The following is a 72089-nucleotide window of genomic DNA, read 5'->3' on the forward strand; positions in this document are numbered from 1 at the left end:
AAAACAAGCGAGAAGGATGACAAGAGGGCAACTGACCCTGAGCTTTCTGGCCAATGCCGCTCGAGGCAGCCAAGATGGGAGTCAGGTTGGTGAGGACCACAGCAGTTGATGCTCTGCCAGCTAAGCGAGTAATAGGTTAGCTGGGTAGACGAAGAGGGAGTTGTGCTAGGCTCGTCTAAAGGAACATTGCCCTAATGGCTGTTTGGTTTTACTCTTGCTTTTATCCTGGATTTTAACTTCACAGACTTTCACTGTTTTAAAAGGATTATTTATTTATTTATTGGACAATTTTGAATATTGCACAGTTTTTGGAACACTGTTTGTTTTGGGATTGTTTTAATAAAACCACTTTTGCACTTTTATGCCCCTACCCCTTGCTTTGTGTGAGTGTCCTCTTCCGCTAGCTTATCCCTTGGGTACGTTATCAGCAATAGCGGGTTCAAGAGACTCTCCTTAATTACCTGGTAGCATGGAGGCGACCCGCACCATCACAGTTGTATTGGTTTAGTTTTTGTTTTGGTACTCATAGTGTTCCAGTGCTGTGACTGTTTTTACCATCACCATGCATACCAACACAAAGTGTCACTAGCGCCATTTAACATAAGCTATGTGGGCGGGACACTACTCATCTTGCAAATGTTTTAGTTTTTTGAAACAAAAAAGTATTGGATAGTTCAAGTGTGGTATCTATCGATTAGAACAATGAAGAAGGATTACTTATGCGTCAAGGAAACAACTTAGTTTTGGCCATTGAGGTTTTCGTGATGTGGAGTTGGTGGCTGTGATGGGCACTGGATCCACATTACCTCAGTTTTGAAAGTGGGTTAGACAATTGATGTCTTTAGTTTTGTAAAGAAAATAACGAAAAAACTTTTTTCCCTCCAGAGTAACTTTTGTCGTCTGTTAGAATCTAAATCAGTAAACAACAGTGGCTTATGTTATAAAAAATCAGAGGAAATCTTAAGTGCTTTGTGGAAAAAGAGCAAAGACAGCTTTAGTGTTTGTTCAGAGGAACAAAGAAAAAATGTTCTACTGCTGCTGAGACATGTTATATAGAGAGTGAGGGAGACTCAGACAGCCATTACACACATGTCAGTCTTGTACTTTATTCAACATCCAACAACCCAGACCCGCCAGCCATCAAGCAGAGTTGTCAACAATTGCTGTAGTGTCATGCTGAGAGAAAGGCTGTAACGATACATCCTTTTAATAAAGTACATTATGGGGTCTTGAGTGTGTGAAATTTGCAGTAACTCAGGTGTGTTGAGAACATTTTTTCCTAAGTATAAAAATGTATGTGCACTTTGAATTATTTTGTGCATATTGTGGTCTTTTATTACATACATTGATCATGTTAAACCAGTGATGCTCAAACTCAGTCCTGGGGACCTTACATAGAGATAGTTTTGTGTTTTGTTTAAAACTTGATTTGGCAGATGTTTATCCTCATTATTTTCATTCTGCTTTTCCAGATGTTCTGATTATTTAAAGTATCTTTTATTAATGAACACATTAGTGTGGTCCGACATTAAAATAGTTGCAGCCTTTCAACTTTCAGTGCCATTTGCTTTCTTCTCTGCATACTGTTAATAATAATTTTTAGGATACAATTAAGAGAGCAAACTACACAGAAACAAAATGTAAATTAAAATAAAAACAACAAAACAGTTTAGTAAAAATACAACCTTTTCTTAATATCAAATGATCAAGGATCTTTAATTGTCATTCCACATCCATGTGCAGAAGCAACATTCGGTACTCAGGTCCTGGTAATTAAACAGTCCCCATGATAACCCCATTAAAAAAAGTAGCCCTTAACCCCATAGACTTTGTGATAAAAGTATCAGAGATAAACAATTAGTAGAACAAAATAACATTAATACATAAATGCAGTATGGTAACTATGGCTAAAATAAATATTACTGCAGAATACCCTGCAGCAAGTAGAAAAGGCAGTAGCAATAGTTTAATACATGAGACTACTGAAACAAAATGCAAAGTGTAGTATAAATCACACAGAGTGTACAGTCAGATTTAGTGATGTTGTATTCATTAGTCTAATAGCATCCAAGAACTCGCTGTTCCTCAACCTGGTAGTGCTAGCCCATAAGCTGCGCAGTCACCTGCCCAATGGGAGGGGGGCAGATATTCCATGTACAGTATGGTTGACGTCTTCCATAATGGTGGAAGCTTTACTTTAGCACCTGCTCCTGTAAATGTCCTCAATACTAGCTGGCCTGCTGTTGATGATCTGCTGTGCAGACTTAACCACCCGTTGCAGTGCCTCTCCTGTCTTCAGCCAAGCACCTGCCATACCACACTGTGAAACAGTAAGCAAGGATGCTCTCTACCACACTCTTATAAAAGGAGGTCAGAATAGAGGGGCACAGATCAGCCCACTTCACCCTCTTCAAGAAGTAGAGGCATTGGTGGTCTTTCTTTATCAGACAGGCTGTATTGTAGGTAGAGAGAGGTCATTTGTAATATGCACACCCAGGTATTTGTGTCATTTGCAAATTTCACTATGTGATTGTTTGGATAGTTAGATATTCATAGGTCATCAGAATATACAGTAGGGGGCTCAAAAGGGTGCTGGTGTTGAGAATGATGGTTGAAGATGTCATGCCATGGATTCTGACTGACTAGGTCCTGTTTGATAGAAAATCCAAAAATCCATTTGCAAAGTACTGAGTTTAATCCAAGCAAGAACAGTTTGTTCACCATCGTTTGGTGGATGATGGTGTTATAGGCAGAGCTAAAATCCAAGAAGAGTAATCTGACAAAGGAGCCACATGAATCACAGAAGAGGTAGTGTCAGCAGTGGAGTGGTTCTTCCTATAAGCATAATGATGTTTTTGCACCACTTTTACATCAGTGTTCTTTTTTATTTCCACCATGACCAGCCTCTGAAAGCAATTTGAGATTATAGGTGAGAGAGCCACCAGATGGTAGTCATTTAGACAAGACACCACTGTGGAGCTCTTTGGGATTGGAATGACAACAGAGGTCTTAAGGCATGTTGGTACAGATGCCTGGAACAGTGGGATATTAAAAATATCTGTCAGCACCTCTGTTAGTTGGTGAATGCAGTCCTTCAAGAATCTGCCTGGGATTTTATCTGGGTCTACAGATTTATGGGGATTAACCTTCAACAGGGACCTCCTTACAACTGCTGCTGACACAGTGGGGGCAGCTCATCTGATGGAGGGGTCTGTCTGGTGGTGATAAAAAGTGTTCAATTTCTTAGAACGAGCGTAGAAGGTATTTAGAGCATCACATAGAGACGAGTGTATGTGGTACTCTGCCTCTTTGCTATTATAATCTGTGGTGCTCATAATGCCCTTTCACATGCTCCTGGGATCATAGGTAGAAAAATTAAGTTTCCTTCTTGCTGCCCTGAGTGCGGCTGCATCTCCAGACCTGAAAGTGGAATTCCAAGCTCTCAGTAATGAATGGACCTCTGCATTCATCTAGAGTTTCTGGTTGTGGTGTGCGGTAATTGTGCTGGTGACAGTAACATCCTCAACATATTTATTGATATAGCTTGTAACTGTTAGTGCATATTCCTCAAGGTCAACAACTCCCCCACTTGTTGTGGCCTTCTTAAACATCTGCCAGTCAGTGCATTCAAAACAGTACTGAAGCACAGGGACAACATCATTAGGCCACACAGTGATGGACTTGTATAGATAGATAGATAGATAGACAAATAGACAGGTAGATACTTTATTAATCCCAAGGGGAAATTCACATACTCCAGCAGCAGCATCCTGATACAAAAAAACAATATTAAATTAAAGAGTGATAAAAATGTAGGTAAAAACAGACAATAACTTTGAATAATGTTAATGTTTACCCCTCCAGGTGGAATTGAAGAGTCGCATAGTTTGGGGGAGGAACGATCTCCTCAGTCTGTCAGTGGAGCAGGACAGTGACAGCAGTCTGTCACTGAAGCTGCTCCTTTGTCTGGAGATGACACTGTTTAGTGGATGCAGTGGATTCTTCATAATTGATAGGAGCTTGCTGAGCGCCCGTTGCTCTGCCACGGATGTCAAACTGTCCAGCTCCATGCCTACAATAGAGCCTGTCTTCCTCACCAGTTTATCCAGGCGTGAGGCATCCTTCTTCTTTATGCTGCCTCCCCAGCACACCACTGCATAGAAGAGGGCATTCGCCACAACCGTCTGATAGAACATCTGCAGCATCTTATTGCAGATGTTGAAGGACACCAGTCTTCTAAGGAAGTATAGCCGGCTCTGTCCTCTCTTGCACAGAGAATCAGTATTGGCAGTCCAGTCCAATTTATCATCCAGCTGCACTCCCAGGTATTTATAGGTCTGCACCCTCTGCACACAGTCACCTCTGATGATCACGGGGTCCAGGAGGGACCTGGGCCTCCTAAAATTCACCACCAGCTCCTTGGTTTTGCTGGTGTTCAGGTGTAAGTGGTTTGAGTCGCACCATTTAACAAAGTCCTTGATGACGTTCCTATACTACTCCTCCTCCTGCCCACTCCTGATGCAGCCCACGATAGCAGTGTCGTCAGCGAACTTTTGCACGTGGCAGGACTCCGAGTTATATTGGAAGTCTGATGTATATAGGCTGAACAGGACCGGAGAAAGTACAGTCCCCTGCGGCACTCCTGTGTTGCTGACCACAATGTCAGACCTGCAGTTCCCAAGACGCACATACTGATGTTTGTTTGTAAGATAGATTGGCTTCATGGACTTAAACATAATAATATACAGGGATTAGAAAAATTAAGATATGGTTAGAGAGACCTAGATGAGGGAAGGGGATGGCTTTATATGTACACTTCCTGTTTATGTACACTCTGTCAAGAGTATTTACCACTCAGGTGGCAAAATTAATATGCTGGTGAAGCTGTGGTAATGTATTTGTCAATTTAACAAGATTGAAGTTTCCTGCAATCACGTAAAGAGCTTCAGAGTGCTTGCCGTGAAGCGAGCTTATGCTGACTTGAAGCTTCCTTGGTGCATCATTAACACTGGCACATGGGGGTATGTAAACAGCAACTGTAAACATAACTGTGAGCTCAAGCAAGAGATAATGTGGTCTGCATTTTACTATTAAGTGTTTTACTGCCCCAGAACAATAGCTGCTAACCAAAGAGCAATTTGTACACCTTCCTTTGTTGATATAAATGCAGAGTCCGCCACCTCGAAATTTCCCTAATAGCTGATTTTTGTCTGCTCAGAGAAGAAGCAGCCCTCTCAAGTTGAGCATGTTGCTATTACACCAAGTTTCAGTGAAAACAAGGATGCAACAATTCCTCATCTCCCAATGGTTTAGTCTCAGCCAGATTAGAGCCATTTTGTTATCAAGTGTGCACACATTGGATAGGAAAACTGATGGTACAGCTGGTCTACTCGCGTTAATTTTTAGTTTAGCCAGCAAGCCACCACACTTGCCCTTCTTCTGCTTTTTTGTGCCCCGCTTCTTCTTGCCTTTGAATCGCTGTAGCCTGCTGTACCAGTTCACGGTCCTCTGCAGCTGCAATCTGAGCTCTAGTGGGAGTCAGATCGCCAGTATGTTGCTGTTAATGTCCCAAAGTTCAACTGGACTATATCTTAACTTACCCATTACTTTAACACTAGAATCCCTGAAGCTTATGAAAAGAGTCGTAATGCCGGGCCACCTTAAATTCCTTTGCAGCTCCTCATCAGCATCTTTGTTTTGCAAATGCGTTGATCAGCACAAGCAGCTGCCATCCCCCACCGGCGTAGCTGAAATCGAGTCAGGCACAGAATTGTCACAGCTCAAGTCCCTTTATCTGGAAGTTAGGTGTCTAGAATTGTATAGAGTAAATAATATATCATGATTTGGAATACATACATTTCATTTGTGTTCCGTATCTACAATAATATGTGTAAATGTAGGATGACAGGAAATACGAGGCATCCCTTGGGATTAATAAAGTATCTATCTATCTATCTATCTATCTATCTATCTATCTATCTATCTATCTATCTATCTATCTATCTATCTATCTATCTATCTATAACAAAACAAGTGCACTTTTATTCAAGAATATAACTGACAAAAAAGAAATTGTTCAATTTACACGTTAGTGGCAATGTGGAAAAAGTGAAGTCCATGTTAGTGGCAATGTGGAAAAAGTGAAGTCCAACTCTCAGTTGATACAAGTTAGCCACGTCAGTTTAGCTGGTGCAGAGGTAAGGACTTCTGAGTTATAATCAAGGGGTTGTGGGTTCAATTCTGGGTTATCCTTCCATTTACCATTTTGAGTAGTGAGCTGCTATTATCGATACTATTATATAATAAAAACATACATTTGATTTGAACATTCATTTAATTTGAAACTGTAACAGCTGACGTAATTTTATGGTACTTGTAAAAGTTAGCACTGATGGGATAAAAGGAGACACACAAACACAGCTCAATCATTTCTTCTTGGTGTCTTGTTGAGCAAACAGACACCGCAGTGTCTGTGGTGGATGTTACTTTTCCTCGAACATGGACATTCACATCAACATGTCATTTGATTGATTTTTTTATTGAAGAGTCCAAAAATAAAAATGAATAAAAAATCATTCAGATTAAGAAAATAAAACTGAATTAAAATATCGTTCAAATTCAGTTTTATTCAAGAATTCATGAATAAAACTGAATAAAAAAAATCACTCAAACGACTTATTGATACAAATGTCCGTGTGTGAGGAAAAGTAACATCCTTTAGATGTACCATAAATTTACATGGGATATTACAAGCTCACATCAAATGTATGTTTTTGTTATATGATAATAATAATAAGCAACTCAGTACTCACAGCACCTAAATGCAAAGATGATGCGGGATTTGAACCTGTTACCTCGCCATTGCTAAGCAGTAGCTTTTCCACTACACCACTGCTGCAGACCCCCACTGGCTTGACAACTGGTTGATAATGAAACGTCTTTTACTTTGTCCCTACTGATAGTTGGGTTTCACCAACATGTCATTTGAGCAATTTCTTTTTGTTTGGTTTTATTCTTGAATAAAAGCATACTTGTTTTGTTACAACTTTTGCGAAAGTGTTTCTTGGATATTTGTGCTTCACCATCCTACACTTCACATCAAAATTATGTCATTATTACTAAAGCATATGAAAACATTTTGTGTTTTAGCCGTGTATTCAGCATTTCTTGCCTCACATTTCCTCTTTCATTCTTTGTTTACACATTTCGTTGTAGACACGGAACACGTATGAAATGGATGCATTTCAAATCACGAAGAACGATGCCTTCATCTGACTGAATGGGGGGTGGAGGATGTAGCAGGCTGTGTTCTGCGGGTTAACAGAGCAGTGATAAGGAATAGCGAGCTTCTTGGCTTATGTCAGGAAAATTTAAGGAGGTCAGGGACTACGAAAAAAATCATAAACTTCAGGGATTCAAGTGTTAACACCCCAGAATGCTACAAAGTCCACCCGTTTACTAGGTTGAGCATTGAGAACTAGAGACGTTGCTGCACAAATGCCCGCTTCCATCTTGAAAATCTTATAAATGTTGTGCTTTTCTGAATGCAGAATATAAGATGAAATCAATTAAAGTTAAATGATGACTATGAAATTGGTTGGAGTAAAATCCTTTAACCAAATAGGGTCTCCAGGACTGAGTTTAACAAATACTGTGTTAGACCCTTCACCAACAAGTTATTTGTAAATGTGGATAGATTTCTGTGTTTGTGCTTGAAAAATGATGCATTATTATATCTGAGCAGTAGTGAAAATATTCAATTTCCCATGCTCAAAGAGAACATGTTCATATCAGCTACATTAGTTAATTTCTCTTTCTTATTTTCCTGAAATTTAAAAAAAAAAATGTGATATGAGATTGTGAAAGTAAAATTTTTAGTAACATTATATTGAATGTATTTCCATACTACAACATATACCCAAGGCTTTCAATTTTCTTTTCCCTCTTCACTTTCCGAATGAGTAAAGTATGCATTAATTTTGTTCTACGTTTATTTCCTTATTCAGATTATAATGATTTTAAAAATAATTTCTGCACACTAGCTTTCTTACTGCTTCATAAAGAGCTTACCAGACCATGTAATTCAATTATCATTAAAAATGAAAGTGCCGTTAGTACACAAAACAACACAAACTATGAATAATGCTTAGAGTTTAAAAAATAAGCTAACTATTCATTAGTTAGGAAATTGTCAAAATGACCATTAGATGAACCAAGGGAAAGGGTAGAACAGTCATGTTTATTAAATAGCATATGTTTAGTTTGACTAATGAAGCTTAAAAATATATTAAGAAAACATTTTATATGATAGCTAAAATATCATTTAGACATTAGTATTATACAGCATGCATCACATTGCTCATAATTTGCTTTAATATATTTTCATTTGTTGAAACTGTTATGTTCCAGCTCAAGGCAGGTATCAAAAGCGTGTATAGGGCTCACACTAAAAGCAAGCAACTGGATATGATTGCATATGCCAAGTAAATTACAATAAAAAAACACTCATGTTTAAATTAAATATTGCTATTGATGTATAATGTCTCCACTAAATGAGATGAATTAGAGAGGGATATGGATTGCAATGTTGAACTGATAGATGAACAGTCTGCATAGTATGTCAGTACACAAACACTACAACATGATGGGGGAAGAGCTGTGACAGTAAGGAAATCCAAAAGTGAAAAAAGAAGTAAATATGAAGTTTCCAAGTAGGAAGCGATCTAAGGATCAAGATGGATGTGAAAGAAAGACTGAGAAAGTTGAGCTGTAACCAGTGGCATTCATAGTGTTACCTTATGTGGGGCTTAGTCTCTTCTCTGTTATTGTTACTAGTCAAAAAGCTGACAGGAGGTCCCATGAGATTGGGTGGTTGGGTTCTCTCTAAAATCAGGAGCTAGACATTGGATATCAGGGGCTGATGCCCCGGAAGCCCCCTAACTACATCACTGGCTTTAAGGGCTAAAGCAAACACAGTCTTGAACTACTGAGAAGTATGTTCACTGTTCACTCACTGGAACTATTTCACTTTTTAACACAGTGTTAGTATGACAAGCAAACACCAAGGTTTAAGCAAATTAAAACTTATACTGAAAGTTCTCTAAAAGACACATATAAAATGTTTTTCATTCCTAAAAAGGAAAGTGAAAGAGTTAATAATAATAACACTGGTACTACTGATAATGATAATCCATTTTTACTTTTCTCATACTCAGAATTTTAAACAGATTTAAAAGAAATAGAAAAATAATCCAATAATAAAATTATACTAATGTAGTGCATAATTCAGAAATGTCAGCAAACCTGAGCAAAGTTCTTAACCTGAAAAAATGCTTCAGATGTTCTGTACAATGGCTGACCCTGCATTCTGACCTCCAAAGGTCATGCGAAAAGACAATTCCCCTCACAAATTAATACAGTATATCTACATAATACCAAAAATACGAAAAATAATTTACTGATTTAAAAAATTCATCTTTAGAAGCTACTTAAAAGTAGCTGTACTGTCTGCACTTTGGATATCAGATAAAATATTCCACAAGGCTGAATGATCAAAAGAAAAGGATATAACATCCATGGTGTAAAGGTGAAACTATTAAGCCAGTAGCAGTGCAAGATTTAAGTACAAGATTGAAGAGTGCAGGAAGTAAATTGCTATCAGTAGTCAAGTCAAGTCAAACTTTATTTATAAAGGATATTTTACAAAAGCCAAAACTGAACCAAAGTTCTGTTCGAAAAAGGGTAAAAAAAAGCAGTTAATATACATATCCAGGTTTTAATGTCATTCATCCAGGTTTTAATATCATTCAAGCTTGCATGGAGGGTGTGTATTGTTTTGCTTTGATTTGATTTTAGTGGCAAATAGATTTGAGTGTCATCAACATAGCAGTGAAAGAAGAACAAATACTTCTTGACAATCAAGCCTAGAGGTAACATGAACAGTATATCAAAAACAGTACTGGTCCAAGGATGGAACCATGCGGGATCCCACAAATAAGAGGGGCTAAAGAGGATGAAAACCCACACAAGTGAATAGAAAAACACCTAGTACTTAGATAAGAAAACAAACATTTAAGGGCATTACCTTGGATGCCTACATATTGTTCAAGGTGAGATGTAAGAAGCACGCGCACAGTATCAAAAGCTGAGGCAAGATCTTGCAACACAAGAATGGCAGAATCTCCACCATCAGTAGGTCATTGTAAACCTTTAACAAGGCCGTTTCAGTGCTGTAACAGGATCTGAATCCGGAATGGAATTTTTCCAGAATACTATTTTCATCCAGAAATGTTTGTAATTTAGTTTTTTTTTTTAAGATTATACATAAAAAGGGCAGCTTAGAAAATTGTCTGCAACTTGACTAGAGCATTTGTACAAGGTGGACATCAGAAAAATCATGTAAGGTTTTAAAAGTTGGAAGAAGAACCTTAGATGCCTGAACACTCCAAAAAAAAAGACAATAGGAAGGTATGAGGGTAAATCCAGGTAGTAGGACATTCCACTGATAGAGATGTACAAGGATACAAGCATATAGGAGCTTCTCAGCTTCTATAAAAGATGGCAAGAGGCAACATGTTTGTTAAGTGATTAAAAAAAAACTCATATTCTTAGCATGAGCCTCTAGGGGTAAACCTGGATCAGTTAAAATAGTAGAATGCTACAGTATTTGTACCTTCAAGTCTTAAAATGTCTCAATAATTCTTTGTACCATTTCATTTATTTATTTTTTCTTCATGTTTTTCTTATTCAACATTTGCATTAGGCCAGGTAATGGCAGAAAACTCCTAATAAGAAAGAAATGTTCAGTGGATTCTGGTGGCAGTCTGCATATTATTAGAATCCAGTAACATTTCAGAATATGCTGTTACACATGCACATCTGGATCACCTTTTAAGGTATGCAATACCATTCCAGGATGAGATAGGACGCTGTACCTGTCTCGTCCTCCTCCAAAGTTCTGAGAAGACGCCCCTTGAGGGCGAGTAACCAAACACTCATTGCTCCAAGCCACACTTCCCCTTCCAGTTCAAACCATATAGAGTCAGCCGAGGTTCATGGTACTGTGCATTTTAAATAAGTAATTTGGAGTTTCAGAGGAGCAAGCAGGCTCCAGGCCAGTGCAGGTGCACATGGGAACATGTACATGCTGTTCTGTGGCTGATTGTGGTGCTTGCCTGAATGTGCATTTACAATACGTGGAAATGCAGGCAGATCGATCAAGTGCTTCAGTAACACCTTGGAGCCTCTGATCGTATCACTTGCACCCAATCAAGTCATAAAAGGGAGCCTGAATGGTGAAATTGAGGAGAAACAAAACTGTGAGCTTGAGCCAGCGTGAGGAGAAAAGGAAGAGCGACTGCTATCTACACAGAGGAGCGAGTGAATGGCACTCCAAGAGAGAATCATTCACCACTGAATTAATGGAGGAATGGTGGTGGTGTCCTTCCTAGGGTTCCTGAATACGCTAGGGGAGCATGGTGGAAGATGGAAGTGACCGTTCTGATGCAGTCCAGCAGACATTGAAGGAGGCAGCCAGGATGGGAGCCTGAAATGAGTACCATTAACTGGGATGCATTGGGCTATGATGAAAGAAGAGAAAGGACTTGATGACTGTATGGTTTTATTCTGGATTTATCATTGGATTGTTAACTGGTTTTTAATTTACAAACTTTCACTTTGATTTTAGGGATTATTTATTTATTGAGTGAGGAGCACTGAACTATTTTACACTTTATTGTTTGTACATAAAACACTGAAACCCTTTTCACCAATTCTTGCTCACTGTGTGTCCTCATTTGTGTAGCTCATCCTTGGTTTTGTTATCGATGAATCTAGGTTCATGGAGCCAATCCAGACTGTCACAGGAAATGCAGAGCAATGATTAATTTGCTTCATTTTCTGTGCTTGGGCCATCAAGCGCCTGTATATTTTGCTGAGCCTTTTTTTGTTGTTCGTATATTAAACAGGGTGACCCCCTTTTCTTTGGACTTTGTTTGTCACTCATATCTGACAATACCTATGAATAATATGACCAAGACTGAATACACTGATGCAAAATAATAGGAGTCGAGGAAAAGAACCTTTGGAAGCTAAATATAATGCATTGGAAAGTTTGAATTGTATTAATATATTTGTTTCTGTTGTTTTTTACTAGGTGACTAAGAAATATTAAGATGTTATTAACTTTTCTGAAATATTGTGTTGTCTTAAATTATGCTGTATGGCAGTTTCTTCTGCCTGTAAAAAATATGATTTTGTAAGCTCGTTTGCTAACTTAACCGTGTCAAAACTGTCCCTTATAAAGGTAAAACCAAAGGACAAAGGTAGCCTAAACACAGAACCTGTGTTATTATCATTAAGTTTTTTAAGTAGTCATGTAGTATATAACAGACTCCATTGAAAGTTGATTTTTAACTCATTCAAGGCTAGCACTAGTTTGGCACCACATCTTTTTGTTTCCCCGCCAACAGGATGAAGTAATAAAATTACTTCTGACTGACTATATCACAAAATTAAAATTTTAAAAAATATGTTCAGCTGCAAACGATGATGCATTGGTTTATGCTATAAATACACAAAGTAACTTCAGCTGCAAAGGACTTAAAATTTCCCAGATAATTGATGTTACATAAAAATTATTAACAAATAGTACTATTTATTGAATGTTATTCCTTTCTTTTAAAATTAATTTGTGAGGAAAAAACTTAAGATTTAAATGAGTTTTCCAGTTTCAGTTGTGAGACCTGAACCCTTGATCTTGCAATACTCAGCTGTGTTTAGGACAGCCAAAGCAAGCTGGAAACTTAAATGATGAAATTTTATTCCTGATTTATTAATCATTTTCCTAATAAGCTGCTCCAAACAAACAATCCAATATGATTAAAGCTAAAGATTTAGAGAGTTTTATTCTTGTAAGGATGAGCCATCTGAACTCCAATAATAAAGGTAGCAGTATGTATTTAATTTGATGATAAAATACTGCAGCCTATCTCCTATTAAACCAATGCGTGAGTCTTGTTCAAAATACATTGAACTATCTGGTTTTAATCTAAGTTAATTCTATTTCCCATGATAAATTGGGCAAATTAGAGATTGCTCCCTCTGTGGACACTAAGGCTGCTGCCATTATTATTCATGAACTAGTGTCAGAAGCTGTGGTAGAAGCTTCGAATGCAGCCAAGTTAATTATGGGAATCTTGAATCTCTGCACATTTGACAGCGATCTGTCAGACTTTCTGTAGTAAGTGAGGCGCAGTGCCCATAATGATGCCTGCCTCCACCTGTTCTCACTGACACAAGGCCACATTGGAAATGCCAGTCAAAATAACACACAAGTCATTGGCATATGAGAGAGAAACCAAACTCAGTGGAGGAAAATCCATGCAGACATTTGGAGAACATATAAAGTCCTTGCAGAAAGCCATCTGAACACAAGATTAAATCCCAGAACACTGGGTCAATAAGGAAGCTTCACCAACCTCTTGACCACTGCGCTGTCCTATCAGTATTTTTACTCAGTCCAAAAATAAAAATCTACATATTCAAAAATCCTTGGATTATACATTGTATATATACTGCATATACAATTACTTGTAATCTATTTTTGCAAGTATAAGTGTGCGTGTAAATTTGTCATTCTGGTCTAGTGTATTTAGCCAAAATGTCATCAATGTAAACAATTCAGTTGCCAAAGAGGAGGGATTAAAAGTACAGGGAAAACAAGTGAGCAATCACAATTAAAATTTCACATCCACTCTATATGAAGCAAGAGGTCAAAGATATGTGATTGGATTATTTGTTAAGGATGTTCTTTTCTTCTATGAAAATCTTTCGTAATGAGAGGATCTGCAGTTTCAGCTAAATGCAGATGTCACTCACATTTGGAATATTCAGAGCAGATAACTACTGCACAAAAGTTATTATTATTATTATTATTAATGAAATTGGTCAGGCAGGATTATTAATTACTTTATTATAGTAGTGTTTTTACATTTTGTTTTTCTTATTATACATGTCCCAAAATTTCAAAGTATTACTTCATTATTGTACTTTTGTTGTTGTGGGATTGATAAAATCTAGATTGTGATTGGTGTTGGCAAAAACTTGATTTGGCAACATCTTGAAGGAATTTAATACAGGGTGGACAAGTTAGCCAACCCCCTGAAGATTTCAGGATTCCCAGCACAATTTTCTAATTATACAATGAATGGTTTCTTATTAAGGGCATTTTTATCTAAAAAACAGCTTTGCTTCCGATATAATGGTGTTCTTTAAATTTTTTGATACTGCTTGCTGGCCTTTTAATATAGTGCATTCAGAAAGTGTTCTCCCCCACCACCTTTTTCACATATTGCTATTTTGCAGCCTTGTTCTATGTGCATTTAAATGATTTTTCCCCACATTAAGCAACATTGAATACTCTAGAAACAAGAAAGGGGATTTTAGAATTATTTGCAAATTGTGTAAAAATACAAAGTGAAATATGAAATTGATACAAGTATTCAGACCCTTTACTACAGTCTGACTCAGGTGCATCCCATTGTATTGCTCATCATTGAGATGTTTCTACAACTTATTTAGAGTTCACCTGTGGTCAATTGATTGGACATAGTTAATAAAGGCCCATACCTGTCAATATAAGGTTCCACAGTTGACAATGTGTATCAGAACAAAAACTAAGCCATGAGGTCACAGAATTTGCATGCAGGGCTTAGAAAAAGGATTATGATGAGGCATAGATAGGTAAAGACTAAAATAAAATTCCAGCAGTGTTCAAGATTGCCAAGAGCACAGTTGTTTTCATAACTCTTAAATGGAAGATGTTTGGAACCACCACAACAATTCCTAGAGCTGTGTATCTGGCCAAACTTAGTAATAACTGGAGAAGGGTCATGGTAAAAGAGGTGACCAAGAGCCAGTCTGTGACTCTGACAGAGCTCCAGAGAACCTGTGTGGAGGTGGGAGAAACTTCCAGAAGGATAACCATCTCTGCAACACTCCAACAATCTCGGCTTTATGGCGGAATGGCCAGGCAGAAGTCTGTCCTCAGTAAAAGACACATGAAAGCCTTCTTGGAGCTTGCAGAAAGGCATGTAAAGTACTCTCAGACTGTGAGAAATTAGATTCTCTGATCTGATAAAACCAAAATTAGAGTCATGTTCCGAGGAAACCATGAACTGCTCGTCACTTGTGCAATACCATTCCAGTAGTGAAATGTAGTGGTAGCATCATGCTGTGGGCACCATACAGAAGGGACCAGAAGACTAGGTTGGGTTGAGAGAAAGCTGAATGGTGCAAAACACAGAAATATCCTTAATGAGAACCTGCTCCAGAGTTCTGTGGACCTCAGAATGGGTCTAAGATTCACCCTCCAACAATGACCCTAAACACAATAAAAGACAAAACAGGAGTGACTTAGGGTCAACCTTGTTATTATTCTTGAGTCACCCAGTCTAAGCCTGGACTTGAACCCAATCAAACATATCTGAAGGGACCTGACAATTGCTGTCCACCAATTGTCTTCATCTAACCAAACAGAGCTTGAGATAATCTGCAGAGAAAAATGGCAGAAAATACCCAAATTACAGGTGGACAAAGCTTGCTGCATCATAACCAAGAAGTCGTCCTTTGGTATTTAGTGATGCTTGATGTGGGAAGAAATTAAATGAAATGGTTTTGCAACATAGCAAAATCTGAAAAAGTGAAGGGGTTTGAATACTTTCTGAATCTACTTTATATGTATTAGTTCTTGTGGACTACACGTCCATTTCCATAAGTTAATGGGAACAAGCGCACAACCATTTTGAAGACACCTTTTAAAGTATAAAGAGAAGCCTCCCATTCACTGTCAGAAAGTTTGTTTTTTTAAGCAATCAGTCAAACAGTGAATAAATAAACTCATTTTTGCAGAATGTGAATGCTGGTAGCTCTTGACAGAAAATCATATAAATACAGAAATGTGGTGTACCCACCAGAAGTCTCTTGCAATCAAAAATCCTCAACCCTCAGCCTCTCACCTTGTATGCTTAACTTTTCTGTAGAATATCCATTCATTTCCACATAAGCACACAAGTTGCATAATTTTCCCTGAATCCATTCATGTGGCTAGAACCAGTAGCATAATTTAGATGCCAATTAATATTAAGTAAGACTCTTAGTTTTTGACAGTCACTCTGTGAGAGGAGTTTCTCTTAAAATAGGTGTCAGATTTTGCAGCTCCATTTTGTTTAAACAAGCTGTTTCAACATCAATATCAATACCAAAGAAGTAAACTTAAAAGGGTAAAAACAGATATTAATAAAATCAATACGGAATGGTTCATACAGTACTTTCATGTAAATGTCACTTTTGTGATACTACAGCCACCCACTAGGCAGTCAAGTCCTACCCTCCGGAAGTGACCCTCTATCTGCTACACTGTGGGTGTCCCCTTGCCCTTGTCCCACCACTCTGGTCATCAACAATGAGGATCCTGCAGGCTAGATCACCCTCTAGGAATCGTGCCACATGGCTGTAGTGCCGTAACTGACACTCCCTCACAATGCGGGTCAATGTGCCTCATTTGGGACTCCATGAGCAACCGCTCATTCGGCACAAAGACAAACCAGCGGTACCCAAGGATTCTCCGAAGAGACAAAGTACCAAAGGAGTCCAGTCTTCATCTCATGTCACTGGATAGCAACCATGTCTCGCAACTATATAGCAAGACAGGAAGCACCAGGACTCTAAAGACTTAGATCTTCATCCTTTTTCATAGATATTGGGAGCGTCACACACCCCTTTCCAGCGACCTGATGACCCCCAATGCTCTCCCAATCTGACTTCATAGGAAGAGTCACCAGAGATGTGTATGTCGCTGCTGAAGCAAGTAAACCTCTCGACAAGGTCGACACTCTCTCCGCAGACAGACTCACTGCTGATGGCTATGCCTGAGAGGTTATTAAAGTCCTGGCTTGTACTGTAGTGTACAATAATATACTGTCAAGTATCTTATGTAATTTTTATTATTTATGTACAATTCACCAATATAATATTTATTATATACACTGATAAATGCAGAGTAAAATGAACAGGAAATCGAATCAAATAATTAATATAATAATAGATAATAGATAATATTTAATTTGAAACTACAGTAATCCCTCCTCCATCGCGGTGGTTGCGTTCCAGAGCCACCCGCGAAATAGGAAAATCCGCGAAGTAGAAACCATATGTTTATATGGTTATTTTTAGAATGTCATGCTTGGGTCACAGATTTGCGCAGAAACACAGGAGGTTGTAGAGAGACAGGAACGTTATTCAAACACTGCAAACAAACATTTGTCTCTTTTTCAAAAGTTTAAACTGTGCTCCATGACAAGACAGAGATGACAGTTCTGTCTCACAATTAAAAGAATGCAAACATATCTTCCTTTTCAAAGGAGTGCAAAGCAAGCAGTCAAAAAAAAAATCAATAGGGCTTTTTGGCTTTTAAGTATGCGAAGCACCACCGGTACAAAGCTGTCGAAGGCGGCAGCTCACACCCCCTCCGTCAGGATCAGAGAGAGAGAGAGAGAGAGAGAGAGCCACAGAAAAACAAACAGTCAAAAATCAATACGTGCCCTTTGAGCTTTTAAGTATGCGAAGCTCCGTGCAGCCTGTCCTTCAGGAAGCAGCTGCACACAGCCCCCCTGCTCACACCCCCCTACGTCAGCGCAAGAGAGAGAGAGAGAGAGAAAGTAAGTTGGGTAGCTTCTCAGCCATCCGCCAATAGCGTTCCTTGTATGAAATCAACTGGGCAAACCAACTGAGGAAGCATGTACCAGAAATTAAAAGACCCATTGTCCGCAGAAACCCGCGAAGCAGCGAAAAATCCGCGATATACATTTAAATATGCTTACATATAAAATCCGCGATGGAGTGAAGCCGCGAAAGGCGAAGCGCGATATAGCGAGGGATCACTGTAAACACATTGGGTGAAATGAAAACAAGATGCATTTATAGACAAATGATGGCTTAATGCCTCTGTCCATGTCCACCTTTACAGATCAAAGTGTGTGTGTTAATTTTTTTCTCTTCATCATCCAGCATGTGTTCTGGTAGGGCAAACAAGATGTCAACTATCTTCACTTACAAATTTCTTTATGTGTGTGTTTGCATGTGTACGATTGTATGCATGCATGTGTATTTAAATAAACTTTGTCAAAAACTCCTTGTGCAAAAATTTGCATATCTATAGGCCTGACGCCATGACTAAATGGAGCAGAATGCAAAAATCCTGTGTAAATTAAACAGTTTCTATGACAACTAGCGTTGGACATAGGTCTAATCGTTTTTGAAGGTTTTGGAGATAAGTACTGAAAAAACTGGATGAAAAATAATATGCTTGGAGCCTGTAACAAGATAAACATGATGCAACTTGCTTTGAAGTTATCGTTGTACATCGATTTCCACAAACACCATGCTAAAATCAGCTTTTCTGGACGTTTTGAACTTCATATAATCAGAATTGGAACCTAACTCAACAGTGAATTTTTGATTCCATTGCCAAAATTCTATTTACATGAAAGTAAAAAGCATGCAGAGGTGTATTAGTGAAAAACAGAAAAAAAAAACATTAAAAATTACAAAACTTTGCAACAAAATTACCAACCAGCAAATAGCATAGAAAAATAATTGATATTTTTCTGTTTTCTAAGTACCACCGTGACCCTGTGTTAGGATATAGCGGGTTGGATAATGGATGAATGGATGTTTTCTAAGTAAATTTATTAAATTCTAACACCAGAAATAGCTTTCTGGTCCTCCAAGAAAACAAATTTGAATCTGAACTACTGTTATCAGTGTTTCTTCACATCGACTAACTAACTGTAACATATATGAACAAAGAATTAGTAATAATTAAACTATGCCTATCACAATGGACATTTTAAATCTATCCAAAACAAATGATAGATATTTGACATGCATTAGACATTTAACAGGAGAAAATCCTTTGAGACTGCACAATACAGACATTTTGTATTATATTGAAGGGTGTACATTTCATTTTATGAGCTGGTACAATTAGGTATTCTTTATGCAAATTGTTATTGCCTTTATTTTTCAGAATACAGCTAAGCAAAACAAATATGTTAGAATTCCAAAATGTGTGCATTTGGAAATGCCTGTATTAGATAGATAGATATTACATGGAAGAGGTAGTCCAAAATTAATTTAAAACTATATAACTGGTTAACTCAATATGTCTCTAAAGTAGATAACATCAATTGGTTTATCCAGTAATAAAGTATCAAATTGCATCACTTTAATTGTTCAAGTGCCTCTGATGAGATTTTCTGCTTTCAAGAGACTCTCTGTTAATGCCACTGATGAGGTTTCCAGTTGCTGGTCTGCAGCTTCAGCAAGCACAGGGCATATTGTATAGTCTGTTTACTTTACAAGCTGCTTTCAATATCCTTATATATTTAATAACATAACATTTGTTATGTTCTTTAACCACTGTTAGGAGCAATCTGTGAAACTGTCTGTCTAAGAACCTGTAACATTTATTTCAAAACAGAGAAACAATAGACGTATAATTTAACTAACCTGCATATCACTTGTATTTGTGTAGATAAATACTAAAGCTTCCAGTATGTGTAATACTCAACAGTAGGTTCTTGCAAAATATCATTATTTACAATGAATCTGTGCTCTTAAATTGTGCAATATCTTAAATATTATAATACTAGTAAAATATGTGTAAGGTAAAGTCATGTGCATACTGTGTACTGAATTTTTACATGTTTTAAAAATGATGTGTGTACCATTAACCATAATAATAGTAATGTCTTTCTGTATTGATTGTAACTTCTAATTTAAGTCTACACTTATAAAAGTGACAAACAACTCATATTGTGTATTTTGTCATATGCAAAATGATATACTCAAGTCACTATGAATGTAATTAGATATATGTTTCTTTGGAAATTAAAATTAAGAATGTGTTAGCTTTCAGACAACCTAAAAATTAGAAAGTACCAAAAGACTGCAAAACAGGAACTTGTTCTTTGAAGCAGAACTGCTAAGTCATCTAAGCATTAAAAAGTAATCTGAGAAAATTGCATTTTAAATGCTCAAGTAAATTGTTGTGCCACTTAAATTTTAAATTATTCAACTTTTTATAGGAAAATATTTTGTAACAGCAGCAGAAAGTAAACATTGAAAAGAAATATATATTTTCAAATTGCATTGAGGGGCTCTGAAAAACCTAGGGAACAAACATAACATTGGTGAGAATACATTAAGATTGTAATAATTATTTAAAACACAGAAAAATATTATTTTAGAATTTCCCTGCTAGAGTGTAGTTTATTATTATATCAATCATTATATGTTTTTTATTGGGCAGAAAAGCCACTATGAATCTGCATGAATGTACCGTTTCCCTACATAATGCTTGGTAGTATGGATCGCAGTTTTCTCAGGCCTCTGACATCTTTTGTTTCTATTTGTGAATTACAATATTTAACTAGGGGCTTTCATGTTTGTGAGAAATTGTACCCTTTTTATGTTTCTCCCCTTGCCCTTTGAGTGTATCTTCTATAAGTCAGGATGGAGAAAGATTCTTGCCTGGGATGGGAAAACATAATGGAAGGACAGCCTGATTATGGACACTGACACCTACACTGTTCAAAAGCCTTATAATCCCTGTCCCGGGCAGGATACAGGAAGGAAAAGTGGACTGATGAGAGCTGGAAGCTGAGAGCAGGTCATCCCTTAAAGTAACCGGTGGCAGTGTTCTTCACTAATAGTCCCAGTTTGGACAACCACAGAACAGCATGGAATTTGGAGTCCAGAAGGGCAGCTCTGTAGGAGTCATTGGGTGACAATAGAGGTTGCTGCCAGGCGAGGACCTCCCTGGTTTGTGTATGACATGAAATTGTTTCTTACAAGCCATAATTTATTTTCATTACATCCGGTGCCGCCGAGAGTGGCAGCCTTTTCAGCAGCTCCGTGTATGACTGTATGTGTATGTGTACTTTTCTACTTTTATTTTTCTATTTTTATTTATTGATCACTCCTATCACTTTATATGGATTTGTTCACTGGACACACTTACTTTTACAACGTGGGCATGGATTTTTACACGCTGAGACTCGCCTATTCAAGTACTCAACTTCGAGCGCTGAGAACAAATGCCAGTGCCGGTGTGGTTCCCTATTTACCCGACGAGGTAAGAAGGCGGTATCGTGGCAGCAGAGCGGGCACTAAGCTGAAAATGAAGTGGCTTGCGAGAAAGTGGCGTTTTAAGCCTTCGGTGCCTTCTGTGATTCTGGGGAATGTGAACTCAATCTCAAATATGATCGACGAACTGGCTGCACTGGTGAAAAATGTCAGAACCTACAGAGAATGCAGTTTGTTGTGTTTTTGCGAAACGTGGCTAACTACCACCATCCCATATACTAACGTGGAGCTACCCGGGTTTAGCACAGTTAGAGCGGACAGAGATGCAAGTACCTGTGGGAAGCACAAAGGAGGAGGACTCGCTCTCTATGTTAATACACGGTGGTGTAACTCTGGACATGTTAACGTCAAAATCTCCACTTGCTGAAGGGACATCGAACTGTTGGCCGTAAGTTTGCGTCCCTATTACTTGCCCAGAGAGTTTGGACACGTCATCGTTGTTATTGTATACATTCCTCCTCGGGCGGACGTGGAGACAGCGAGTGACATCATCCATTCTTCTGTTGCTAAGTTACAAACGCAGCACCCTGAGACGCTTGTGCTAATCGCTGGAGACTTTAACCATGTGACACTAGACAAAATATTACCTGCCTTCTCCCAGTATGTGGACTGTAGCACCCGGGGAAATAAGACTATTGATTTACTGTATGCAAACGTTAAAGACGCATACAGCGCCACCCCGCTGCCTGCGCTTGGGAAAGCAGATCATAACCTGGTTCTGCTTCAGCCTCACTACAAACCAAAAGTGAGGGTCCTACCTGCAACCACACGATCATTCAGGAAGTGGACCCCAGAGGCTGAGAATACTCTGAGAGAATTTTTTGGAACTACAGACTGGGATATCCTGCAGGGATCACATAATGAGAACATTGAGGAAGTTGTTGACTGCACTACGGACTACATCAACTTCTGTATGGACATTGTAGTTCCAGTAAGAACTGTACGCTGCTATGCTAACAACAAGCCATGGATTACAAGTGACATCAAGGGCCTTTTGAACCAGAAGAAAAGGGCCTTTAAAGACGGTGATCAGCATGAGCTCAAGCGTGTGCAGAAGGAACTCCGAGTCCAGCTCAGGGCGGCGAAGGAGCAGTTCAGGAGAAAGCTGGAGCAGAAGTTGCAGAATAACAGCATGAAGGAAGTGTGGGATGGGATGAAGATCATCACTGGCTGCAGCTCGAAGCGGGGTACCACCATCGAGAGAGACGTGAAGAGAGCAAACCAAATGAACAACTTCTTTAACAGGTTTGACCACCCTAACCCACTCTCACTCTCACCTCGGAGTACTGCACCCTCCACACATCCTTCTGCTGATACCAGCATAGGAGAGACATCCCCCCCCCATAATTACAACAGCGCAGGTGAGCAGAGAGCTGAGGAGACTTCGTGCCAGCAAAGCAGCGGGTCCAGATGGAGTATCGCCACGACTGCTGAAGGTCTGTGCATCGGAACTGGGGGGTTCTCTACAGCACATCTTCAACCTGAGCTTGGAACAGGGGAGAGTCCAGAGGCTTTGGAAAACATCTTGCATCACCCCAGTCCCAAAGGTATCACGTCCTAGTGAGCTGAATGACTTTCGGCCTGTTGCTCTGACATCACATGTGATGAAGACCATGGAGAGGCTGCTGCTTCACCACCTTAGGCCACAGGTTCAACACGCCCTTGACCCTCTGCAGTTTGCATATCAGGAGAAGGTGGGAGCGGAGGATGCCATCATCTATATGCTACACCGATCCCTCTCCCACTTAGACAGAGGCAGTGGTGCTGTAAGAATTATGTTTCTAGACTTCTCTAGTGCCTTCAACACAATCCAACCTCTGCTCCTTAGGGACAAGCTGACAGAGATGGGAGTAGATTCATACCTAGTGGCATGGATCGTGGACTACCTTAAAGACAGACCTCAGTATGTGCGTCTTGGGAACTGCACGTCTGACATTGTGGTCAGCAACACAGGAGCGCCACAAGGGACTGTACTTTCTCTGGTCCTGTTCAGCCTATATACATCGGACTTCCAATACAACTCAGAGTCCTGCCACGTGCAAAAGTTCGCTGATGACACTGCTATCGTGGGCTGCATCAGGAATGGGACCTAATCAATGACTTTGTTAAATGGTGCGACTCAAACCACCTACAACTGAACACCAGCAAAACCAAGGAGCTGGTGGTGGATTTTAGGAGGCCCAGACCCCTCATGGACCCCGTGATCATCAAAGGTGGCTGTGTACAGATGGTGCAGACAGTTTAACATCTGTGGCAGAGCGAAGGGCGCTCAACAGGCTCCTATCAATTATGGAGAATCCACTGCATCCACTAAATAGTATCATCTCCAGACAGAGGAGTAGCTTCAGCGACAGACTGCTGTCACTGTCCTGCTCCACTGACAGATTGAGAAGATCGTTCCTCCCCCAAACTATGCGACTCTTCAATTCCACCGGGGGGGGGGGGGGGGGCTGGTAAACGTTAACATTTAACATTATACAAAGTTATTGTCTGTTTTTCACCTGCAATATTATTATTATCAATCTTTAATTTAATATTATTTATTGTATCAGTATGCTGCTGCTGGATAATGTGAATTTCCCATTGGGATTAATAAAGTATCTATCTATCTATCTATCTATCTATCTATCTATCTATCTATCTATCTATCTATCTATCTATCTATCTATCTATCTATCTATCTATCTATCTATCTATCTATCTATTCATAATGAATCATTGGAAGTACTCTTGGGTTCAGCTTAAAAGGAGCCCACTGCCATACCTCAGGGAGTCAGAGTCAGGAGGCAACAGGTGACAGTCAACAGAAGGAGAGAGAGCGAGTGAGTGAGTGAGAGTGAAAGAGAAACTATTTAATTTGTATATTGACTGTATTTATTGTCACAACTGAGCTGTATGGATTAAAAAATCTTTATTTTGGACCTGGAGTTGAGCTGGGACTTGGGTGGCTGGGGTTTTGGGGCTCAGTGGTGCTGCCACTGTTCACACAACCTACTATAAATTACACCAATGACCTTGCTGGCTTTACGGCAGAACAGACTGAAAATCCTGAAGTAAGAAAAACAACATATAAAAAGTTGTGCTGTTCAGTAAAATTTAAAATAGATATAATAATACAATAATGAAAGATCTGATAATTGTCAACAGGGATGTCTGTAATACCATTTTCCTTATTGTCTGGTTCTTGGATGGACTAAGGTAGGTGCAACAAGAATCCCAAATTCATGCTTTGCTTTCTGTTTCCTGTTCTTGTCCACTTAAGCTAGCGTCACTTTAGACAAGTCGGAAGGGATATCAAACTTGATGACTATAGTTGCTGATCTCATTGCCTGTGGATGTCAATTACACAAGCAGAATTCGCAAGGAATGGCAAATTGGATGACTCTGCGATGATTTTCCAGCACAGTTTCACATTTCCAAAATATCGCCAGCTTGCCCCTTTTCCTGACTGCCAATAATATGTTGCCCATGACAGTAAAAAATTTTATGATTTAAAACATGAGAATACAGATGGTTCTGAAAAGATTATGTTGAAATACTAGACAGATTAGGAGTATGCACTCTAAGAACTCTTACTGCAATTTACTTAATGTTATTGGTAAAATATTTTTACACTTAAAAAATGACTTACTTTTAATATTGTGTAATCATGTAAAATATGCATTGAAAACTATGTTAATATCACAAATAATTTAACAGGGCTTTGAATAAGTACATTTAGTACTACGGCCAAACAAATTGAATAGATATAACTGAAAGCTCAGTAGGACCTTTAGAAAATCTGATTAGAAATCCCTAAAAAAACTTGAAATTTTAAGTAGATATAATTGAATACTGACTATAATTTACCAAAATGACATCAATTTTTAAAGGTGCTTTTACTTTTTTACTTTAGGGTGCTTTACTTGAAGACAGTGTGTTATAAAACAATGACTTTTTAACCTTGAGGTTTGAGGTTGATATATTCAGTTAATTCTAATTAAATTACTTGTGAATATGATCAACACAGATCTGTACACAATTTTGATATGAGTGATGACAGTTCTTTAAGTCTATATTAAACATCCCTCCAGTTTAACATATTTGCATAATTAGCTATTAGTTATCCAATGGTAGAAACCCAAAACTAGGCACAATTTAAGTTAATTTGTAGACAATTTTGCATGTTTTTCTAAAATACAAAAGTATCTGTGTGAAACCCTAACCATATACAATTTATTTTGTAGACTACTGTAGCAATAAGATTTAAATGTGACATTAAACAGTGTGACTTAAACAGTGGCATGCTCAATCAAGTAATTCTACATAAGAATGGTTTTTGGTGTTAACATAGTCAACTTGGATTATTTTCTTAAAGCATTACTCTGTTGCACATTACAGAAGATCATTCAACCATATTTTCTTTTGCAAATGAGATATAAGATAACATCCATAATATAAGAACAGCTGGCTAAATTGAAGTCCGCATCAAAAAAACAAGTATTATTTAAGCTCTACGTTTCAGTTTGAACATATTAGTTTTGGTATCAACAACAAAGACATCCTCAATCATGCCACCCAATATGAAAAATGCTGATTTCATAATTTTTGGCTTCAACTGAAATCGTAACTCAACATTCAACTACGGTATTGCTAAGAGGTACATGGAAACGTGTATGCAATAAACAGGTCATTTTTCTGTATCTGGTTGAAATGTTTCCAAGATCTACTTAAAAAAGATTCTTGGGATACCTCCAGTTGAAATGATAAGCTAGTCCCAGCACACAGCAGCAGGCTCTGCTAATATTTTCCAACAATGCTGAGGAACATGAGATACTCAAAAACAATCACTACATCATCCGATTGTCTTTATTTGTTGACCATGTCATTCGGCACCACCTCCACTTTTATATTCACAGCTGAACCTGCAAACATTGCAAAGGAAAATGGTTAAGAGATTTTAACCTATTCAATGTTGCTTGATTATACAGTATCAATACACTTGAATCTCATTAACTGAGTCTCAGATATTCAAAACCAGGAATGGAATATTGAATCACTGCAAAGTATGAGTTTACCTGAAGCTTCAGCTTCACTGTAAATATTGCAGGAGTTCTTGGGATAATGAAGCTTAAACATTCCTACTGTAAATAATTGTCAAGTTGGATTAAATTGAAAGGTGTAGGAGAGTGCTGTTTATCACAATTTGAAAAAAAAAACTGGAAACTCCAAAATACACATGATTAATGTTAGTTAAAATTTTTTACTGCACAAAAAAAAAACTGATTAAAAAACTCAAACATTTTCTGATGCACTAATTTGAAAGTCCTTGATGAAGGCACTCACACCATAACCCAGATAAATAATGAGACCTCAGATGACAACCATTCATGTTCTCAGAATTGGGATTCGACTCTGCAGCATACAAAAAATGGTTTCAATAACAAACAAAATGTACCACTTGCATGGTTTTGCTTAATGTGTTCATTTCCTAATCAAAGCTCTTTTTGAACAACAGCAATGAAAATAATCAGAAAACAGGGACAAATTTGATGCTAGAATAAACAGAAAAAAAATCTGTAAAATCTAGTATATGAGAAAAAGATTGATAGGGTGGAACAAATGCTAAGGCGATTGAGATGGGTGAATATAAAAGTAATGTGGTGGGGCAAGGGAGTGTGTAGAAGACAAGGGGAGGGTGAAGGACACCAACAATGAAAGCAAGAGGCTAGATGAAGAATAATGTGAGAAGTGGACTGTGTGCAGGAGTGAAAGAAATGAAAAAGGAAAGTAAGAGGTGATCCAGAAAATGGTTATGGTTTAATGATGCAAGTTAAATTAGAAAATGAAAGACTAGGATTGTGAATAAAGGTAAAAAAAGATGGCAACTTAATGAAGAGAGTGAAATGTAATACCTGTAGGAGAGTATCAATTTTTGCATGAAGTTTATCTCTTATAGTACCACTTTTGACTTGGACGATGGACACATGTTTAGCAGTCGAACATTGAAATAGATTTTGTCACAGGATTCGGTATGGTGATCCTCAGGAATGCCATACTGACCTGAAAGAATAAAATAAAGATAAAAAAGAAAATTTGTGACCCAATCTATTACTATTTTATCAATAAAAGCATAAGTCCACATAACATCCATCCATCCATTTTCCAACCTGCTGAATCCGAACACAGGGTCACAGGGGTCTGCTGGAGCCAATTCCAGCCAACACAGGGCACAAGGCAGGAACCAATCCCAGGCAGGGTGCCAACCCACCGCAGTCCACATAACATTTAACAATAAAATTTACAAATATAAAGTGTGCAATTTGATTTATTCCCTTGTGAAAAATAAAACAAGGAAGGCAACCTGTTCTTGATATCCTCAATGCTCATCTGAAGACTGATGGCATCATGTCTTCTGTGTGCAAAGGTTCTACAAATTAAATTTTTGATGGCTATACTTCCATTCAGTTATGAGAAGTTGAACTCTCTAGAACTCTTGTTGCTCATCACTGCCTCCTGTAGATGTAAGCAACTGTGTTTGGCAGTGATTGGAATTCAATGGAATGAAGGGCCATGGACATCCAGGATCATGAACAGTTGTTCCTTTATAGAAAAGTAGAATGGGGCAGTATTAATGCACAATACGTACACTGGCTGCTCTCTGTTCTGTTCTCAATCAACCACTATGCTTTTTTTTACTATACATTATAGAACTGTATTACTATAATTATATTATTCATTATATTACACAAATTATACATTATTATATCATTACGCAGTAAATTAGTTTATTATCCTTTACTTATTCCTTATTTTTACTCCCTTTCTACATTAGTTGCTGTCACTTCTACTTTATGTAACACAGTGAAACCAAACAAACATAACAGAAAAGCAAGATGTGAAGATTTTGCTCCCTGAGTATTCCAGCATAAATGCCCTAAAATGTTAATTATGCCAGCTGTAACGTAGCTTTACAATGAAGTTGTACCAGTGGAAGCATTGGGAAAAATCATTACAACTGCCTACTACAATATTAGTGTGTGTTGGATACATTTCTTGAAAAGACTACTTTCTTGTATACGGACTATAGGAAAAATATTGTAATCGTCCAAAGATTCAATGTCGAGATTTTGATGAATCTTGACGTTTTAGATCTCTCTGACTTTCTCATATACGAAGTATAGGGAAAGTATTGCAATCCTCAAAAAATTCCATTTCAAGCTTTTGATGAATCTTAATGTTTTAGACCACCGTGAGTCTGAAAATACTATTTTTGGAATTATGTCTGTGTGTCTGTGTGTGTGTGTGTGTGTGTGTATGTAAACACGAAACCTGAGTACGCTTTCACTTTGAACAACCAAATGCGTACAAGTATCAGGTACAAAACTTGCATTTCTATCAACTTTTGAGCTATTTCCATTAAAAGGGAGTGGTATTTGATCTTTAATTTATGCAGCTGCAGAGTCCGATTTATTCAACTTTACTTTTATAATAATTGTTCAATATATTAGTAATTTGATTTGATCTGTTGTTGATTGTTCTTTAATGTACATAATATAAAAATATAACCATTGTCTTGCGGTTTACTCCTCAAATATCCATCCCCATATCTGAGTATATGAGAAAGTCTAGGGGAGACTTTGTATGCAGTAGGTCCAGAAGCAGAGAGGATCTTATAGTGACACCTAATGCTGGCTTTAAAGCATTTGCATCTAAATATTATGTCATCATCATTTGGAGGTCTGTTGCAAATGACAGCATAACATTATTGAAGCTATTGGTTTATTTAACAACACGAAAAAGAAACTAAGCTTTGACTTAAAGTGCATAGTCCACAGTCCAACTGAAGGACCAAAATGTCTGATTTTATAAAGGTGATGCTCAAAAAAGTGGTGTCAATATTTGTTCCCAGAACAACTTTCAGAAGTCGATGTTCTTATGTTATTACTGTATGTCTAAGTAGCTAATAGTTTCCTCAGTGTGAACATAGGATATTTATAAGTTTAATGACATCTTTTAAAGTCATGACAAATTGCCCTTCTAGTTCATTAAATAGTATCTTCACACCAATAATAAATGGTAATAAACTAAGTAGGGTGTAGTTTTCATATGCATTACAACCAATGCTTTTGCAGTTTACCAGGATAAGTTGGAGGTGGTTAGTTTTAGCACTTTATTCTTGGTGGAAACACGCTAGGATTTCCTTTATCAGAAACACACCCAATACAAATGATGCATACTGCATAAAATGTCCAGAAAAGTTTTTCAAAAGCCCACTCAAATATCATCAGCTCAAATGCAAAAAACAGTATGTAAGATATTTGTATCTGGTAAGAGAAAAATATCCCTTCTTCCATCAATGCTGTGAGATCTTTCAAAGGATAGGTCCAGAAGAGTTTCATTGCCAAATCTCTTAAAATATTCCACTTTACAAATGAGTGCTAAATAATTTGATATTAACTGTAATCTCAGTTCACATAGTATATTGACCAGTGCACATTATTAACTTAAAATATATATCATCCTTGAAGGATGCAAACTGTGATATGGTGTTAGCACGTTTAGTCAATATCTTGCCTGCTATCAGCTTATTGTGCAACAGTTATTTCAAGATTTCAAGAATAGGCATGAATTCAAAGACACAGCTCTCTTGCAAACCCAAAATTTGCTCTACTAGCTCAATTACATGGGCATTTTACTTAAAATAGTTTTGTCTCTTAAATCTCGAAGAAAATGAATCATCAAAACCAAACGATGTACTCAGAGGATTACATGGAATGGTACAAATCTCACTGATGATAGCTTCTAATTATGTCAGCCTTTAAATCACTAGACAAATAGCATTTGTGCTTACTGTTTGTGTGTGTTGGCTAAGTCCCAAATACAGTACATTTGTCTTGAAATCACATCCTTCAAAAACACATTTTGTATTTCCATATCTTTTTGAATGGAGGTAAATGTGTTGAAAATAGTCTTTCATATTAGGATTAAGTGAATCACGAATGTTACATCTGAAAGATTTTACAACTTCATCTTCTTTAGTTTCGTCAAAATTGTGGTATCTACGTAGATCTGTGTGCAGGCCACCTCATGTTTCAAAGGAACATGGACGGTATAATGAAGAAAGAGTCCTAAACGTTCATTACTAAAGTTTCCATACATCATCCTGCAACAGTTTCTTTTGAACTGCTGAAATCCTCATTGATTTTAACTATACTTTTAGGCTATACAAAAGTCCCACCACTGCCCTCTTCCCCTAAATGATAATCTGAAAAATAGTAACAGTAAAGATAGATAGTTTAGAGAAGAGTGCAGGGAAGCAAATAGACATGAACATTACATCAATAAACAATTATGAAAATATTTAATTTATAGGCCACATATCAACACAATGCTAAAATGTCTAGATTTGGTTACTGTCATTATATGAACAGAAAGTAATCCACAACAAATTATATTGTGGTTTGTCAATTAAGAAAAAAATAACAGGATCCCTAAAGTATGGAATTTGCACAGCTCACCAATTCTGCCACTGGTCAGCCAGGTAAACATATCCTTAAACAAGTATTAATAATCCACTTGCCCAAAACCTTCTACTAAGTTCTCTAGTACAAAAGCTGAATTTAGTTTTGACAGTTACTCTTCTCTTTGGCTTTGATCCTTTGTTGCATTCAGAAATAAACCACTAACCTTTTTCTCTGCCTGCCAAGATATTTTAGTTGTTTATTCGGTCCAGCACAAAAAAACTACGGTGGCCTCTTGCAGGCAAGATTCATAGGGAATCCTCCTCTAATTGGCATGTTGTTCATATTTAAACACCCATTCTGGAGAATACTGACACAATTTCAACAAAACATACTACAGGTGTATGTAGTTTATTACAACTTGCTAATATTTAAGAAATGCCTCTTTTGATAATGACCCAAATATGTGGAGCTGGCACTGACATTCCATGATTTGCCACCTTCAAAGGGGGATAAAAAGCTTTGTATCCACAGGGAGCTAACAAACCAATTGTACTCTATTTGTATAGATTCTGGTACTTATGCAATCATTTATCATGTAACTTCGATCAGTAAACAATACTCTAAATCAATCAATATCTTTCTGTTCAACCATCATCTATACAAAGACATACATATTCATAAATATCGTAGATCATAAGATTTACCATAATGTGAACATTTTATATTATGTGGATTCTCCCCTTAATATTAAGTTTGAAACAACTGACTAGAAATGTTTTTTTCCACTGACTTAAACTGAGAATCAACTGAAATGAGTGCAATTTACACCCACTATTTTACTTTCCTCTTCTTTGTACAGAGGGATTGCTACTGGAAAAAAAGTATTACTTGTATATCAAAACAAATAATTAAATGATGATCAATGGCAGTCCATAAATAGGAAGCGAGACAAAAAATGGATGGGTATTTAAAAAAAAATATATCAAATTCATTATAAGGAAGAATATTTTATCCCAGGCATTCTGTCCCATCAGCAATCATGCAGATCAGTTTCCCCATACTCATTCCTTGAATTGCTTACAGATTTTGTTTTGTTTTGGCATTCAGCATGTAGAAAATGCAGATGCTGGACAGCATACAGTGTTTCAACAGCTATGTATATTTACAGAAATCTCAACTTGTTTCTGAATAAATTGAATAGTTCAGATATCTGAAGTGATTCTGTAATATTTAAACTGACAGTAACACATGGCAAAATGTTAAAGTTACCTGAACCCAACTTTAAATTTTCTGAGCAATTTTGTTTTACAGCCAAAAAATAATAATATTCTAAGCTAGCTCGCTAAAAATATTATCAGCTCTCTGCCCAGTAATATCCAAAATATTGTAACAAATGGGTGACATATAGCCTGTGTTAGCTGGTTGCAGGACAGTATAAACAGTTGGCTGCCCAAGATAATGAAGCTCTGTGAGTCGGGCAGAAACATCACTGTGATGACAGCAGAAAATCTTCGCTCAAGACTGTTAGGGCATAACTTTTTGGAGTGTGAGAGTTCTTCTTTTGTTTTGTCACCGGTGTTGTCGTATTGCGATGCTGGGGCCTTGAGTCTGAACATCAACTAGCTGCTGAATGTTAAGGATACACTGTATTCAATAAAATTCTACCCTTAAAAATTTTCTAAATACATATGCTACATGTTTAATATGTACAAATGATGTTATCTACCTGTATTTTAGAAGAGTCTGGTAGCCATTTTACTCGCTGCTACTCCTCCCACAGTTACTTCAAAGAAAGCCTTCCAAGGCTCAGTGCTGTTTGAGCTGGAAGACACTGCACATGATATTTTCCCTAACATTGAATACTTAATATGTTAAATTGATGGTAAAGTTGAATAATAATTAATATTAATATTATAAGACTGTAAAACAGGCACCAGTTCACTACAGAACATACCTCTTGCTCAAACTCATACTTGCTCATAATGGTCCAGTTTAGAAAAGCCATTTAAGCTGGCATGCATGAGTTTGGGTTGTTACAGGTTTTTTTTTTTTTTGGATAATACGGTCAGTTTAACATTTCAAATTCATAAGTCTCGCCTATAATGATTTAACGGAAGAAAACTAATCTACTAAGATTTCTATTTGAAGACTTTGGAAACACATTTGGCAGGGTATTAACATCTCTTCAAGAAGTGAAGATAGCAGTGATGTCAAGGCATTCATATTATAGACACATATTACTGCAGCCACTACATCAAGAAATTTGAGGAATCTGAACAAGAATTTAAAGTATGACATGTTAAAGTGGAGCTATAAAAATGACTAAAACATTCTCCATGTTAAAGGCATTGGTCTTCTTTAGCCATGTACTAAAATCTCTGTATTTTAAAACAAAGAGAACTGTGCAGTAATATAATGAGATATCTGGATTGTAGGGCTTTTGCAAATTCTACCAAGGTTTTCCAATAGTTCCTTTGAATTAATTTTGAAATTATTATTTTTGATCTTATTGCTATACTTCTGCTACTGTGTAATATCTTGTAAATTGGCAAGTTTGCTAATATTCTAATGTCATTTTCTTTGTTATTAAGCCTATGAAAGTGTTTACTGGCATTACATACAGTATAATTTAAGTGTGGTTAGTTGATTTTGAACACTTTTTTGAATAATCATATGACAGAAACCTTCTAAAATGTTATACAAAATGTAGGGAAGTATGGTTTTGCACTACAGTAGATTAGACTGCTGCCTTATAACTGTAGTAGAATGGGGTTGTATACTGTCTTTTGAGGCGTTTGCAAATTCTCACTCTTTTGCCTGGAGTTTTCACTGGTTCTCCAGTTTATCCTCAAAAATGTGTGTGTTATACAGTAAGTTAGCTGGCGACTCCAAATTAGTCAGATCTGATGAAAGTAATTATGAATGTTTGAGAGTGTGACATGCGATGGATGGTGGCCTTCAGCATTGTTTTCTATATTGCACCTGATATTTTTAAATGCACCCCAACCTCTAATCTGACTAGGTACAAATGAATGGATGCATAGATGTTTTCTTTATAAAAATGACACTGTGCTTATATCCTGTATGTTCTGCGACTGGAACGCATTCAGAGTGAAATAATTTACTGCTACTACTTTTGAAGTTTCACAGTTATCAGGAAAAAATAGCATATGAAATAAGGGCTATTGACAGGACAATTTAAAATTACTAGCAGCAACACATATTATCTCTGATTCTGTGGAGGTTTCTGACAAGATTTGCAACATTAATTATTTTACTTAATAAATTTCTGTAAAAATGTAACTTACTCCTTGCAATTGCCTCAGTTTATGCAGAGAGCTCTTCCTACATATTGAATAATGTTTACCGTAGATACTCGCGTATTTGTCGATCTTGCAGATAAGTCGAGTGTATTTTTTAAGCCGAAAATTACGAAATTTGTTATGACCCGCGTATAAGTCGAGGGTAAAACTAATTATAAATAATTATAATTATGGCAATCGTTCGCATCTTCCGTTGGCGCTTGGGCACGGCCTCTGAAGCAGTAGCAGGAGCAGATCAATTTGGAGCCATAACGAAGGGCTTAACTATGCACAAAGATAAACACAAAAGAGCACAAAAGTTAACTCTTTACACAGTGAAACACGTTGATGCTGAATGAGCGAGACGAGACTTCCTGGTTAATGCAGCAGAATCAAATTTGGCGCTCCGTCGCTGAGCCAATCAGCACACAGGATCTTAACTGCTTGCTCTAATTGGGTAGCTTCTCAGCCATCCACCAATAGTGTCCCTTGTATGAAATCAACTGGACAAACCAACTGAGGAAGCATGTACCAGAAGTAAAAAGACCCATTGCCGGCTTATAATTATTAAATTGTGTTGCCCCACGGATAAGTCGACCCTGTTTTTTTTAATGAATTTTAAGGCATAAATTTTTCGACTAATACGCGAGTATCTACTACATTCCACCTGCTTTTTAAAATAAATATATCTTTTTTATTTCAAATGATACAGACTGATGAGCAGTCAGCAGATTCCAAATACATTAATATTGGCAATATGAAGAATAGGATTAATATTCAAGGCTGTCTTAGCCAAAAAGACAAATGTAAGAATATGTAAGCTATTACCACTGAATTGAAAACTTTAAGGAACAGTAATGTCACAAGATACAGTATGTACATTGCATGAAGAATGTGAGCTGATGTATTTTGTAATGTACTTGTAAGATTAGGTGGATACAGCAGTGCTTAAACCAAATATTTTTTGTTAAAAGACAGGTTTCAAATGAAATATGAAATTTAATTTAGTTCAAAACATTAAAAACAAATGACAAAACCTGGGAAACAGTTGCTTTTTATTATTTTTATCTTTTCTATTTTAACTGTAGACATTTTTGGAAGTTTAAGAAAACATTATTTCTGACAGTTTTAAAAAGATCATCTTCAATATATCCCCAAGGTCATTGCATTTAATTTACTAAAAGGGAAAAGTCTTATAATCTTACATCTTTTCACTGAAACAAAAATGTGTTTTATCCTCTAGCTTCACAAATATAATGATTCAACAATTGAAAAGATAACATCCTGTGTACACTGGTCAAACTACTAATGAAAAAGAGAACCGACAACTGACACTAGCAGAAATTACAAAAAAGAACTGGCACTTGACAGAAGATAACCTGCCATATTTCTCAATATAGCACATAAACTCTTTCAATTTATATATATTACTCATGAGGTGACCTTTGTGTGTCATTTTTCGCAGATTTTTATTTTAAAGGAGATGGGTAAAATTGTTTCTTTTGCTTTGTAAAATAACACTTATATAAAAAATACGTAAAATTGAAGGGTATATATCTCCAAGTCATATTGATACATTTTTTCACACTGATGGATTGAAACCAGTGTTTGTGAAAATTGTCAGTTTGTTGAGAGAGTGTCAAGGTCAGGGTTATTCAAACATGCCACAGTAAAGGAAATGGATGATACTGTCCTCTATATAATGTAAGATGATAGCTGCATTCTGATCTGGCCATTTTGACAGGACCAGGTTTTAATGTAAAAGAAGTTTAAACCAAAATTGGAAGTAGTTCCAAATTGATTAATCTGTCTTCTCATGGATGAAATAAGACATAAATGTGTTGGCATCAGACCAGTAAATGCTGCATCGCACCAACGCACGACCAACCTCTGTCAGGCCAAGTATAGCAAGTTTTAAGTTTGCCAAACCATGGAAACATTTTTTCATCTTTTTCAAAAAGAAACACCTAAAGTGAAGCGTTGTTAAGTATACCAATAAAGAATCTTCCTGAATGTTTTTTTTGTAACATATTGCTTTGATTAATATGTTTTACAGAAGATAAAAGGGATGATCAATATGTTGATGTTCAGTAAAGTTTCCGGATATTTAAAGGGAAATCTTTGCATGGCTGATAATATTAAATGTCTCTGATAGGATATATAATGTACAAATTAGGTGATGCATCAAGGTTAAGAAAACAGACAAATACTGTTTCACACTAGCACTCCAATGTGTGCAGCATCATGCCTTCCTCAACTTAGGTACTGACAAAATTAAGGTGAAACTTCGGCTTGACGCAGAAGTTTTCTGACTTAGCTGAGTTAAAAAATTAAGAAAGGTTTCAGTCTGAATTTTTAATCTCTTATTTAAAAGAGGAAATGGGCTAGGAAGATCAGCCGTTTGAACTCTGGTTGTAAAAAAGAACTACATGAGCTAGTGTTGCCACTGCCTTGCCTCTCTTTGCACTGGTGACATTTACAAATCCAAACATAAACTACTTTAAAAAAGAGTTTTTAATTGGACTACACTTTTTAATAAAAAATAGCCTTCCTAGCATTGGACGTTTAAAGCAGGGTGCATTAGTTAATCCTGCTCAAAAGACTTTGGTTGCTAGGTTACACGAATCCTTCTACGAATGTAAGAAAAAACATTTTTAAATACAGATTTTTTTGCATGACTTTATCAGTGAGACAGATGTCCCTTATACTGTTGCAAGCTAGAACCCCTATTGCCAAATGTAATATGACACAACTGATACTGTGCACTTAGTACAGCATTCTCCTGTGCTTGGTGTAGCATGATTAAAGCAACTCTCTAAACTTGGCCAGAGTCATTCCTCAGAACTGGCTGTAGTGTGATGGAAGTAAGTATCTCCTCTAGGGTTGGTAAATTATGAACACCCTTGCACTAAGTTAAGCTGATCAGAACTACCTTTATGCACTTTGTATAGTATACCAACAACAGAACTGTCATGCCAAAAAAACATACATACCGTAAAATGTTTTGTGCTAAATATACACAGTATATAAAAAATGGCAGTCTGGTAGCAGTAGCCAGAAGCATGAAGGACACAGAAAGTAGGAGACCAAGGATAAGGAACAAGCTGTGTACATATATATATATATATATATATATATATATATATATATATATATATATATATATATATAAACTGCTCAAAAAATTAAAAAATTAAAGGAACAATTTGAAAACACATCAGATCTACACTGATATGGACTGGGTAATGTGTTAGGAATGAAAGGATGCCACATCATTTGATGGAAATGAAAATGATCAACCTACAGAGGGTTGAACTCCAAGACACCCTGAAAAAATAATGTGTCAGGCTAGTCCATTTTGCTGAAATTTCATTACAACAACTCAAAATCATACTCAGTAGTATGTGTGGCTCCCATGTGCTTGTATGCATGTCTCACAATGTCAGGGCATGCTCCTAATGAGACGAAGGATGTTGTCCTAGAGTATCTCCTCCCAGATCTCCAGCAGGACATCACTAAGCTCCTGGACAGTCTGAGGTGGAACCTGGTGGCGTCGGATGGACTAAAACATAATGTCCCAGAGGTGTTTTATTGAATTTAGGTCATGCAAGCATGGGTGCCAGTCAATGATATCAATTCCTTCATCCTCCAGGAACTGCCTGCATACTCTTGCCACATGAGGCCGGGCATTGTCTTGCACCAGGAGGAACCCAAGACCCACTGCACCAGTGCCCAAGGATTTCATCTTGATACCTAATGGCAGTCAAGGTGCCGTTGTCTAGCCTGTAGAGGTCTGTGTGTCCCTCCATGGATATGCCTCCCCAGACCATCACTGACCCACTACCAAACTGGCCGTGCTGAATGATGTTACAGGCAGCATAACGTTCTCCAGGGCTTCTCCAAACCCTTTCACGTGTGTCACATGTGCTCAGGGTGAACCTGCTCTCATCTGTGAAAAGCACAGGGCACCAGTGGTGTACCTGCCAATTCTGGTACTCTATGACAAATGCCAGTCGAGATCCACAGGGCCCACTAGAGGACGTCGGGCCCTCAGGCCACCCTCATGAAGTCTGTTTCTGATTGTTTGGTCAGAGACATTCACACCAATGGCCTGCTGGAGGTCATTTTGTAGGGCTCTGGCAGTGCTCATCCTGTTCCTCCTTGCCCAAAGGAGCAGATACCGGTCCTTCTGATGGATTAAGGATCTTCTACAGCCCTGTCCAGCTCTCCCAGAGTAACTGACTGTCTCCTGGAATCTCCTCCATGCCCTTGAGATTGTGCTGGGAGACACAGCAAACCTTCTGGCAATGGCACATATTGATGTGCCATCCTGGAGAAGTTGAACTACCTGTGCAACGTCTGTAGGGTCCAGCTATCGCCGCATGCTAATAGTAGTGACACTGACTGTAGCCAAATGCAAAATAAATGAAAAAACTGATGAGGAGGGAAATATGTCAGTGGCCTCCACCTGTTAAACCATTCCTGTTTTGGGGGTCATCTCATTGTTGCCTCTCTAGTGCACCTGTTGTTAATTTCATTAACACCAAAGCAGCTGAAACTGATTAACAGCCCCTTCTGCTACTTAACTGACCAGATCAATAGCCCAGAAGTTTCATTGACTTGATGCTGTACTTTGATTAAAATGTGTGTCCTATATACAGTATATATGTGTGTGTGTGTTAGTGCCAGATCCCAAGATCCTGTGACTCGAGATGTTAAAGGTGAGTCAGGGGAGAAGAGATCCAAAGTTGCTTGAGAAGTCTCAGAGACAACCAATTGCTGGACTTGGGAATTAAAAATAATTTTCATATTAATCTTTTCGTGAACAGTGCTGATATTGGACCATTTCTAAATTTGAGGCAACAACTGTTAATCCTATCATACAAGCAGGTGATTTCCATGTTGCATCCCATGAGCAGAGCTGTTAATCCTAGAATTTGTTAAGGAGTGCCAGATGTTAAAAACTGAGATCTGGCCCTTTTTGCCTAGGTCAAAGAAAGTGCTCCCTCTGACTTGTAAGACCGTTTGATAGTATATAAAGGGAGCGGGTGTTGCACAGTCAGCCATATGATTGGTTTTCTTTCCCCCTACTGGAATGCAAGAGAGACACTAGATGTGGGTTAACAGGTTCCTAAAGGTCCTAATTTCCTCCATCAACACGTTCTCTGAGTCTGAGAGTGTTTGAGTTTTTTCAGCAAGTGCTAGTTTTCCACTGTATTTTAGGAGAGCAGGTCAAGCAGGAGGAATGTATACATGAATTACTTTTTTAAAAATGCACACTAGATGTACAAAGTCCTAACACTGTCATTGTTCAATTTGCATAGGAAGCATTTCGATGAAAACAAGACCATTCAGCCCTGTATTGCATGTCAATGCCAATTTTCCTTATATTTACAAAATATCATTAAGTACTTTAAAGAAGCAAGGTAAATAGGATTGCCAAGCTTGTTAATTTGAATGACCTGTCCTTGTCACAGTTGTTCTAATGTTCTAAATCTTGATTTGCAGATCTACAAAGTAACAGTCTACTACAGTGTTTGGTAACTTATGCTGTATTCACATGTAATGAGAATTTTCAAAGATACTATCTGTGATGTCTCAGTATCCCATTTTATTATGTTCCAGTTACTTGATTCTGAGAAAAGCAAATTGACAAGATTGTTTAGCCAATCATTTTTATTCTTCACAAAGGAATATAGATGAGGGTGTATCCCTCATGAAGCTGCCTTCTTGAAAGCCTAGCAAAATGGAGCGATTCCCTCTTTGTTCTACACTTGTCTCATGTCTTCTCCATGTTAAGTGTATTATTATTTTAAAAGACTCACACAGGTGGATCTGAAACAATAAAGGCATTTTAATGTGCTGGATAATTATGATTTACTCTTTGGAATGTTTGATAGTGATCTTTTACTTTAAAATCATTGCTTAAATGTTAACAAAATATAGAAAACTGCAATGAAAATATTTTTCTCCATAACTCACTTTTAATTTCTGAAGCTTAAAAGATAATTTGTATTTTCTTACTATTCACAACTATATAAATAACATACAATTAAAGCAATAAACTGTGTATATTATAAAATAATAAAATGTTTACATTTAGTAGTGTGGCATGTACATCTAAAATTATAATGGCATCTTAATGTCTTGGTGCATTTCTCTATAAAATAAGAGTCATTTCAAGTTATTCTTTAAGTATTTATTCTTATTCATGACAAGCTTTTAAAAAGTAGCATGAGTATGACTTAAAATAACAATAAAATTAAAAGAAAAACTAAAAGGAACAAGAGGGGAATATAGAAACAATACACCAAATGCCGCTGTACGTATAAAATGTGAAGTGGATCGTGAGGGCTTTGTGTCTGCTGTGACAGTTATCACTACATTTATTAGCACCCTAACAATTTAAATTATATTTTTTTAAAAAGTATGCAAAATGATACACTACTTTTCAATTAGTTTTTCTTAAAACTTAAAAAACTCAAAGCTTAATATTTTTTTAATGAATAACAAATACTTCAACAAATGTATTGCTGCTCTTTGCAAGATTTTAATTGATATTGATGAAAAGCAGTTGATTCTCATTTTATCTGTAAATAATCTCATCTACATTAAGTTGTACAAAACTGTAAATGAACCCAATCATAGACATAAACTTCTAAAATCACCCATGTATAAGTCATCAGTACCAAAGGCTTTATTCATTTGATACAACATCAAGGTTCTCTGTTATTTGTGAATAACTATTAGCTGAACACAAAAGCGACATTAAGACACACTCTGTGAAACACTCCAGTTTCAGGACATGGAGTCAAACTTCATCATTTACTCACTGACTTGAAATATACAGTTTTACAGATGGTTAAGCTACAGCCCAGACATGATTATAGTAATTTCCTTTTTACCTCCAGTTTACCCGGGAATGTTATAAGCTCAAGGATTATTTGGTAAGCAATTCTTTACCCACAACAAGTCTTTTCCATCTCACTTCTGTTGGTGTATGTTACTTGTCACAAGTAGAGCCATGTTTTTATTTTTTTAATACCAAGTTGAAATGTTTTTTTGTTTGTAGATGATTTTGTATAGAACAATAATCATCATTAAGGAGGTAATCCCCTTTCTGGATTTTCATATAATATATATTCATTTTTGATTCTTTATTATTTTAAATTGCACTTTTTGTATATGCTGTTTGATATTTGTTTATTTTTTCTGTACATGTCTGTCCTTGTTTTTATTTATCTTAATACATAATAAGTTTAATTTCACTTGAGATCATATATAATTGTATAAAGCTCTTTTCCCTTTGTGTTTTATGATGTTGTTAGATTGACTTAATATGAAATGTAGTAATTATTGGAAAGAAATGTAAAAAACAGTTAGGCAACTGTTACCTGTCTCAGTGTCTGTATTGTAGCCCATGCATTCAACCCTAGGGCCCTCTATCAGCAGGCTGCTTTGCTGGTACTGACTGTCTTTTCTTTCAGTCCTTTACTTCAACCCAGTTTAAGACTAATAGAAGGTTTTGCAAGAGCCTCCTCTTTCATGCTCTTAAGGGACTACAGTTAGACAAGGAATGGACAACCCAGCTTTGAAAATATGTATGTTTAGTTTACATGCAACTTACCACACAATATGGGTGGAACATGCATGTCATCCACATTTCTTCCATATACTGCACTTTTCAGGTACAACAAGAACTGCTGTCACATATGGAAAAAATAAAATACAGAAACCTGTTATTCTCAATTACTAGTAACTCAACTAGAACCTTGCAAATCACAGGCAACAGAAAAAGATGCCAGAGATGTCTAAGCTACCCCTAAATGGCAATAGTTGATTAAAAACATAAACCTTAGCCAGTTAAAAACTTTACTTGTATTAGCAAATGTATTGAAAATGTATTGGATAACTGATAAAATAAGACCAAAAATTGCTAACATTTTTTCTAAGGTGAACATGCTTCCAGTCAAAGAGAAAACTGAGCTTTCCCATTTGTTATTTTTGATTTTTGTGGTACTGTGTGCAGTTTTTAAGGGATTAGATCAGAGTCCTTTCCAATTATGGGTCCATCTCTTGCTCATAGGTATTTAAGGCTGACCATGAGGATAAGGATTCATCTTACAGTTACAGGCTTATGATTATTGCTCTTTAGGCACATCCTTTGACTGAAAGTACTTTGCAGAGATGCCATCTCAGCATTGATTAACACTTTTTATTATTAAATAAAGCTCAGAAAGCAAGGTGTTCAGATGTTGTTTGAGCTGCCAAATACTTCAGACATTCAAAGAAGAATCCGACTGGAAGTTGGCCTAGTACATCTCTGTAAGTCTGCTTTTTCCTAGAGAGAATGTGTCACTAAAATCCTAACAAAAATCCAACAATATCCACTTTGTCTGACAGCATTATAAAAAGATCACAACAAGTTAAAGACCAGAGTCAGAAGATCAAATCTGACAAGTAGGACCATAAAGCTATAGAAGTTCAGAGATATGGGATGATGCTTAATAAATGCAAGATCTGGTAAGTCAGCAGGAATATTTTGTACTGAATCTATGATTTGATTCGCAGCCAATGAAATATCTTCAAAGTTGTCATTATGTTTTTCCAAGACTAGGTCTGAGCCATAACTCTAACAATTGAATTCTGGACACACTGCAGTTGATTGAAGGCTGACATTAATAAGTTCATACAATAAGGCATCACAATAATCCCAGCAGAATGTTATAAAAGCATAAGTTAAACACCCATAATATTCCAATGTCAAAAATGATCTAAGATGTGCAACATTTATGATATTGAAAGAGGTTGTTTTCATTAGATTATTGACATGTGTAATAAAAGACAACACAGAATCAACTCTAAATCCCAACTTCTAACTAAAGCAGAAAGGTGGACAGAAATATTAATGTTTAATTAAAAATGACCCATATCAGACAACTAAGACTTAATGTGCTTGCAATCAGCAATACTTTAATGAATTGTTCTCCTTTCTTTTGTAAGTCCTCTTAAGTTATAATGCAGCCAAACTCAAATGATGTCGTTCCAAATTAAATATATATTACTTTTTACAACATACCCAATGGTGCACTGTTTTGAACATATTTTCATTTCTTTACAGGGTGTTTAATATTTTTTTCAACAGCAACAAATATAAATGTTTACGATATTTACAATATTATTTTCTATTTTAAAATTAACAATTCTCATTTATTTATTGGACTACAAATACAATAGCCACTTTATGCTATAGACCAGAATACTTTGAACTCATCAGTGGGGCGGGTGAAAAGTGCTGCTTAAACAGTAACTACTTTGTTGTCACAGTACTTTCTTTTACACTTCATTGAAATTAATGCTATTGATATGATCTGGCTGTCTACCACATGTCCTTATTTTACTTTTCCAGATTTAGCTAAAATGCAGCTGGTGCTTTTGTGGTTTAATGCTTATAATCTTCAATGTCTCATTCCTTGCAGGTGATCAATGCAATGTGTTGTTTTCATTAAGTTTACAGGGGTCCACTGTAGGAAGTACAATGATAAAAATTTTAAAATGTACATTATGTTCTTATAAAAAATGTATATTATCTCAATAATGTAATAACTAAACACTAAAGGGAAAAAATATTTTGATGCATCATTAAGTTGCACTAAAATATGTTTGGAAAATATAAAAAAGGACAGCAATTAACAACTTAAAAAGCACATTTGATTCACAATCACTTATTGCTTCTGCTGTATGCTCTGTTTAGCTGTGCATTGTGTGATATGGTGAAAACAAACTAAAATGTTTCTATATACACGTATTATATATCCCCAAATATGGGAATATGTAATGTAAAAAAGGATAGCTGGAGACACAAAAAGGTTTGGGGATGGCCATCTCGTATACTGAAGTCAAGTGATTACAATCGAGACAGGAAGGGGATAGTCCAGGGAGGCAGTCTTCGGTAGGAGGGATCTGTGTGGGAAGTGGTCGACAGACATGGACGGAAGTAACATCATCAGAGGGAGGGTTGACGGTGACATTACTGTTTGGGTGGTTCTTCTGCTGGTTTGCTGAGGGACAAAAGGAGAGATGGTAAGATGACAGCGCCAGCCCCCGGTTCAGCTGAGAAATAACATTATTTGAGCCTTACATCCTTTTCCCAAGCACTCATGTGTGACAATAAATTGGGTTATTATTTTTGTTTTAAATAGATTATATTTGGCAACAATTTTAATAATGATTTGTATGTTTGAAATTATTTCAAATTGGAGTAAGAATGTATTCAGTAATGAGAGGACTGTGACTTAGTAAATCTCTGCACTGCATTATATTTACGTAGTGTTGGTCATAATATTTCTGCACATACAGTCATCTCTAGTTGTTTGTGGAGTTCACGTTCCAAGACCTTCGACAAGAAAATGGCTTCATAAAATCAAACCAACATACTGTATAACATGTAATATCAACTGTGGCGCAGTGGTTAGCATTGCCACAGTCTCTCATAACAGTAGTCAGGGTTAAGTGGGATTGGAAAAAAGGCTGGGGAGTTATGTTATTTTCTTACAGATTCGTTCTCTTGCTAGATCTTCATTCCAAATGCTGAGAGTCTTTCCATTTTCATTTGAACCTTATCATACACTCAAGAGCCTGTCTTCACAGCTTTTGGTGCACCAGGAGTAAAAAATATGATTTCTTTTTACTTCCTTATAAATGTAGTGAACTCTGGATGCATGAATGCCATATCTGCTCTGCAATAGCACAAAGGCATTATTTATTTCTCTAGTGTCCAAAAAAACATGCTGTACCTTACAGAGACTCTAAACTGAATGTGGATGCCCTTTAATAAACTAGTGTCACATCCAAGGCTGAATTTAACATTGTGCTCAGTGGTTAATGTATGTTAGGAAAATGGATATGTGTATGCTGAAGACACCATATGCCTCTGTGTTATTTGCATTATTTCAAGTGTTGGCAAATTCACATTTTCCCTGGGTGTAAATGTTATATTCTGTGTGTACTATATAACATTATAATACATAAGTGATTTATATAAAAAGTAGCCACCACATTTCATTTAGCTGTTAGCCAATTAAGGTTCTTTATTAGATCATTTCTGTAAGAGCCATCTAGGGTACCTAAACTTTATTTTATAAGCTCATGTATACATTATAAACTTTTTAACTAATATAGTCTCAGTTATATTGAGCTTAGGGCAGCACGGTGGTGCAGTGGTAGCGCTGCTGCCTCGCAGTTAGGAGACCTGGGTTCGCTTCCCGGGTCTTCCCTGCGTGGAGTTTGTATGTTCTCCGCGTGTCTGGGTTTCCTCTGGGTGCTTCTGGTTTCCTCCCACAGTCCAAAGAAATGCAGGTTAGGTGCATTGGCGATCCTAAATTGTCCCTTGTTGTGTGTATGTGTGTTCCCTAAGGTGGGCTGGTGCCATGCCCAGGGGTTGTTTCTTGCCTTGCGCCCTGTGTTGGCCGGGATTGGCTCCAGCAGACCCCCGTGACCCTGTAGTTACGATATAGCGGGTTGGATAATGGATGGATGGATATATTGAGCTTAAAAAATAGTGCAATTCTTATGCTACTTTAATCCTGAATTCATGCATTACCATTTTTTTGCTTTGAAAGTTGCAAAGAAATAAAGGAACTGGCATTTCCTTCATGTAAAGGACATAAAATTAACACAACTACAGCAGGTGGGTGGCCCTTTTTATTGTTTTTTTGTGTTGGTCTTTATTTTTAACCATTTCATTACCTCCACCTACTGGATAGCACACATACTGATTAGGCAGATTGAACTTTCTTAAATGCTGGAGATTTTTATGAGTCTGTTATATTCCAGAGTTCCATCCATGACTCAAGTATGTTGTTTGTGTATTTAACCATTTAGTTATTTTTCAGATTTTTTTTTTTATGTTTTAATTGTTTTTGGTTTGTTATGTCTATATATTGGTTACTGTTTGGGTTATTTATTTTATTTACTGTTTATAAATGTTTTTTGTCATCTGCCCTGACTCTTTTATGTGGACTTTAAGGAGGTAAAGCCACCCAATTATGCATCTGAAGAACAGGCAAAAATATAAGGAGACGCTGCAGCATTGTAAGCAGAATGAGCTTTAGGAAGAGGGTGGAACTGATTGGTCACTCAGTTGCCAAATTAATTAATTAAAACAATCCACCCATGAACTCCAAATTACTATAGGTTGAGTGGAATATCTCTGTTTCACTTTGTAGTTGAGATGCCAGAAATATGCACAGACCTTTATAATTTATGAATTCACTTTCTCTGTTGTGGTTCAGCATGGTGATAGACTATTTTCACAAATGATCCATACATGTTTGCTGCAACAAACAAAATATTATAATTTATTTATAACATAGGGATAATAGAAGATGGACATATGCAAGATTCCAACAGGGCCGGTACCTCACGCCTGGCTAATCCAACCAAGACCTTAAAGTTACCTTTTTCCAAGAACTTGGCTTGAGAGCAGCAGACCTTGGCTAAGCCATACTTCAGGGATGGCGCAGCTGGTAGGCAACACTCCCTAGCCAGATGTCCAGACTGGTCACAGCGAAAGCATCTGCGGTCAGTCCCTGTTGCGGATTTCCTTCAACAGCATCTTCTGCTTGGGATGCTGGTTGGATGGTCCTCTCCAGTGGCGTGGGGATGTGCCAGCTACAAAGGAATCACAGTCAGACTAGGGTAGCCCCTCTGCCTCCACGTGGCTTGGGTCCTTTCCAATCTGCAGGTCAAATCCAAAAGAATTTTGACATTGATCCAAATCATTTCATCACAAAAGTCGTTCCTTATCCCAGACAACAGAGCATCAATAGACAGCTTTTCCACAATGTGCCTGACAGTGTCTCCTGGAAACAGCTTTGGATGAGGTCTGTTAAGTTTTGCACCTGTCCCCAGATAGGGCCAAATGGATCTATTTGCCCCTGCCGGAAGTTGTGCCGCCGGCCCAGAAGCTCATAGCCATATGAAGAAGGATATGTTGCTTCAGGATAGTAGTCACAAGTCTCTACGGAGGAAGGTTTTGCATGACCTGTAGGGTCACCCCAATCAAAAAAGGGGCCAAGATAGCCACACAGCTTCCCCTATCCCAGCGCAACAACATGGCTGTATATTCAAAACAGAACAGGAAACACTCTAGGTCGTCCGGAGGAGTCATCTTCACAAGCACATATCTATGACGAATAAGGACAGGAACACCTGCAGAGGCCTCATATATAACTCCAGTGGAAGAGGAACATTTTGCACCTGTTTTCATATAAAAAGAACAGATAGCCTTCCTGCACAGGAGAGTAGTCAAAAAGTGAGTGCAAAATGTGAAAGATACAGTGTATTTGAAACACTAAAAAGAAATGGAAAAGAAAAATCTAGCAAACTGGCTCATAAAGAGAAAACACAAAGTCAATAGATGTTTCAGGGGGACGAAAGAAAGTGCTGAACACAGTAAAAATGCACCATCAGATAGTGGACATCTAGGCAGTGAAAATGAGAAAATACAAGCAGATTGACTGTCTGTGGGATAACAATGAGAAAATAAGAGTACAGCTGCAGGACCAGAAGAGAATTGAGAGAGGAGAGGAACTGACATAGGGTGACCTGAAAGACAGAAAGATGGTAGGACACCATTTCAGCTCTGGGAAACTGCTGTAGAGTTGAGAGGCCTAAATAAGATACACAGGGTGAAAGGGGAGTACATTCAACAAAGGTCTGTTTTTTTTCTTTTACTTTGTTTATTTGGGTTGAGGCAATACCTCAAGTGAAAGGACCTGTTCTGTTTTGTTTATTTGGCCACTACGCACCTGGGCTAGGTTTGGGGCCTCCAACAGAGTGAATATTAATTCCGGAATAGTAAAGTTAATAAATGTGATCTCATCAGTGTGTATTAGGAGGAGCTTATATATTTCTCTAAATAGTTTATTATTCCTGGATTTTATTCTGTGTTGTATATAATTGTATAATACAACATTTGGGTATCTGTTGTTATTTTGTGAGTATTTAAGTAAAGAGAAAGTTTATTTTCTTTAAAACAGAGTAAGCTGTGATTTTGTTATGTGTTGAAAGGTCAGAGGTGACAGATATTGTAAATTCCAATATTGGGGTGTGGCAACACCACACAAAAGAACTCAGGGCCTCACACACCAATTAAAGGAAGGGTGGTGCAAAGGGGTTATAGAGATAGATAGACAGATAGAAGACAAAAACAAACAATATAAAATATAAAATTATGATAACTTAGTTGAACTTTTCCTCTCCTATAGGAAAAGGCACCTAACTTATGAATTCTGATCTTTTGATTCATGTGGTAAGATGGATAAGTCTTTAGCTAGTTTTTAAGTTTCTAGTACATTGACTTACTCAGAGCTAATAAACACTGTCTTATCTACTCATACATATGTGTGTGTGAAACGCTGCTCTAAACTTTCCTACTGGACTTAAAAGGAAGCTTATAATTATTATTACTTAAAATTTTTGAAGGTGATTTACAACATTTGGGATACAATTTGTTGTATTTCTTTTGTTTTTCAAATTAGAGCATAGGAAGGAATGTGACTTGCTCATGGTTATACAGTGTCAGTAGTGAGATTTGAACACACAACCTCAGGGTATGAGGTCCAAAGTTAAAAGCCTTAGCCACTATTCTACACTGCCTGCCTAATATTATTAATACATATTATTTGACTGATGCCTTTATCGAAGATGACTTACAACATTTGAGTTACAATTGGTTACCTTTCTTTTTTTTCAGTTAAAACACAGGAAGGTAAAGTGATTTGTTCATGGTTATGCGGCATCAGTAGCAGGATTTGAACCTTCAGCCTCAAAGTTTGAAATCCTATGTTCAAAGACTTAACAACTACACTATACTGCCTACCAATAATGTAATATTATAATTATGTAACAGCTAGAACTTATTCTTCACTAAGTAATTACTTTTTAGTTGCAGTATCACCAAAACTATAATACATTACCTGTTTTTCTCCTAACTGTTAAGTTACAATTATTAGGTATACTTATTGTCTGGTGTAGGTGAGGCTTTGTACCTTTCCTGGTCGGTTTTCTCCAGTATGTGGAAATATCTTCAGGTGGGCTTTTCTCTCTTTGTTCAGGAGGTCTTCCACTTCTTCTTGGCTGCACGATCTAAAGAACTAGCCGAAAGCAGTTTTCTCTTTAAGGTTTTTACATAAAATGTCCTTGTTTGCTAGCAAAATTATGCCTGCTGGGAAACTGGTGATCAATCATTTCCCATCTGGATTTTACATATGGTCTCTCTATCTCTGTTCGTGCTCTTGGTATTTCTCAGCAAGGACTGGACTAATGGCACCCTCATCTGACTCCAATACAGAAAAGTCTTCCACCCCTTCCAGTCCAGCATGGTTGCCCTTTGGAGAAAAAGGGATTGATCAAGCCTTTGTCACAGCCACATCCTACACCCTTTATGGAGCAGTTTTACAGCCATATTGAGGCCATTGAGCTTGATGGGAGAAGATGGAAGATTTGAGGTGTGCAAAGGCATTTAAGGGAGGGAACAGATGTCTTGCCATTGATTTCTTAGGTGCACATGAGCCAATACATTTTGGCTGACTATTAAGGCAAAGTTATTTCTCTTTGTTTGAGTTTGGGTATTTAAATGGTTACTCCGAGAGCCATCTCTGGGTTTGATCAATTTATCAGATGAGGCACAGAGGTTGCATTCCAAAGAGATGCCCAGTCAGGAAGAGCTGGAACATTTCAGCTGATATTAAGAGTGCGGTAGTGGCTTTTTAAGCTAAGGATTTGTTTTCCAGACATAGCAAAATGGATAATGCCAGGCTGTCCTACACTGCAACAATGTTCTTATCTTTTCTTGTTGTGTGCTATTTTAATGACTGGATTACTTTTTATCACTTTAACATACTGTTCTGATTTGTGTTTTGGATCTGTATGATTTATTTTGCCTCTTCCACACCTTGCTTATTTTTTCAAAACATATGAATCATTTTTAATAGATGCATAACTATAAAAGAAGTTTGTTTGGTTTATTTTGGACCAGAGGTTTAACCTTTTTCCTCTTGTCTTTTTGTGAAATGTTGCTATTTGAAGCCTTTGCCTTATTTTTTTGACCTAAACAGACTGCAACAGCCTGCCTTTTTAATTTGGGGGTAGGGTGTCTGAGGTGTTGAAGCCTGCTCCTTTGTGGCAGACCTGTGGAGAGATTATATTATGTCAGTTAATAAAAAAGAACAGGTATATGTTATCATTGTGCTGCAGCTTAAAGAATTATTGTAAACAGTCAAAAGTCATTATAATACGGGGGGGTGCAAAAATAGGTTTACAGTTGTGAGTAAGCAAAACACAGTGTTTATTCTTGTATTATTTATATAATTTATTAATCTATTCTTTTTTTGTGTTATTTGTTTTTCTAATTTTGAATTACGTTTTTTAAATCATAATGATGAAAGTTCTCAATTAAGACAGGCTCATGGTGAATGTTCTCATGTTTATGATGACTGTGGCCACAGTGGTCATGGTGACACAGGAAAATCTCTTGTCAGATAAAAGCGTGACATTTAAATATCAGACTTAGAAAGGATCTAGAGATTATTGATCATAAACATGCAGTAAAACATACTTTTATGCTTGCAGAATTGCCAAGCAGCAAAAATCATATACATAACAGGTAGACCAAATACTGAAATTTGTTATTAAGTAACAATCAAAATTCAGAGTTCATAATAAAAAAGGTTAAACACCAGGAATGCTAATAAAAGAACATATTCCTAGATTCAGCTATATTCACAAGCAAGGGATACTCCTAAAATCACAACTGGATGTTCTTCAACCAAATGAATAGTGGATAAATCAACTGGCTAAAAAGAGAAACAGCTGTCACCTATGCAAGTCAGCAGGAATATAGGAAAGACACAAGCAGGTCATTGCTCAATAAAGTGTATGCAAGAAAGAAAAAAGACATGCTTGGGTTGAAAACATGCTGACAAAACAGACACAACAGCTTCCACTTGCTTGTAGTTGAGCAGATGCACAAAGAACAGAGAATTAAGACAAGCACAGGCTGGTCATTGTTTGGCACTGCATTAAGCATTGACGTAAAATAAAAAAAAACTCTTTTCAGGTTTTTCTCACAAAAATGCAATACAATATAAATAAAAAATATTGTGTTCACATGTGCAGGAGAGTTCCCATGCACAGCACTGGCACCTTCCATGTAGAAATGTACACCTATGATGTCATTAACGGACCACACCATGAACACCAAGAAAATAATAAAACAAATAAAGATCAACAAAAAAAAAGCCTTGAAAACATGCTCAGTCACTTAAAACATTATTATTGAACATGTATCAAAAATCTCAAAAAGTAGGACAACAATGCCTGATGGTTTGCCTCACCCAAAATGTGTCATACTGACTATTCAGGTCTACAATACGTGTGAGCCAGCTGCTGAATGTGTCCCTGCAATATATAAGAAGTAAAGAACTGGTGTATAACAGGGTCTTTGGCTCTGCCCACTGCCACCAGAAATGGATACAGTAACATCAGTTCAAGGACAATGGAAGGTACGGGGCACTGAAGAAAAGCTTAAAAACTTACTAAATTTCTCCATTTTTAATGCCAAGACAGTTGTCGAGTATTGATAGATACCTTTCATTTCTGATGCATGTTTGTGATAACCAAAAGGATTTGGAAATAATTATTTTATCGTATAATCCTGGTACTGTTTTTCATATGGTAAGGATATATTCTCTATTTACATGCACAGATGCTCATGTAAATACAGAAGTAAATCAAAACAAAATGAACCACGTGGCATGAAAAGTTGATTTTGATTTGGCCAGTCCTGAGGAAACCAAGGCAGGATGAAAGGTTGTTGTGCATGAAAACAAAGTGATAACTATCACGCCTGGTTGGACTTTTTTATAAAAAAAAAAGCTGAATTTCATAATAGTGATGTTTACTTTGTCCAAAAATTACATGTATAAACTATTTCACAATGTGTATGTAATTGCAAAGAGAAGATCAATACTTGACAACTGTCTTGGCTTGAAAAATGAACGTATTTGGTAAGTTTTTAGGTTTTTCCTCCAAGCCCCATAGACTACAATGTTATGCACCAGAGCGGGCAAGATATTATTTTTTATATATAGAAAGAGGTTACATTTAGACTGCAATTTTGCATAGCAAATGCATAAAACAACATGCTTTTACAGAAATAACCTTCGACTTGAAAAATATTGAACTGAACTACATATACTCATATTCATTTTGTACAGAGTTATATTTTATTACTTTCCAGTCTTTCAGTGGTTCCATTCGTGTTCCAAATCACAGTAATCCCAAAACAAAAAAAAAAGAAAATAAACCCATGGTAACATACCCTCCATTGTGCTCAAAATGATGTTTAGCTCTTTGTGGATTGAATACAATTTAATTTAATTTATTTTAAGGAGTGCTGGTTGAGAATGATGTAAATAAAGTACTGCACAATGGAAGGTGTGTTAGGATTCTGATATTGTAAATGAAAAAATAATACATTGTTTTCAGTTCACAATGGGTTTTCAGCTGGTATTATGTTGAAGAAGGATATTAAAAGATGAGAATCTAAGTTAACCTTAAAGGTGTTCTGCAGGTACTGTAGGTAAAAAATGTTTGTACAGTAGAGTGTCAACTGAGGATCTACGTTTGAGAAGATTTTCAACAGGTGCATTTCTGAATCTAGCATGTCCACTGTTTCAGAATCAGTATTCTCTTCCCATTAATACGCTCTGACCGTTGTGTGAGCTATTGATTTTGTTGTATGCTTTCCTTGACCTTGAGTTCTTGTTGTTTCCCTAATAAATAATTACTGATTATGAATGATATTCTGGCTTTTCCTTTGTTTCTGGTCTTGAGTTTCTCCAATATCTAGGTATTTCTACTGCTTAAAAATTATATCAGCAGTTCATGGACATTAATTATGTTCATCAAACTAAACTGGGACAGTTTCCTTTTAGTTTTGTAAGGTTTGTGTTCTTTTTGTCAAATAACCTTATACAGTATGTTAGCTGTGTAACTGCTTTTTATTTGGAAAATGAAAGAATTTTCAAGAAAAAAGCAAAGGCTCAGATAAGAAGATAACCTATTTTAAAATGGCAGCATCCATTTCACCTCATGAGCTATTTTTTATAATATTAACACCCCACTATGAACATGACTTATCTTGTGAGGCAGTTAAAAAAAGAAACAAAGAAAAAACATTACAGTGCCAAAAGGGGACCTCCATAAATAGCCTCTCATTTGGAAAATCAAAATTAGTATAATAAAAGTCTAATAAGAAAAACAATCATGTTTTTATAATTTGCAAATGGGCGAACAACCAAATTGGAAAACAGAGGTCAGCTATACTTTTACCTTCTTGACATATGAAGAGAATATAAAGAGAAAAACACACTAATTTTCAAAAAGTATTCTGCACCAACTTATTTTTCTTTTAAGCAAAATATGAATTGTTGAAAGTATGAAAAATGTTTGTTAATGCAAACAAAGCACAAAGGCATATTGATCTACTTCGAATTTCTAACACTTTCCTAATTTTAACTGCTCATCAATTTTCATAATGATTATTTACCTTGCTATAGATAGTAGTAGTTTACTGTTTTCATCTGGGGCCTCAAGTATAAACAGTACGTACGCATATTTTCTCGCACATTTTGAGATGTATAAAACGAAACTTGATGTAAAGCCACGTACATTTTCACGGTAGCCCCCTACCTTGCATACATACTGTACTTTTCTGCTCGGTTTTGCAAACTGGCAGCACATAGTGTCAAAGCACTTCTACTGTTTCTGTGTCATCTCCCTTACTTTTTCAGATTTGTACCCATGAAAATATATCTGAAAGAGTAAGTGTCAAGTCAATAATAAAAAATATTGCTTTAAAAGCCTGTTGCCAGGTGATTGCTCTGACAATTCTAGACATAGGAATTTTGTGGCTTTTTCTAGCCACGGCATCTCTCTTTGATATCACTTGAACATCAGTATTGTTGTTTAGCAAGGTATCTTGGAACTTTTCTATTTCTGCCAGTAGTAACGAAATTCCACATTCTCTATAGAGTTGTATCTTCTGGATTGTTTGTTTGGGACATCTTTCATCTCCCACACTGCAATTAATTGATACACTTTTAACAATGGGTTGGTCAGTCATTTTTCCCAGTCAGTCATTTCCCAACCCGCTATATCCTAACACAGGGTCACGGGGATCTGCTGGAGCCATTCCCAGCCAGCACAGGGCACAAGGCAGGAACAAATCCCGGGCAGGACGCCAGCATATACCAACACACCAAGCACACACTAGGGACAATTTAGGATCACCAATGCACCTAACCTGCATGTCTTTGGACTGTGGGAGGAAACTGGAGCACCTGGAGGAAACTCACGCAGACACGGGGAGAACATGCAAACTCCACGCAGGGAGGACCCAGGAAGCGTACTCAGGTCTCCTTACTGCGAGGCAGCAGCGCTACCACTGCGCCACCGTGCTGCCCCAATGGGTAGTTGGTAGTTAATAATTTTGCAGCATTTAAGTTGATTATTTTCTTCTGTGTTGTGTGTGTGTCATTAAAAAATGTTTGTCTAAAGCTTGTGCTTTAATATTTTTGCACAGATCATTGATTTCAATATTCTCTATACTGGTATTTTTGAATGCCCTCATTATTTTATCAATTAATTTTCAATATGTCACATCAGGGCCCTATTTTAAACTGCTACTTTTATCACAGCTTTAGGCAACCATGCCTCTTCAAGGGATGTTTTTTTGCATTATTTCTTGATACTGATGTGAGTTTCTCTCTTATCACCAATCTTCTTGCAAGCTCTTGAGAAACAGGTGAAACTGCCTGGTGAAAAAACTAGTGTGAAAAATATGAGTGAAATTCTCATTGTTTATTATTGAGAAATTAGGCCATGGTCTTTCCTTAACATTTCTAATGAAATATCATCAATGTCGGGCATTTTTCTAAATTTGCAGGAAACTAAGAAATTACTACATGCATTTATTTCTAGTGGGATTGACTACTGCAATGTGGTGTTCACTGGATGTTCAAACTGTTGTTTATACAACTTCCAATTTATCCAAAATGCTAATGCAAGAATTACTACAAGAACACCAAAATGTCAAACACATAACTCCAGTTCTTAAACCCTCTGGTTCCTAGTTAATTTTATGGCAGAGTTTAAAATCCTCCTTTTAACATATAAAGCCTTAAATTGCCAAGGTCTGGCTTACTTATCTGAACTTATCATTACTTACAAATCAGAACATACTTTAAAATCTCAAGATGCCAGTTTGCTTATGATTCCAAGGATTAATAAAATAAAAGTGGGAGGTCGCGCTTTTAGTTATAGGGCCCCTAAACTGTGGAATGATCTGCCCGCTACTATAAGAGATGCACCTTCAGTCTCAGCTTTCAAATCATATCCTGACTAGAGCTGCTGATTAACTGAGCATATTGCACCTCTGTTGTAAGTCATTAGTAATAAAACATAAGTAATATGATAGTTATAATCTTCTACTATCACTCACCTATTCTGTTTCTCTTCTTGGTACTCAAATGTGGCACTTGTTGCCACTGCCCTACTGCCACGTTGTTTGCCTGTCTAAGGAAATATCATCTCTGATGGAGGAGCACTGGAAATGTCAGGTGGAAGGGTTCTTTCATCAGATTGGCTGGCCCAGCACTGACTCAGCTGTGGAATGGCCAGTAGGGGGAAGGCAGCTTGATGGCTGAGGTCTCCAGGAGTCTGAAAAATTTTGATCCATCTTATGTGATATCATCTACTCTTGCATTCTGTACTTGTAATATTACTATTGTACTATTGTATTATATTGAGGATTACTGTGTTACGTTCTGTTTACTGTATTATATTTACGCCCTTTTTTGAAACCCACTGCACACCCAACCTACCTGAATTGCCTTTCCCAAGGTTTCTTCCATTTTTTTTCCCTACAAGGGTTTTATTGGGGGAGAATTTTTTTTGTCTTCTTAGAAAGTCAAAAGACAGGGCCTGTTAAAGCCCACTGCTTGTGTGATTTTGGGCTACACAAAAATAAATTGCATTGTATTGTCAGCTCAGCCAATGGTGACTACCAATACTTTTGAAAACATTGAAAGCCCAGGGTGTGATTGGGTAGAGTTTGTTTGTTTAGAAGTTTTCAGTATCCTTTTGATTTTACAAGCTTTTACCTAAGTATTTCTCTTATGCAACTTTAGGGTGATGACAAAGTCAGTGTACCCATTATGCTGTTATAAAGGCTTTTATTGCTAGTTTAGTCAAATCTAATATTGTTAGAACTTTAGTTGGCACCATAACAATCAAACAAATCTTTAGGTGGCTGTTTACCACAAGAGTTCTTATTTATCTTCGTCCATATAAACAAGTTTACAATATCAAGTCTTTTAGGATGCATGAAGTTGTATCATATTTCCTTTGATCTGTATTATTTACACAGGCTGTAAACTAATATTTCATGTTAACAACTTCATTAGTGTGTGCTATGGTTCAACATTGTCATAACATGACTGCACTCTCACTCAATGTTTCCCAAAGCAAGGCAATCACAGCACTCTCCTGGTGCTTTGTTAGGCGAAGTCAAGGAAAGTAGCCCCTCCAAGAAGAAAAAGAACCAATGATGATAAAAATAAAGAATAAAAAACTGATTTTTTTGTGCAAATTTTTATTTGTACCCCATGACCCTAAAATGTGAATAAAATTGAGGGACATTTTATTTCTAGATTTGGTTCTTTAAAAAGGGGAACAATACCTAGCTGCAGTAGAAGTAGCTGCTATGGAGTAATGCAGTGAGCACCATTTGCAGACTACAGACCATGTCCAACTCTGACTAAGGTATCTCATTCTTGACACTTAAATTTATGGCCACCTAGACAGTGTTTATTTAAGAGTAAAATTTACAATAACTTCTTTTTATCCTGAAAATTGGGCTTTAGAAGAATTTCTTGTGTTGCTTTAACTCACGTACCACTAAGAGTGGTTTTTGTGACCAGTGGTTTAAAATAAATGGTATGTGTTAAGCTCAGTCATGGCCAGGAGCAGCCTGCTTATTACAAATTACGAAAGGGGTTTCTTGGCTTTCATCAGTTCTTTCTACTGTCAACTTTTCAGGGTTATTACTACTGGAATGCACTTTCTATAAATAAATATTGTTCCAGGCAAGCAAAGAAAAAAGACTCTAGAGGTTGACAGGTATGTCTCTTTATGTTCCTTAGCTTTGTATTGGTTTCTTTTCATGTATCCTGTCATAAAGTGAGGGAGGAAAGAGCATATAAATATATAATTTAACATTTACAGTAATTAATAATTTTGTAAATGTGGAAGTACAATCACAATCATTGATATTTTTAAAACTGTACTACTGTTAATTTAATATGCTGCAATAACCTTTTCCTCTTCACTCAGTTTGTTATATCTATTATTTAAAGAAAATTACTACAGACAAATATATTGTATTTCTTGACAAAATATTGTATTTCAGATTTCTTTGATTTCCTAGTGCAGATGTCCAGTTTATTAACTTTGTCAGGTTCAAGTGGTGATTGGTAGAATGTGTCAGGTTTATGTTATTATGTAAATAAGTCTTTGTTTAAAGTTTTTCTTTAAATTTATCGAGTGCTGACCAAACTAGCTGTCTGACAGAGTCAGAGGATCTGAGTCAACATCTATGAAATTTCTTGCATTAGTATTCTCACACCTAAAGAAATGATGTTCCTTCCTTTAGGTGTGAAGATACTAATGCAAGAAAGCTGGAAATGTGCTGTGTTTAAAATAATACAATTTAATTTGCAATATAAATACAGTATATTAATACATGATTAAATGCTTGATGAAGATTGCAATTAGTATTTAAGAAGCCCACTAGATAAAAATGCTATGTATATATGCATTGTGCTGGTGTGAATGATTATTTTATAAAAAAAATAAAAATTAATTATAACTCATGACACCTCTCTTGGTTTCAATGAAAGCAGCCTTGCATGAGTAAATATGGTTGTTAGTTTGCCTGGATAAGTGTGCCTCATTGTGGAACAGAGGCCCTCTTTTAGTGTCCAATGCTGCTACAAAAGGCTTGTTTCCTTTGCCATCATATACTGGGGTTAGCGGGTCCAGAAAACGGAGGGATGATTGGATGATAAACATCTTGTTAATATACTTGAAAATAATGAAATAATTTAGAATTGTTTCATCAGCATGGTAAAAGTGGCAGATCCTATTATGTTAATACAGGTCATAAAGAAGGACTCAGTTCCAGATGTAGCACCAGTTCAAAGAAGAGCTCACCCACAAAAGTACACCCAGGGGACTGATTTAAAACTGCCCATTAGCCTAAGGTACAATCTTTGAATTATAAAAGACAGAAGAAATGAGTTCATGCAGTGAGATTAAAAAGCTTAATGAAAACGGAAAACTTTATTCAAAATGGTTAGCTATAAATTTCTTCAATAAAAAATGATTAAGGAGCAAAATCAACAGACATAGACAAACGTGTCTGTAGGCATTATATGTTGAAAATGGCAAATTTCACAAAGTAGTCACTAACAAACATGTAAAGTTTAAGACTACATGTTACCAGATGTTGGGGGAAGGTCCTATGAATAGTGTACAGTTGAAGAGAAAAATAGTTATTAACATATAGTGGACACTATTGTTTGTACAACATTGTACAAAAAGTCCACCAATTCCCCAACACCCCTTAATAAAACAAAATATCAATCAAAAAATATTAATTGAAGTCATTATCTTCTTCTGAAAAAGAATAATTTGTTCTCTGCAGGTGAGCTTGGAATAGAAACCCCAAGTGAAGAAGCTGACGTATCTTAGAGTCCTCTTTATACAGCATCAACAACACTGTCTGTCTCTGCCGCAAACAGTTGTTGTGAAGTTGTATTCAAGTATTCAGATTAATATTTTTTTTAATTAACCTTTCCATGGTTGCAACTGAATTAATAGTTGCCATTGGAAGATCTTGGGTAGAAGTGCATGAAATGAGGATTATGTGCAGAGATACTGTACTAGATTAATTCTCTGGGATAGGGTGAGTAACACAGTGACTTCATTGAAAGGATCTATTTGAGATTCTTTCTGCATTTATTGAGGATGCTCTTGGGTGCCAGCAGTGAGTCAAGCTCAAAACAGACAGGAGAAATTATATTACATTTTTCTCAAATCTCTGGGCAGCACCTGGAAACTTGGAGATTGTTGGTAGGAAAAGCAAAATTAAGTCTGCCCTACTCAGTCTGCTGTCACTGCACCGCTCCACAGTATAAACTGACAAAGGTAAATACTCACCCTTAATGAAAGAATTTGAAGGAAGCTACTTTAATAAACACAAAGCAGAGCTGTGGCTGTGCATCACTAATAGTTTTGTTATATGCGTGTGTTTATTGTTCAAAAAACAAAGTTGTTGTTTATCTCTTGTAACACCTGTAATATTTTTAATGCCATTGAGCACTTTCTGTAATGTACTATATAAGAAAGCGAAGAGCAGGTTCTTTTTCCTTAGAAGAAGACTGCATTCCTCTAATGTGGGAAGTGAAACTTCTATAACTCTGTGATAGTCCGTAAGATTTTCTATGCTGTGGTGTGCTGGGCTGGTAGCATCACTTCAAGAGAGGCCCACCAAATCAACAAGCTAATTACAAGGGTGGGTTCACTTATGTACGCTCTCTAGACCCACTGGAGGTAGTAGCAAAGGAGAGAACTAAAATAAAATTGTGTGCCACTATGAACAATGCTGCACATCCTCTCTCTGACACAGTAACACTTGGTACTTTCAGCCAACAAATTATTAAGCAGAAGTGTTTGGCTCCTTTAAACCAACAGCAATATGCCTGTATAATTCTTCACTGTGACTTTGACTACCAAGTAAGAAATTTTCTTTTTCTCAGTTTCCTTTCTTTATAGTCATTTTGGTGTGTGGTCAGACCAAAGTGTGTATGTGAATTTATTTATTTATGTAATTACTTTCCTAACTATTTATGTATTTAATTTGTTAAAGAGCTTCTGTAAAAATCCACATTCCCCCTTGGGAACAAATAATATTCTATGTAATTGTCATAGTTACTCAATACAATGAAATTCTTACTTGCATGTCTCCTCGAAACAGTTGAAAATAAAACAATACCAACAAAAGACACATACAAAAGATACATATTTATAACTTTATAACTGAATTAATTAATTTGCTATAACTATGATTCAGAGATTGATTTTCCAGTAGTTTCAGTAAATCTAAAGTTATTTCTGTATGGAAATTGGTAATTTAATAAGAAAATAAAATATATTATTATTAATAGAAACTCCTCTATAGTCATGACAGAAAACAGAAAATTGTGTATTGCTTGTAGAATACAGTCCTTTAAGAAATTCCAAGGATACATAAATCTACTTTGAAGAGATAGAGCCTTTAGTGCAGGAAATGGACCATCATTCTTGGAATTTAAATCCAGGCTGAAGACTTGCTAAGTGAGTTCATTATACCCTGCTTAGAGCTGTTGAGTAAGATGCTAATATTAAAGTTTTTGTTCATTATTTGTTCAAAAATAAGAACTTTGCAGTCAACTGTTATTTATCATCTTCTACTGTTTCTTTGTTTTGGCATCCTTCTGTGTAATGAATACTTATCACTGTGATAAGCCGGAGTCAAATTGTGCAATTTTTCTCACAATGTCTATTTACATAATTAAGAAATTCAAAGCTAGTTGTAGACAGGAAGTGTGATACACCCTGTGGCTAGTGATTTAGAGCTCACTGCAACTCACTACAATAAAATCAAGCTGGTTATACTTTATTCTAGCAAATCGCTAGTCATAAGGCCTGTGTTTTTATATTTGAGAAAATGAACAGCCAATGTGTGCACACTAGAGAGTAAAAATTGCAGCAAAGACTCCAGTCATATCGTTCCTTTCATCATATTAAAGAGGATGACAAATGACTCTATGACATGAATGTATTTTTCAGGAAACATATGCTCCCTGAAAAATCTTTATTTTACAGCCTTGGCTAATTGCCAAATCCTTGCACACACAGCAACCCCTCAAAATATACAACGTAAGGTTAAAACACTCCATCACTAAAGAAAACGGCTCTTAGGCAGACTTTTAATACTGAAACAAACAGCTATAAAGGCACATGAAAGCAGCACATCATCAGAATTGGAAATTGTATTGTTTGTCGTTGAGTTCTTGGCTCTTCAATTGCCTCAAGGTCACCTGGATAGAAGAAATATCCGACAGTCGGGTGGCATTAGGAATTCTGAAAAGACAATCCTCATATGCTAAAAGGAGTCTTTTTATATCAAAGAATCTTATGCCTGACTTGGGCTTTATGTCTGGATATTTAAATAATGGTTTAAATAACAGTCATTCATATAGTATTCAACATTAGGTAAACTGCTTTGCCTATTACATTAATCATTTGGGTAAAATGCTTTTTCTAGTACATATTAAACTAAAATCAAACTAAAATTTATTTGTCACATACAAATTATACAGTACATACAGTAAAATGTGTAGTGAAATACATACATTTATAAATGTCATAAAGCATTAATAGAATTTTAAATATGTGATAAATTACTTAACTTAAATAGCATAATGTAAGAGAGTTAATAATGGGGCATCATGTAGATCTATACACTTTATTTATTCAAGATGTGGATGGACTGTGGAAAAAGGCTCCTCCTCAGTGTCTCTGAGCTGGACTTTAGATAGCAATAGCATTTACTACTGAAAAGAAGCCATTGTTGGGATGGCTGGTATTTCTGATAATTTTCTTTGCCCTGGTCCGACAACACCTGTTGTAGATGTCCTCAAAGTTAAGCAGTGCACACACTCGATGCATTCAGCTGACCTCACCACTGTCTGTAGAGCCTTGCGGTCATGCTAAACCTATTTGTAAATATATAGATGTAGAATATAAAAAGCATATATGGCTGCATAACCACTTATAGCATTAATTATATAATCAATGATATATTGGTTGTTTATTACTTATTACCATGATATTTACTGCAAACCCAAGCCTCTACGCTGTTTTCCTAAATACTTCACTTTTGTTTTCTGAAAAATATCATTTTTGGTGTGCTTGTGTGGATATCCATGTCTTCACTTGAAACACTGAAACAAAAAAATTAATCTATTGTTTTCATGTAGCTTGTTTTTATATATTGTGTATTGAAGAAGAAGAATTATTCCTTCATTTCATCATTGCATGTTTCAAATATTAAGTTTCACTCTCTGGTTGTATTACATCTGAAAACATTCTGCTTGTCCAGCACTTGTTAGCTATAAATCACAATTAAGGAAATCTGAAGACTTAAAAATACACAGTGCTAACAAACAAAAAAGAATGTTTGTTTTCTTTTACATCTTAAATATTTTAGGCTGCTGGTTGTTTTTCGTTTCACAAATTTGAAGTAAAGAAAAGATGTGTTTTTTAGTATTATATATTATACACATTCACTGAGCACATTTTTGCAATAATCTCCTCAGCCAATCATGTAACAGGAGTGCAATGCATAAAGTCACGCAGGTGCAGATAAAAAGCATCAGTTGATGTTCACATCAAACACCAGAATGGATAAAAATGAGATGTCAGTGATTTCGATTGTGCCATGATTGTTGGTGCCAGACAGGCTGGTCTGAGTATTCTTGTAACTGCTGATCTCTTGGGATTTTCACAATCAACACTCTTTTGAGTTTATTCAAAATATTGCACAAACAAAAAACATCCAGTCAGTGGCAGTTCTGCAAATGGAAACACCTTGTTGAAAGAGGTCAAAGGAGAATGGTCAAACAGTTTTGAACTAACAGAAAGGCTATGGTAACTCAAATAACCATATTATAGAACTGTGGTGAGCAGAACAGCACCAGAATGCACAATATGTCAAACCTTGTGACAGATGGGCTACAACAGTAGACAACCATGGCAGATTCCACTCCTGAACCTTGATTTCTGCTGTAGCACACAGATGGGAGGGTCAGAATTTAGCAGCAACAGCATGAATCCATGCACCCAATCTGCCTTGTCTTAACAGTTCAAGCTGGCTGTAGTAAGGTAATAAATAGTGTTGGGAGTGTTTTCTTGATACATTTTGGGCCTGTTGATACCAATCAATCATTGAAACTGCATATTTGGAAATTGCTCCTGATCGTGTGCATGCTTTAATGGGTACAGTTTACCCATTCTCTAATGGCTGCTTCCAGCATGATATTGCACAAAGCAAAAGTCATCTCAAACTGGTTTCTTGAACATGACAATGACTTCAGTGTTCTTCAGGGGCCAAGTGAATCATTGAATCTGAATCCTTTAGAGCAGGGGTCCCCAACCACCGGTCCACGACCCACTACCGGGCCGCAGCCGTCTGACAGCCAGGCCGCGAGAGAACTGCCGGCAACGGAGACTCACTCAGACTTTTCAGAACGCTTGGCGGGCGGGGCTTTGCAGTGGCGCAGAGAGAGGAGAGAGACCGAGGTGAGAGAGTATTACAACAAAGTATTGTTACGGTCCCGACAGTTTCCCCATATGACACGAGTCTATAGAAATCGCGTTACTACGAAGTACATTCAGCAGATGCTTTCATTACAACGAAGTGACCTTGAAATGCCTGAATGAATCATCCACAGAGCAGTTAGATCTGTGGTCGCAGCTCAGATGTGCATGTTTGCACAACGATCCCCAAACAGAAACATTGTAAAAAAAATTCTTTCTTTGAACTTTCCTCGTACTGTTTTTTTTTTGCTGTTTTTGTTTTCTGTGGTTTTCAGTGATACCTTTTGCTTATTGCTTGTCAACATTTGAAAAACATCCATTGGAATTTAACTCATTGTCACCCTCCTATAGAAACGGCAGACACGAAAAAAACGATAACAGTGGTAATGTTTGTGATGTGCAATCTGTTGGAATGGCAAATGCAAAGCATATGTCTTTGTTATATGCAAAAAAAGAAGAAAAATTTCAGGTTGCAAACATATGCGAACTGCTTAATAACTTAATAATAATAGAAATGTTATGTAAATTGTGTATAAAACTACCACCCCCCCCCCCCCCACTCCCCCCACCCCGACCGGTCCGTGGAAAAATTTGCATCTAATAAAGTGGTCCTTGCTGTCAAAAAGGTTGGGGACCACTGCTTTAGAGCACCTTTAGAATGAGGGAGAACAAGAGATTCACAGCATGAATGTGTAGCTAATCTACTGAAACTGCATGATGAAATTATGTCAACATGGACCAGAATCTCAAATAAATGCTTCCAATATCTTGTGGAATTCAAGCCACAAAGAATTGAGGTTGTTTTGACAGTGAAGGGGAGAAATAGAATGAGTATAGTGTTCCTAATAATTTGTTAAGTGTGTACTTTTTTTAACATGCTTTAGTGCAGAAAATCTGAGAAGTACTGTACTTGCTGTGATGTTGATGGAGAAGTATAGAGAAGGCCAAAAGGAGTTGCATTGCGTCTTTGTGGACCTGGAGAAAGCATATGGCAGGGTGCCTCGAGAGGAATTGTGATATTGTATGAAGAAGTCAGGAGTGGCAGAGAAGTACGTAAGAGTTGTACAGATATGTACGAGGGAAGTATGACAATGGTGAAGTCTGCAGTAGGAGTGACGGATACATTCAAGGATGGAGGTGGGATTACATCAGAGATCAGCTCTGAGCCCTTTCTTATTTGCAATGGTGATGGACAGGTTGACAGATGAGATTAGACAGGACTCCCCATGGGCTTTGATGTTTGCTGATGACATTGTGTTCTGTAGCGATAATAGGGAGCAGGTTGAGGAGACCCTGGTGAGGTGGAGATATGCTTTAGATAGGAGAGGAATGAAGGTCAGTAAGAACAAGACAGAATTCATGTTTTTAAATGAGAGGGAGGTCAGTGGAATGGTAAGGATGCAAGGAGTAGAGTTGGCGAAGGTGGATGAGTTTAAATACTTGGGATCAACAGTACAGAGTAATGGGGATTGTGGAAGAGAGGTGAAAAAGAGAGAGCAGGCAGGAATGGGTGGAGAAGAGTGTCAGGAATAAGTTGTGACAGACGGGTATCAGCAAGAGTGAAAGGGAAGGTCTACAGGATGGTGGTGAGACCAGCTATGTTATATGGGCTGGAGACGGTGGCATTGACCAGAAAACAGGAGACAGAGCTGGACGTAGCAAAGTTAAATATGCTAAGATTTGCACTGGGCGTGGATTAGAAATTAGTACATTAGAGGGTCAGCTCAAGTTGGACGGTTGGAAGACAAAGTCAGAGAGGCGATTGCATTGGTTTGGACTTGTGCAGAGAAGAGATGCTGAGCAATTTGGGAGAAGGATATGAAGGACAGAGCTGCCAGGGAAGAGGAAAAGAGGAAGGCCTAAGTGAAGGTTTATGGATGTGGTGAGAGAGGACATGCAGGTGATGGGTGTAACAGAACAAGATGCAGAGGACAGAAAGATATGGAAGAAGATGATCTGCTGTGGCAACCCCTAATGGGAGCAGCTGAAAGAAGAAGAAGATTTGGATTTTTAAAATGTTTTCAAAATTATGTTTTCCATATATAAATTTGTTTGTATATGCATTTTACATTAGGTTTTTTAAGGTCGTGGTCAATCAAAATACATGATATACAGTTAGGTCCATAAATATTTGGACAGAGACAACTTTTTTCTAATTTTGGTTCTGTACATTACCACAATTAATTTTAAATGAAACAACTCAGATGCAGTTGAAGTGCAGACTTTCAGCTTTAATTCAGTGGGGTGAACAAAATGATTGCATAAAAATGTGAGGCAACTAAAGCATTTTTTTAACACAATCCCTTCATTTCTGGGGCTCAAAAGTAATTGGACAAATTCAATAACTAGAAATAAAATGTTCATTTCTAATACTTGGTTGAAAACCCTTTGCTGGCAATGACAGCCTGAAGTCTTGAATTCATGGACATCACCAGATGCTGGGTTATCTCCTTTTTAATGCTCTGCCAGGCCTTTACTGCAGCGGCTTTCAGTTGCTGTTTGTGGGCCTTTCTGTCTGAAGTTTAGTCTTCAACAAGTGAAATGCATGCTCAATTGGGTTAAGATCAGGTGACTGACTTGGCCATTCAAGAATTTTCCACTTCTTTGCTTTAATAAACTCCTGGGTTGCTTTGGCTGTATGTTTTGGGTCATTGTCCATCTGTATCATGAAACACCGCCCAATCAATTTGACTGCATTTAGCTGGATTTGAGCAGACAGTATGTCTCTGAACACCTCAGAATTCATCAATAAATACTAGTGTCCCAGTGCCACTGGCAGCCATGCATGCCCAAGCCATCACACTGCCTCCACTGTGTTTTACAGATGATGTGGTATGCTTTGGATAATGAGCTGTTCCATGACTTCTCCATACTTTTTTCTTGCCATCATTCTGGTAGAGGTTGATCTTGGTTTCATCTGTCCAAAGAATGTTTTTCCAGAATTGTGCTGGCTTTTTTAGATGTTCTTTAGCAAAGTCCAATCTAGCCTTTCTATTCTTGAGGCTTATGAGTGGCTTGCACCTTGCAGTGCACCCTCTGTATTTACTTTTATGCAGTCTTCTCTTTATGGTAGACTTGGATATCGATACACCTACCCCCTGGAGAGTGTTGTCCACTTGGTTGGCTGTTGTGAAGGGGTTTCTCATCACCATGGAAATGATTCTGCGATCATCCACCATTGCTGTCTTCCGTGGACATGCAGGTCTTTTTGCGTTCCTGAGTTCACCAGTGCTTGCTTTCTTTCTAAGGATGTACCAAACTGTAGATTTTGCCACTCGTAATATTGTAGCAATTTCTCGGATGGGTTTTTTCTGTTTTCGCAGCTTAAGGATGGCTTCTTTCACCTGCATGGAGAGCTCCTTTGACCGCATGTTGTCTGTTCACAGCAAAATCTTCCACATGCAAGCACCACACCTCAAATCAACTCCAGGCCATTTATCTGCTTAATTGATAATGACATAACGACGGATTTGCCCACACCTGCCCATGAAATAGCCTTTGAGTCAATTGTCCAATTACTTTTGAGCCCCTGAAATGAAGGGATTGTGTTCAAAAAATGCTTTAGTTGCCTCACATTTTTATGCAATCGTTTTGTTCACCCCACTGAATTAAAGCTGAAAGTCTGCACTTCAACTGCATCTGAGTTGTTTCATTTAAGATTCATTGTGTTAATGTACAGAACCAAAATTAGAAAAAAAGTTGTCCCTGTCCAAATATTTATGGACCTAACTGTATGCATCAGTTATCTGGATCCTCAAAACATGACAAATTATTATTTTTTGAAACTGTATGTTTATTGCATACTCATTTCAGAAATTAAGTAGTTTGTGAAATTAGAATCACAAAAGCAGCATTTTGTTGCAAAGCTCTTAATTAAATTTTCTACAACCATGCTAGCCCTCCCAATTAAATGCTTTTCCTACCCAACATGTTGCCAGTGATGACTGTAGGCATTGCCTTTTTTCTTTTTTAGTTTATATGTGTAATTCTTAGAAAAGGAGCTGCATTGAGTTATTGAGTAAAGCATTTCTTAACTGCATAAGGTGCCTTTGGGTTCTGCTTTTATGTTAAATAAAATGAAATGTGCAAGTGCTAAATTGTATATGACTTACTATGATTTTAATTTTTATTTGTTTTTATTTTATTTCTCCTCAATCTTGTTTGAATAATAAAATTCAGCTGAGGATATTCTTTTCATATATATAACTTACAATTTTCTTTCTCTTTCACCTTTTATTTTCCTCTTAAACCTTTATTTATTATAAATGTGCTGACACTATTTTTTAAATTAAAACATTCAACCTTTTTAAATTTACCATATTATAATTTCTGCTGCCTGGAAAGTTGTACAAATTGTTTTCTGAACAAAATGGCCAGGAGATCATGCGACTTTCTCCACGTTCTGAACACTCTCATCTGCATATCTATGCTCTGTGGTCCAAATTTATAAACATCAAAGCCAACATAGTGTTAACTTCACATTAGCATTCGTAATATTAATGCTGGATAGTTGCAGGGTGCTTGAAAGATCTTCTTGTCAGTGATTTGGTGAATTTTTTTCATTCTTAAAACACAGTTAAATAATAAATACTTCAAATATGTTTCTTTCCAATCACTCTCATTTGAAATATCTGTTTGGAAATAAAAGACCGCAAAAACCTTTCTCTGAGATAAATGTAAAGTGACTGCAGACCATAGGCAAGGCCTAACATCTAAATAATATCAATCTGTGCTTAGTTTTTCTAAACTTTTTTTTAAACAGTTCTCCTCCACAAAATAAATGACCTCCTCCTAAGTGGTAATAAAGTATCTCCCTCTGTGCTTTTCCTTCCTGACTTCACTGCTGACAGCATGCTGTTGAAAACCTACAATACTTAGCTTAAAGTGTTCGCAACCTGCTACTTTTAAATTTTTTATATCTCTGTAACGTCATGCGGTTTGTTTCCTCCTGCGGAGAAAGTAGATTTCTGGGTTTTGCCATCCATTCTATTTGCTGAATCCATTTATTAAAGTGTTAAGCATTACTATATACAGTACTGTATTTATTAATGTGTGCCTACCACCTTGAGATCACATGAGTCTTTGACAAAAACTTATCTACATTGTATTTGTTAATAATGCATTGAACTTTAGTCATGCCTCAGAAAATTTGAATGCTTGGATAATGGCACACGTCTTATTGCTGAATACGAATGCAATAAAATTACTTTTCTTGTGATCTGTCATCACAATAATCTCTCCAACACATCTAGGATTTAAGTTTACTTTTGAATTGTCATGCATTCACTATATCTGTGTTTGAATGCAGTAATTCCCCATCTCTATCTGGAGCTCTAGCACATTTTTTTAACTTCATTTGACCTGATTTAAGTACTGTGACTCTTTACTGATTGAAAAAATCTCCATGTTCCTGTTAGCTACCATTTATTATGAATATTCTTTGGCATTCTTTATAATGTCTTCCTATCACATGCTTTCAAGCATTCAGATAAAAGCTAAAAAGCTCTGTTGCACTCTTGACATTTTAAAATCTGTGACATTTAATTTGCATATGCTTATATTTTTAAGGCATTGTACTTTCTTTATTACTGTTACAAACTAAATGCATTGTTTGATATAGTATCTTGGGCTTTAATGTTTTTGATTGCTTCATAAAGTGAGCTTTGTATTCTGAATATATCCAAAACAACTGTATATCTACAAAAGATTAGTTTGTTAATTCAGTAATCCTCCAGACTTCTCTCTGAGACAGCCTTCTTAGAACAATTACTTTACAGCTAGATAATGAAGTTCCCCTTGACTAAGTTTACTTTGAAATTGTCACTGATATTTATACATTTCATAAAATGTTTAGTTTGGTCCGGGAGCAGTTGATTACAGCAAGATTTATTTTGCAATTGGAAACTTGCTTTCATTATAAGTTGTGTGAGTGATGCCTGTGTTTGTAATGAATGCTGTTGTAAAGATTAACCTTTTGCAAAAAAAAAACTGTAAGATTATGTTTTGTTGGTTGCCTGACAAACTTGAGTTCTATCAAAAACAAGCAATGAGTCAAAGAAAACAGAAGCAATGATGCCAAGAAAGAAAATGAATAAAATAAATAAAAAATGTTGGGCATAATTATGCATCTAATTTTATAGGAGAACCCAATCTATATTTCATTTATATTTTCTAAATAAAAGTAATAATAAAATGAGAAACTTAGCTGCAGTAAACCTTAGAAACCAAAGCTTTTGTATTTGACTGATAGGGCATAATACATGAAAATGAATCCTTTTGCAATCTGCATTTTTTTGCAATTAAAAAAATATTTCCCAAATTACCACCTCAAGGTATATTATGATTATTACATTAATATTTTTCGGTGCCTTAGGAAACTTGATTTCAGACTCAGTCATTAGGAGATTAATGTGTTCAAATAATGCATACTTACTACTGTATGCATGTACTTTGAAGTAGCAAAATATAATTTGTATACATTCATGGTTTAAAGAAATTTGTAGACCAGCCAGATGTATGTTTTTTAATATTGTAATGTCCCACCAGGCGGGAGAAACAAACTACACAAACAAGTGGCTACAACATTCAAAAGGGGTCTATTGCTCTTCTCTTTTAACTGAACATTCAACAGAACAGTAAAGAAAAACAACAACTGTTTACAATTCTCCCATTGTTTCAGCCATGGGAGATGTCTACATTTTACACGTTTAAACTTTCTGGAGTGCATTCCTGCTCCAGTATCTTTCTTTAAAGGCATGAGTGTTTACTGGACTGTCACATGTCGCAACCTCTCATTATCCCATTATACGATACAACCATGTGCACACACCACCAAGCTTGTGGCCGGTTCACCTTTTTGGTATTTGAAACTTCCCTTTAAATTCCCATCCCCAAGCATCTTTAAATGAGAGCAGCAGATAGGGATCCTCTTGGCTTGTCTCACTCCTCAGCACTCTGAATATCCCCATTTGTATTGGCTATGGAACACCCTGCCTTTTGGTGGTTTACCAGATTGGTACAATATTTTATTGTTTTTAACAATACACAAGGTGCAGTTCAGCAGGACATCTCCAGCTATGTATTAAGTATGTTGTCTAATAATTATATTAAAATAGCATATCTCCATCGAACAAGAACAAGACTGAAGGACTGTAAAATAAAATGCAGTATTCTTAAAACACAAAGACGATGAAAGGTTTGCAGCAGATGAGTTTATCGACTAATTGCTATAATAAGGAAGACACTGAGTTGTAGATTAGAATGACATATGCTGAAAAATATTTATTGTGTCCTGTACCATAAATCGAACTGTCTTTAAGAAATACAGGAATGTTTAAAATTCTTCCACTCAAGAATTATAATATGACAAGTGACACATAAGTATGTTATCAAAGCAGAATGATATTTTGGCACATAACCAGAGGCATTTTGCACATGAGTACTTCTCTTTGAGAAAAGAGTGTCAGCATTTAAGTAACACATACTGAGGACAGAACCAGAACAAACACTTACTGATTGAATGATGCAAGATTTTACTGTGAGGTACATGGTGCAAAATAGGATTATATAAATACAATTTCTATAAGGTAACTGTTTCTTGTACTTTTATTAACTCAGGTGAAGTGACGTTAATGGTATTCAAAAGAAACAAGGGAAATAAGAATTCCCTGTGAAAAATACCATTTTTTGGTTTTAAAAATGAATAAATGAATGGAAGAACCTTATCAACAATCACTCAGTAACAAAAATTACCACAACATACAGTGTAAAAGTAAACACTACGTGAGCATTAAATGCATATACGGTATAAATATTAGCGTGTAAATATAGCTAAAAGAATTAAAACCCTTAACTAATTGGACATTGAAATATGGGTCATGCAGAGTTTAGGACTGCTCTCTCACTGGTCCAAAATCCATCATTAAAATCTCATCCTAATTATGGTCAGTGTGAAGTTCTGTAAGTTTTTCCCATGTCCATCACAGTTTTTTGATAGTACACTGTTTTTGTTCTTACATCCTAAGCTAATTCCAGCTACCATATATACTCACGTTTAAGTTCTCCCACGAATAAGTCTGGGCTTGATTTTACCATATATTTTCTGGTATTTTATAATGTTGGGCATATAAATCGAATGAGGAAAACTCACGCTATTGGTACAAGGGATTAGGATATGCTAACACCCACCTGAGAGAATAACCACGGATCACACTGCCTCTTTTTTCTATGTGGGTGCAGCAATGCACTGTATCACCTCATGCTCCTAACCTCTCTCTCACTCTCTCTTTCTGTTGTGTTTACGTGACCACACGGTAATAGCCGAACTATTCTGAAGCAACATTTGCACTGATTTGTGTTTTTTGTATCTCAAACCATCAAACACCTTTATCGTAAGAGCATCCCTTATCTACGATAGAACGTTTGATCAGAAGAAAATATGAAGCTGGTTTTAAATTAAAAGCCGTTGAAGTGGAGAAAGAAATTGGTAATTGCACTGCTGCAACAAAATTCGATGTATCTGAGAAACTGGTGCGAGATTGGAGGAAGCAGGAAGATGTAAAAAAAAAAAAATTAAGTTTCATAT

This window comes from Erpetoichthys calabaricus, chromosome 4, assembly GCF_900747795.2.
Source record: "Erpetoichthys calabaricus chromosome 4, fErpCal1.3, whole genome shotgun sequence".
NCBI classification, from domain to species: Eukaryota; Metazoa; Chordata; class Cladistia; order Polypteriformes; family Polypteridae; genus Erpetoichthys; species Erpetoichthys calabaricus.